This window comes from Babylonia areolata, chromosome 23 (genome assembly GCF_041734735.1).
Source record: "Babylonia areolata isolate BAREFJ2019XMU chromosome 23, ASM4173473v1, whole genome shotgun sequence".
Classification (NCBI taxonomy): domain Eukaryota; kingdom Metazoa; phylum Mollusca; class Gastropoda; order Neogastropoda; family Buccinidae; genus Babylonia; species Babylonia areolata.
Window position 1 is genome coordinate 16,839,891 of NC_134898.1, and position 72,089 is coordinate 16,911,979.

A 72,089-nucleotide genomic window follows, 5' to 3' on the forward strand; every position below is an offset into this window, starting at 1 on the left:
TTGATGTGTGTTGTGCTGTTGTTGAGTGGCATTGCTGTGATGTATGTTGTAAGTTGTTGAGTGGCATGGCTTTGACGTGTGTCGTAAGTTGTTGAGTGGCATGGCTTTGACGCGTGTCGTAAGTTGTTGAGTGGCATGGCTTTGACGCGTGTCGTAAGTAGTTGAGTGGCATCGCTGTGACGTGTGTTGTGCTGTTGTTGAGTGGCATCGCTTTGACGCGTGTTGTGCTGTTGTAGCATCGCCCGCTTCCACCCCTTACGTCTGACCAGCAGTGCTGGAAACTTGTCCTTTCTGCTTAGCAGGTCAGTACCTCAGGGGTTGAGGGAGTGGGGGGGTCAGGGGGGCTGGGGGGTCGGGGGGCGGGGGGAGTTTCATGGTGGTGGGTGGGTGGAAACTTGGGAAAGGGAGATTTGGAGATGGAATGTGGAGATTTTTATTGTTTTTTTTGTTTTGTTTTTTGTTGTTGTTTTTTTTTTTTTTTAGATTTAAGGTGGTGGTGCTTTCCTTTTGTTTTCTTTCTTTTTTTTTTCTTTTTTTTTTTTTTAATTTTTAATTTGTGGGTCTGGTGGGGTGTCTTTCCTGTTGTCTTGGTTTTCTGTTCCCTTCCAATCCCATTTTTATTTATGCTTGTGATTGTTATAGTGAATAAAGTCTGGAAATTGTGGCAATGGGTACACACATACTGAGTCACTCACACACTCATTCGTGCACACACACTAGATGTGTACACGCACGCACACACACACACACACACACACACATACACATGCATATGTTAAAAGACACCTTTACAAATATAGCATGATTTTCAAGTCTCTTTTTCGTTCTGGGTTTGCTTCATTTAAGAATCAAGTTTATAATTCAGTAGTTCACTTTTGATATTATTTTGATTTTCTTTCTTTTTTCCTCATTTTTCATTTCCCTGTATCAGTTTCTTTTTTCGTTTTTTTCTGTTTCTAATCCAGCTTGAATATATCATATGCCTGCATTGGGTTTTTTTTCTAACCAGACAAAGTTAACCCTTTCACCGCCAGTCGATTTAGAGTACAAAATTCCCTTGTGGTATAAACACAGAAAAGACCGTGGCTAAATATCGCTGGGGACTCCCCCCTGCGATGTATAGAAAATAGGGCCTATCCTACCAGGATGCCCAGCAGATGAGCAGAAATGTGCTGATTAGAAAAAAAAAAAAACAGAAATAAATAAACATACAAAAGACAAAAAAAAACCCAAAAAACAAAAAAAACAACAACTGGGGATCATTGAAAATAAAGAGGTTTTACTGTGCCACAGATTGTTGTTCGAAACACAGATTGGACTGGATATTTTCATTTGCTTTGGGAACACTTTTCTTCCCCATGTGCACAAATATCTATTCTTTTGTTTTTGGAGGCAGACATTCAGTGCTTTTGGAGGTATCTGTGAGCTACGTCTTTATACTGCTTGGTGAAATTTCTTTTTTTTTTTTAATGTTCATTGATGTTAACAATTTGGTGGCACAAGTGAACCGGTGTTTGAAGAAAGGAGCTGAAAGGTAGCGACTGGAGTCCGTTCAGCAGAAATTGTATCTGTCTGTCTGTCTGTCTGTCTCTTATCCGATTGTCCGTTTGATTGTCTGTCTGTATATCTGCCTGTCTGTCTGTCTGTTTGTCTGTCTCTGTCTAATCTATCTATCTGTCTGTCTGCCTGTCTATCTGTCTGTTTGTCTATCTGTCTGTCTCTGTCTCTCTATCTGTCTGCCTGTCTGTCTGTCTGTCTCTATCTAATCTGTCTGTCTGCCTATCTGTCTGTCTGTCTGTCTATCTGTCTGTCTGTCTGCCTGTCTGTCTGTCTGTCTGCCAGTCTATCTGTCTGTCTGTCTATCTGTCTGCCTGTCTGTCTGTCTGTCTCTATCTAATCTGTCTGTCTGCCTGTCTGTCTGTCTGTCTGTCTATCTATCTGTCTGTCTGTCTGTCTGCCAGTCTATCTGTCTGTCTGTCTATCTGTCTGTCTTATTGATACATACACACACATATGTGTTTGTGTGAGTGTGTGTTTATGTGGTGTATGTGTGTGTGCATTGCCTGCATGCATGCATGTGCAATAGAAATTCCTTTTGTTTGCAAACATTGATGCACAGTGTGTGAGTTCCAGGACACAGGTATCCTGTCTCCGATGTTGTGCTTTGTGCATGCATGCGCTTGTCTTTAGTTTTTTATTGTGTGTGTGTACATTTGTGTGTGTGTGTGTGTTTGCTTGCTCGCACATGCGTTTTCATGCATGTGTGTGTGTGTGTGTGCGCGCGTGTGTGTGTATGTGTTTAGGGTTTTGGGGTTTGTTGTTATCTGTGGATGACCTGTTACAATAGTTATGTATTGAAACTACAAACACAATTGACTATGAAAGATTACAGCTGGAAATAGCTTGATTAAATATCCATTTGCAGAACAAAGACAGATATTATATAAAGACAAATATTATATGAATTGTAACGATATGTAAAAAGTAAACAGTAATATGCAAGTATATAAATGGTATTATTGGCTGAAAGGGAGAAAGACAAGCAATGATATTCAATGATATGAATGGTACAATTAGCTAAAACGAAGAAAGATACATAATAGGGAGCATGCTTTCAAACAATGAGAGACAGATACTGCCTCGTGGTTCCGTGAATCTTCCAGTTTTAGCAGTTCCCAGTTGTTTGAGCAACAGCAGTGATGTTTCCTTTGCATCCGTAAATGTTCGTTTTGAGACTGTTTTGATTCGTTTTCGTTTTTGGTCTGTAGCCAAGAAGCGAACCCCAACATCACGGGGAAGGACTCTACAGTGTCCACGCTGTCCCAAGGGTCTGAAGATTCCTCCAGCTCGGAAGACTCGAGCGTTGAAGCTGGCGTCCATTTGTCAGAATCCTCGAGCCCGTACGATTCTGAGCAAGAGTCCAGTTACGTCTCGTTCAAGGTAACTTTGTAGTAACTTACTGTCTTAGTAATAGGTTTTGTTGGGTTTTTTTTCTTATTCTTTTTGGTATGTTGTGTGTGTGTGTGTGTGTGTGTGTGTGTGTGTGTGTGTCTTCTTCATCCATTCACCAAGAATGTTATTAGATAATTGTGTGTGTATGTGTTTGGTGTGTATGCCTGTGTATGTTTATTAATTTTCGTCTTTTTACAGTAAAATTAGACAATTGTGTGTGTGTGTGTGTGTGTGATATCTGTACAAATTTTTCTTTTTTTTCTTTTTTTTTGTGATTATAAATTCTTAGTGTAAAACCAGCATATTTTCACACACACACACGCACACAAACACATATAAATCAAAATGTATGCGTGTGTGTGCATTTGGCAGTGTTGTGACAGATGAGTTGTTGTGTGCCAGGACCTGTTCCCCTCCATGAAGAAAGTGTACGACTCTGAGATCAAAGAACCCAACGACCGTGACCGTAACATCTATGACAGGTATGTGCCTCGTCCACTGTCTGCTGTGTGTGTGTGTGTGTGTGTGTGAGGGGATGTCTGTGTGTGTAAGGGGTGGGGGGTGGGGGGGTCTGTGTGTGTGTGTTTGTGTCTGTCTGAGATCAAAGAACATAACTGGGACCGTTACGTCTATAACAGGTGTGTGCTTTGTCCACTGTCTTGTATTTGTGTGTGTGTGTGTGTGTGTGTGGATGTATTTGAAGGGATGTCTGTGTGTGTAGGTGTGTGGGGGGGGGGGTGTTTGTGTGTGTGTGTGCGAGGTGTTTTTTTTTGTTTGTGTACATGTGTGTGTTGATGTATTTGAGGGGATGTCTGTGTGTGAAGGTGTGGGAGGGGGGCCATCTGTGTGTGTGTGTGTGTCTCTCTCTGAGATCAAAGTACCCAGTGACCGGAACCATAACATAGATCTATGACAGGTGGGTGCCTCATCCACTGTCTGCTATGCGAGTGTGTGAGTGTGTGTGTGTGTGTTGATGTATGTAAGGGGATGTCTGTGTTTGTATGGGGTGTGGGGGAGGGTCTGTGTGCGTGTGTGTGTGTGTGAGTGAGTTTGCGTCGCTACACCGAGAGCGCCACCCTTTTTTTTTTCTTTTTTTTTTTCTGCATGCAGTTTTGTTTATCTAAGTTGATTTTTCAACAGAATTTTGCCAGGGACAGCCCTTTTGTTGCCATGGGTTCTTTTATGTGCGCTAAGTGCATGCTGCACACGAGACCTCAGTTTATCGTCTCATCCGAATGACTAGCGTCCAGACCACCACTCAAGGTCTAGTGGAGGGGGAGACTGTGCCATGATTTGAACCAGTGCGCTCAGATTCTCTTGCTACCCAGGCGGACGCGTTACCTCTAGACCATCACTCCACATCTCTGTGTGAAATTGAGGCTGTTCTTCCCAGGGAGAGCTTGTTGCTACAGTTCAGCAACACTTTTTTCCCCCCCCCCTTCATTCTTCTGCCTGTAATTGTATCTGTTTTTCTGTGAAAGTGGATTTTTCTACAGAATTTTGCCAGCCACAACCCTTTTTGTGCCTTTGGTTCTTTAACGTGCGCTGATTGCATACTACACACACAGGACCTCTGTTTAATCGTCTTGCCTTAATGACCAGCATCCCACAGCAGTATTCAAGGTCTAATCAGTAATGGAGAGGGGGGGATAAATACTTGTGTATGTGTGGGATTCAACCCGTGTGTGCTCAAATTCTCTGGCTTCCTGTTGTGCAGGTACGTGGAGATCGGCAGAGGCTGTCACCAGACGCCGGAGGTGCGGGGCGAGCGACCCTTGTGCATGTCCTTTGAGCGCTCCATGGCTCCCCACCGGGCCCGCAAGGTGCCCCAAGGCCTGGACATGTGAGTGGCCGTGTGTTGGTTTGTCCTCGGTGTTTTTTTATTTTTATTTTTATTTTTTTTAATTTTTTTTTTTATTATTATTATTTTATTTTTATTATTATTATTATTATTATTATTATTATTATTACTACCTTTTTCTATATTATAATTATTATTTATTTATTTGTTTATTTATTTATTTATTTATGTAAGCTTATCTATTATTTATTCACCCTTTTTTTTTCTTTTTTTTTCTCAAGGCCTGACTAAGCGCGTTGGGTTATGCTACTGGTCAGGCATCTGCTTGGCAGATGTGGTGTAGCGTATATGGTTTTGTCCGAACGCAGTGAGGCCTCCTTGAGCTACTGAAACTGAAACTGAAACTGAAACCTCGGTGAAGACTTGAGTGGATGCGTGACTGTTTTTTCGTCCTATTTGTTTTGTGAAGAAGACTTGACTGGTTGTGTGACAGTTGATTCATTTGGTTGAAGACTAGACTTGACTCTTTTGGAAGTGTTACCTTTTGTTTGTCGTACATCTGTTTGGTGCAGATTTGACTTTTGTCGTACATCTGTTTGGTGCAGATTTTCTTTTCTTTTCTTTTCTTTTCTTTTAATTTTTGTTTATTTATCCTTTTTTCCTTTTTTTAAAAAAAAATTATATATTAGTTTTATTATTATTATTATTATTTATTTATTTATATATATTTTATTTTATTTTTATTTTTTATTTTTTTTAATTATAAAATTTATGTTTTTTTCTCAAGGCCTGACTAAGTGCGTTGGGTTACGTTGCTGGTCAGGCATCTGCTTGGCAGATGTGGTGTAGCGTATATGGATTTGACCGAACACAGTGACGCCTCCTTGAGCTACTGATACTGATACTGATACTTGACTGGAAGTTTTACCTTTTGTTGTACATCTGTTTGGTGCAGATCTGACTAGAAGTGTTACATTTTGTCGTACATCTGTTTGGTGCAGATTTGACTGGAAGTGTTACCTTTTGTCGTACATCTGTTTGGTGCAGATTTGACTGGAAATGTTACCTTTTGTCGTACATCTGTTTGGTGAAGATTTGACTGCAGTGCAAGTGTTACTTTTTGTCGTACATCTGGTGCAGATTTGACTGGAAGTGTTACTTTTTGTGGTACATCTGTTTAGTGCAGATTTGACTGGAAGTGTTACCTTTTGTTGTACATCTGTTTGGTGCAGATTTGACTGGAAGTGTTACTTTTTGTCATACATCTGTTTAGTGCAGATTTGACTGGAAGTGTTACATTTTGTCGTACATCTGTTTAGTACAGATTTGACTGGAAGTGTTACTTTTTGTCGTACATCCATTTGGTGAAGACGTGACTGAATGTGTGAGTGACCGTTTGTCAATTTTTTTTTTGGTGAAGACTTGAATGACTGTGTGAGTGACTGTTTGTCATAGATTTGTTAAGTGCAGACTGCACTGGACATGTGAGTGATCTTTTTTTTTCTTTTTTTTATAATTTTTTTTTATGGTTTTTGTTTTTGTTGACTGCTGTCCTTTTTCTTTTTAATCTTGTCCAGAGATAGTAGCGGTATTTGTAGATAGAAATCAAATAAGTTTTGTGATAGATGCAGTTACTTTTCTGTGTTTGTTGTGAATGTGTACGCTACCAGTTTTGTGATGAATACGTTTGGTAGTGTGTGGTGTCTGTGTGTGTGTGTCTGTGTGTGTGTGTCTGTGTCTGTGTGGTTGTGTTCATACAGCAGACAAACTGGTAAGCAGTTAGAAGTCAACATGGTGAAATACATCCTCCTGCTAACATATTGATAATCACATCTGTCCACACTGACCAGACGCACCAAAGAAAAGAAAACTGTACTGTCTGACAGCGGTGGTGCCACACGCTCTGTTTCAGCTACCCCATCAGCGGCTTCAAGCTGGACAGTACCTACGGAGTTGAACCCCCGCCCGTGAGTCTCCAGTCCCAAGACATCTACAAGGCCTACGTGGACCGCGGCCGCTACGGCGCCGGCCCCCCCATGGAGCATGACCTGCGGACCTACATCAAGTACATGCAGATGAAGTACATGTAGACACCGGGCCAGTGCATGGGCAGTACATGTGTACTGAGCCAGTGCATGTGAGGTACATGTGTACTGAGCCAGTGCATGTGCAATACATGAGTGCATGGAAAGTACAGAGTAGACTGGGCGAGTGCTGTGCATTGATTGGTGGTAAGAGTGGACACCCGCCTGCCAGTTTCTTACTGGATCTTGTGCCATCAAGCAGTTTAGTGATTTTAGTGCAGTTGGGACCTGAAATAAAAATGAAAAAAGACTGGTGTTTTTTTTGTTTTTTGTTGTTGTTTTTTTGGTTTTGTTTTTTTTGTTTCTTTAGCCATTCTTTCCCTTTTTTGTGTGTGTGTGTTTGAAGGCTTGCTGTTCCACGTTTGTTTGTATTGAATGATGAGTGGGTTTCTGTGTGTTGGATGAACTGTCCAGCCGGTCCTGTTTTCAGGGATATGCATGCTGTGTTTCTGTGCGTTTCCATAACATGCCAAATATCTGCCGCGGATCATGGGATTTTTAAACTTGCGTACAGGATCTTTTGCAAGCCACTAGCTGTTCTGCAGTTAGTTATGTTGATGCGGGAAGGTTGGAAAAAAACGACCCTCCCTCCTTTCTTTCTTTTTTTTTTTTTTTTTTTTTTTTTTTTGCTACCTGTCAGGCACCATTAGTGGGATTCAAACCTGGAAGAAAGGGGAAAAAATGCTGGGTGTCTTTAGTACCAAAAAAAAACTTTATTTAGACTTGGGGTTTTGATATGTCTGGCTGCAAACAGGGCATTGGTTGTGAGCCAACTTTTTTTTTTTATCATTATTCAAGCAAAGAATGAAAGATATATTTATGCATGAATGGCAAATCAGTAATGTCTAAAGAAATATGTCATAACTACAGACTGTTTAAAACTGGTTTTCAGTGTGGGCAATATTTTGACTTTGTGGATAAAAAGTGTTTTAGGGACTGTTCGATAAAATTACGGCTTGGTTTGCTCCCAGTAAATGGATCATTTTTCAGGAGAACATTCAAATGCAATTCAAATTACACATGTGAAATTTGTAACGTGGTCGAAGATGAAAACCATTTTATAAACAATTATGTCCTTTATAATAACCTATGGCAAAAACATTTGAACTCTGAAGGTCAATTGTATGTTCACTTGCTGAAGAATGGTTCTGTTTACAGTATTTGTATACTCTGCGTTTATATATTTAATGCCCTGAAGATACGACAGGAATTCTTTCACAGCAATGAAGAAACTCAGAATTAATTTACTTTGCACAAGAAGCACTTTTGTTCTACAAGTTTAAGTTAGTACGTATATTACATTTTGTTGTAGCTGCGTGATCACCGTATTGAGTACTTTTGACCTCTTTCTAGAGGCCGGAGGCCTGGAGATTAAAGTTTTTGTTCTTGTTCTTGGAAACCTTGGGTCAACATATGTAAATGTTCAGTGTTGTGATCGTTTGGCTGTTGTGCCCCTTCCCCACTCTCCCCCTCCCCCCCCCCACCCCCCTTTCTTTGTCCCAGCTTTTTTTTTTGTTTTTGCAATACGTGTGTCTGAACAGAGACACAAAATTGTTACTGTAAGTGCTGAAGAAACTGTTGTGTGATGATCTTGTCCAGTTATACGGTGGTGTGTTAACATATACTGTCGATCAAGCCAGTCAAACTTTTTGACCAATATTGATTATGACATTGTACTGTTGCATAGTTGGTGCTGTGAACTGATCCGCAATGATGGAATGCTGAAATGCCTGTACTGGTTGAATAAAAGGAATCCCCAGTGGAGATACCGGGGGTCTTTCAGTATAAATAGCATCTCTGCCCTCTGGAAATTCTGGGCTAGAAATTTCCTCTTTTCTGTCACTGTCTTTGTTTCTGCCTGTTTTCTTTCTTCACTGACTGCTGTCTCCCTTTTCTGCCTTCCCAGTCCATTCCCCTTTCTGTTTTTTCAAGCAAGCCTTGACACTTTTTTTTTCTCATTTCCACAGTCTATGATGTGCTGTCAGTGATGTTTTTGGTCTGGTGATTTAGGTAGTGAGATTGTAAACTCTGGGATGGGCACTAGTTCAGTATGGGTGTTGGTTCCTAATGAGAATATTTGGAACAGACTCTTGCAGGAGATTAGTTGGGTTTTTTTGTTGTTGTTTTTCTTGTGTGTGTGTGTGTGTGTTGTTGTTGTTGTTGTTGTTGTTCATTTGGACCAGGGGAGAGTAATTACACCATGCCTTTGTTTGAAGTAGGCTAAACAAAGTTTAGTATGGGTGTTGGTTCCTGATAAGAATTATGTGAAAACAGACTCTTGTAGGAGATTAGTTGGGGTTTTGAGTGTGTGTGTGTGTGTGTGTGTGTGTTTATGGTGTTATTCGGACCAGGGAGAGTAATTACACCATAACTTAGTTTGAAGTGGGCTAAACAAATTTTAAGTATAGGCGTTGGTACCTAATGAGAATATTTGTAACATAATCTTGCAGGAGATTAGTTGGGTTTTTTTTGTTTGTTTGTTTGTTTTTGTGTAGTTTTGTTGTTGCTGTTGTTGTTGTTCATTTGGACCTGGGAGAGTAAATACACAAGGACTTGGATTGAGGTGGGCTAAACAAATTTCAATATGGGATTTGTTACCTAATGTAAATATTTGGAACAGACTCTTGCAGGAGATTATGTTTTGTTGTGTGCGTGTGTGTGTGTTTTTGTTTTTTCCTTTTGATCAGGGGAGTTTACACAATGACTTTTGCTGTCATCTCACAGAAGACTTGCTGAAGATCCATGAAATATCCAGGATGTTCAGTTTGCCAGTAATCATCAGGAATCCAGTCCCTTTGTGATTGTGAACAGAACCGAAGTTGTTTGAAATAGAGGCTTATACTGAATTCTGTTCATTGAATATTTTGTTTCGATACGACATTGTGATATGGCTGATTCATGTGTGTGGCACCTTGACAGTTGATTATTTAAAATATAAAAAAAAACATTGATGTGACTGTGTGGGTTTTTTCCCCCACTGTGATATCTTGACTTTGTGAGTGCATGTGTAATATTTTGTCGATTTCTTGTATGTGTGTGTGTGTTAGTGTGTGTGTGTGTGAGTGAGTGAGTGTGCGTGTGTGTGTGTGTTTGCATGCATAGCACATGCATCATGGAAAGTGAAGGGTGGCAAGGGAGCATGATTTGATGTGTGGCTATAACTATAGGAAAGACAGAATAAACGACACGAAATCGTTGGAAGAACTGACAGTGGACCAGAGTGAAATGTGAAAGAAAGGCAAGGGATTTTGGGATCGTGTGGATCTTGCTTGTGACAACTGAAAGCATGAATACTCACTGAAAATAAACGTGACAAGAGTTGGGAAAAAAAATGTATGTGATCTTGGGTCAGTGTTCATTTGTGCATTTGTTCTCTCTCTCTCTCTCTCTCTCTCTCTCTCAGATGTGTAAGTCGCCCAAAGTGCTAATATCTTCACCGTTGGAAAATAAAGATTCATTCATTCTCTCTCTCCCTCTCTCTCTCTCCCTCTCTCTCTCTCTCTCTTACTGACCTGCTGTTCTCTATCACATGTTTCATGTAATATGAGATTGTCTATTCATTAGTTGATACTGTTTTATTCTCGCTCTCTCTCTCTGAGTCTCCCTCTGTCTGCCTGTCTGTCTCTGTCTCTCTCTCTCTGTCTCTCTCGTTCACCTGTGACATTTTTATTCTCATACTATTTTATATGTTGAATTATGCTTCCTTTGGCAATGAGCACCCCCGCCCCTGTTATTGCTATGTGTTTTTTTTTTATTAGACTTACTGCTTTATATTTACATTAGTATTTTTAACATACACAATGTATGCTTATGTGTGTGCGTGAGCGAGAGAGAGAGAGAGAGAGAGAGAGAGATTGTGTTGTGTTCTGTTTTTGGTTTTTTTGTTGTTGTTTTTTATATGTCGATTATTAATACCATGCTTGTGCCTCTGTGTGTGTGTGTGTGTGTGTTAGTGTTATTTTTACCATGCTTATGCCTTTATGTAGTATAGTATTCGCATTCTATGACTTTAAGTAGCATTGTGTAGTGCATGTAATGACATATATAATGTAGTATTTTGTAGTGTAGACCCTGTTTCAAGGCGGGGACTGGATGAAAAAAAAAGCGCTCCTGTGCTTATCTATTATCCTCGATAATAAAGAATTTGTCTTGTCTTGTCTTGTCTTGTCTCTCTCGGAATATCTTTTTCGTCATCTTGCTTCTTAACGGCATCAGAATACATTCCATATCCAGTCAAAAAAGATAGTCCACGAGACGAAATAAACACGAATCATGGCACAAACATTGCAAAGGCTTACAATTATATCAGATCATTTTTCAGGGGAATTGCTGTAATTATTAGGGTTGCTATGGGTAACTGCGAACGATCCAGTCCAAGCGACCAACTCAACGTGTGTACTGTCGTGCGTAGTCAAACGCAGTTCTTTAGTTTTTGAAGGCATTCTCCGACGGGCGCAATAGCCGAGGGGTTAAATCGTTGGACTGTCAATCTGAGGGTCCCGGGTTCAAATCACTGTGACGGCGCCTGGTGGGTAAAGGGTGGAGATTTTTACGATCTCCCAGGTCAACATATGTGCAGACCTGCTAGTGCCTGAACCCCCTTCGTGTGTATATGCAAGCAGAAGATCAAATACGCACGTTAAAGACCCTGTAATCCATGTCAGCGTTCGGTGGGTTATGGAAACAAGAACATACCCAGCATGCACACCCCCGAAAACGGAGTATGGCTGCCTACATGGCGGGGTAAAAACGGTCATACACGTAAAAGCCCATTCGTGTGCATACGAGTGAACGCAGAAGAAGAAGAAGTGTACCTCTCCACTTCGAAGCGTTCTTAACGGTTGCATTTCACAATTTAACGTCTGCTTAGACCTTTTCCTAATACCTCATTGAATATCCATTTCAAAGAACCAATCATCAGGTATTTCTGGCTATTTCCGCACTATTTCTTCTCTTCGTGCACCACTGCCGACCAAGGTAGCAAACATTCTCTCAAACTCCTAGATTCAAGGGAAGCAAGTTGCAGGACTTGAACTTCGACACAGTTTGAAATAGTTTCATTTGATTGGATATGTTGAATGCGCATTACCAGTGCTGGGAGAATTTAAGAAAGCATACTGGTGACAGTTCAGAAGGTCAGTTTTGACAGGAATCTGCAAAATATCGTCGTTTGCAATTAGACCGTAGGATATTTTGACGCGAGTCTATTTGCGAACTTTCTTTCTTTCTTTCTTTTGCGTTCGACAGCTACGCAGTCAGGGTCGAAGTCCGAGGGATGCCACAAACTCGGACGTCCGGTGAAGATCGGCTACCGTCCCCCAGAGCTTGGTGTTGAGGTCAGCACCCCCAGGCCAGGACTGCTGCCGCATCTTCTCATACAGGGGGCAGTCTTGGAGAATATGGGATGGGGTCTGGTCAGCCTGGCCGCAATCACATAGGGATGTGGCTGCCACTCCAATCCTCTTCAGGTGTGCTCGGAGGCTGCAGTGTCCTGTGCGAAGGCGGTAGATGGTAGTCTGGTGTCTCCTCTCCAGTGTCCTGATGGGATCCTGGTGTGCCTGGTAGCCTCCGTTCAGGGTGACCCAGCCTCTTCGGAATCTGCTGCGGAGGAGAGTTTTTGCTTCCTCATACGTGGCAGGAATGGTTGGCTGTGTAGACGGGCGCAATAGCCGAGTGGTTAAAGCGTTGGACTGTCAATCTGAGGGTCCCGGGTTCGAATCACGGTGACGGCGCCTGGTGGGTAAAGGGTGGAGATTGGTCAACATATGTCCAGACCTGCTAGTGCCTGAACCCCCTTCGTGTGTATACGCAAGCAGAAGATCAAACACGCACGTTAAAGATCCTGTAATCCATGTCAGCGTTCGGTGGGTTATGGAAACAAGAACATACCCAGCATGCACACCCCCGAAAACGGAGTATGGCTGCCTACATGGCGGGGTAAAAACGGTCATGCACGTAAAAGCCCACTCGTGTACATGCGAGTGAACGTGGGAGTTGCAGCCCACGAACGCAGAAGAAGAAGAAGAAGTTGGCTGTGTGAGCTGGCTTCCTTCCTTAGCAAGGTGGTCTGCACGCTCGTTGCCTGGGAGGCCTACATGTGTGTTTGTGTGCGGTGTGGGGTGTGTTTTAAATGTCTGTTTGTGTGTTTGTCTGCATGTGTAACAAAACCAACAATACAACAGTCTGGTGCGATGTTCCAATAATTTGTTAATCGTATGTGTAATGAGCTAAAGACCTGCTTCTGTTTAAATTGTCTACATGTACCCAAAGCCATCGTTCGCAATTAGACTAGCCCGTTCGCATTTACCCTCAGGCACCCCTGCTATTCCAAACGTCGACAAAAAGTTGAAAAGAATGAGCAGACGAACTTTTCCTGGTGTAACTAGTCGGAGAATGCCTTCAAAAACTAAAGAACTGCGTTTGACGGTCGCACGACATGTAATCTTTACAGTACACACGTTGAGTTGGTCGCTTGGACTGGATCGTTCGCAGTTACCCATAGCAACCCTAATAATTACAGCAATTCCCCTGAAAAATGATCTGATATAATTGTAAGCCTTTGCAATGTTTGTGCCATGATTCGTGTTTATTTCGTCTCGTGGACTATCTTTTTTGACTGGATATGGAATGTATTCTGATGCTGTTAAGAAACAAGATGACGAAAAAGATATTCCGAGAGAGACAAGACAAGACAAGACAAATTCTTTATTATCGAGGATAGTAGATACACATATTTTTTATGTTAGGTACAGGTCACTGTTATTTTAAGATAGTTCATAAAATACGAGTAAAAAAAACAATTATGCATAGTTTGTGGTGTACAAAAAAAATTATCCAAACCCCCACCAAAGTACAAAAAACAAGAGAGGCAAGGCCTTCAAGACTCACTTGTGATAAATTACGTCCCCTAGCATTAATTACAGAGTAATTTCCCTTGTTTACTATCTGCACCAAAACGTTTGCAAAATAAATAAAAATTCCATGCTTAGCAAAAGAAGTTCCTGTTTGAACAAAAAATGATAATAATGACTCCTCTTGTTGTTGTGTCAGAGTAAGAAGTCAAAGTGCCAAGTTTAGAGAATACAAAAATATAAATATAACAGTAAATGCGGTTTGCATATAATTAGGCTTCTTTTTTTTTCTGCCCATCCCAGAGGTGCAATATTGTTTTAAACAAGATGACTGGAAAGAACTGAATTTTTCCTATTTTTATTCCAAATTTGGTGTCAACTGACAAAGTATTTGCAGAGAAAATGTCAATGTTAAAGTTTACCACGGACACACAGACACACACACAGACAACTGAACACCGGGTTAAAACACAGACTCACTTTGTTTACACAAGTGAGTCAAAAATGGGTTGGAGGAAAGAGGTATAACTAATGCTTTAAAAAAATATATTGTCATTGATTTGTGATTTTTCTGTTTGATTATAGCAATGGACATTAAAAATGATTTTCCAACCAAAAAACTTATGACATCCCTGGCCAGTGAGGACACATGGTCTGACAAGACTAAGGCCAGGGATGTCCTTATGACGCTGCTCACGGTCGAGAGCGTCTCTCAGCTCGGCTGGGAGCAATAACGAATATCACCACGGAGCAGCTTAACTCACTCAGTACGGCCAGCCCTCTCTTCTCCTCTACACAGACCCCTCGGATGTCCAGTGGGTATCTGAATGACCCAACCTTTAGCTTCTGTCGTCAGAATTGTGGTATTCTCTGTCAACATTCACCTCTTCAGTATTAGAGCCTTCCGCTTGCAATATTTTGATGATGGTAACTGGGGTGAAACGCTGTGAACGTCGTCTCTTTCGCCGTTCGTATGGAGAGAGTTAACAACGCCAAAAGTGTGGAGGAGTAGGAAAATCTTTACCGCATTGATGTAAGTCTGTTTATTAAATATTTATTTTTTTAAAATTGTTTTGGGTTTTTTTGTTTGCATAAAAGATCTATGAAGCTATATGTTTGCAGGGTTTTTTATGGCTTGATTTGCATGAATTTTTAAAAAAATAACGTTTTTGCTTTTTTTTTTAAATATCTAAGTTACAACACACAAAACCATGAAAATTTATGGAGCGGCTGGCATTTACTTGTCCAAAGACCTGAAACCACACCTGCAGCAGTAAATATCGGGAGGGTGTTTTTTTTTAGCTATTTTTTTTCTTCTGCTTTTGCATTTATGAACTTTATACATTGTTTACAGGCATGTAGAAAAGTGTCAGAGACAGACAGACACACACACACACAGCGGTCACAAACGTTGTTTTTTTTAAAAAAAACATCTTCTGTAGTTTATTGCTTTGCTTTTTGACAACAGTTTGTTTTGCTCCAGCTCAAAGTTTCTCGGAAGGAAAATAATTCACCACAATCATCTACATTTTTTGACTTTCATGCCTTCTGTAATGCTGAAATAATAGCAGGCGGAAGGGGGGGTTGAAACACTTTATATGCATCATTGGAGAAGTTGTCTAAATAATAAATTTGTTGTTGTTTGTTTTTAGAATCCATGGGGACACTCCTCAGATTTCGTGCTGAGGAGGGACCCCCTAAAATACACCAGGGATGAGCGGGTGCTGTAAAGGGTAAATGTTTTCTATTTCTACTTCAATTTCTTTCGTGCACTTCACCGATATATGGTTTTTAAAAGACCTTGTTTTTTAGGTTAGGAAGGGTCTCGAGGTTAAAAGAACAGGATCGGAACCTTGCTTTCTACATAAAGGTAAATTTGAAAATTATTCTCTGACTGTATAATAATGTATGCTATATTACATGTACAAATGATAAAATTTATGTTGTTTTTTTCTAGATGTACGTCCCACCAGGAACAAGTTTTACTAGACCAGCTTAAAAAAAAAACACAGCGTTTAAATAATTAACAAATAGTAAAGAGTGGTAACTCTCTCCATTCACATGGTACACAACTTCAAGTTAGTGCTGCTTATGCTACCGATCTAGCTAGTACACAGGTAAATAAAAGGCACATTGGAACAAACCCAGACACTTCCTCACTTTACCGACTTTGAGGATGTATTTCTATAGACCAAAGACAAAACTTTACAGACTTTGAGGATGTATTTCTACAGATCAAAGACAAAACAATAACAGACAAACTCCGTGCATGGCCCATTGATGCAGCATTTATCTTTTAGATTTTTTCTCCTTTTTTCACTGAACATGTTTTCTAGTCTTTGTTTATTGTTTGTTTTTGTCTGGGTTTTTTTTTTAGGTTTGCAACATAAAACCCTCAATAATTCCTGGACTGATTCACTTATATTCATGTTTTTTGGGTGGGTTTAAATATTTTTCTTGCCATGGTTGTTTGAAAGTGTTCCTTTTTTTCAAAACTGTGATAATAAATGTACTATCTGTACTAGAAATTACTTAGGAGATATTATACAGGCGTGTGTGTGTGTCTGTGTTTGTGCGTGTCTGTGTGCAGTACGTAACTTGCGATATATATTCGCATGAAAAGGTATTCACTGATGCAAATGGATAAACACATACAGACACAGACGCACGTAAATGCGAAATCTGTCACTCAAAGTCACATGGTCACATAATACTTACAACCCTCCCCCGCCCCCCTCCACCATTTTGTCTCTGATATCAGCAGTTTGGAAAGATGGCCCGAAGTACCAACACGCTCCATTAAAGCTGTCTTACAGCAGCGGCAATATAGTTACCGCAGACCAGCACAGGCTGCAGATATTGTTCAGCTACAACAGGGTGTTGGACTTTGCTCACCAACGCTGAGACTTCGTCAAACAATGACCTGTCAAACAATCAAACAAACCGCCCAACACCCAGTGATTAATATTGAGATTGTGGCTTAATTTTGGAGTGGCATTGTCACATGAGCGACAACAATAACAAGAATGACAACAACAACAATTCTACCACCACTACTGCTGCTGCTGCTACTACAACTACTACTATCTTCATAACGCCAAATCACAGCTCTATCTGTCATTCTGTTTGCTTTACTCTCTGCCACTATCTGTCATCTCTCTCTCTCACACACACACAAGTCAGACGCCCTCTCTGCAAAAACCCATTCCTTACGGCAATACACTGTCGTGATGTTGATTTACATACAGTCATGCTTTTTGTCAACAGCAAATTAACATGGTGTTCACACAATAAACACCCAACACTTTACCAACAGTGTGAATTCCAGATAGCAAATTAACATGGTGTTCACACAATAAACACCCAACACTTTACCAACAGTGTGAATTCCGGCCAGTGGCCGTCACCACCCACCACTGTCGGCGGCTGGAGGCAAACAGCCAATTTCCATAATCTGCCCAGATAACACACGCTCAGACACACACGCGCACGCGCACGTGCACACCCCCCCAAATACATCCAGTCAAAACAGGAAACAATTTTTTCCCTACGGCAGTGTACGGCCGTGGTGATTATATAATATTATACACACTCACGCTAACTGAAAATGGCAAAATTAACAAAACTTTCACACAATAAACACCGACACTTTACCAACATTGTGAATTCTGGCCAACGGCCGTCACTACCCAACTGCCGACACCGAGTGAGGGGGGCAAACAGCCTATTTCCATAACCTGCCCACATAACACACAATCACACATACACAAAACACAAAAAAAACCCCAACTTTAAAGAGCTGTGATTTGGTGTTATGAAGATAGTAGTAGTAGTAGCAGCAGCAGCAGTAGTGGTGGTAGAAGAATTGTTGTTGGTGTCATTCTTGTTATTGTTATTATTGTTGTTCACGTAACAATGCCACTCCGAAATTCCGCCACAATCTCAATATTAATCGCTGGGTGTTGGGAGGTTTGTTTGATTGTTTGACAGGTTATTGTTTGACGAAGTCTCAGCGTTGGTGAGCAAAGTCCAACACCCTGTTGTAGCTGAACAATATCTGCAGCCTGTGCTGGTCTGTGGTAACTATATTACCGCTGCTGTAAGACAGCTTTATTGGAGCGTGCTGGTACTTCGGGCCATCTTTCCAATCTGCTGATAGCAGCCTTGGACTTTGCCGTCTCTGCAAGTGTCCCGGTGCTGTGTGTGTTCTCTCTGTTGATCTCCCCATGGACTGTCTACACTAAACAGCTGGCTTGGGAGCTGAGGTGTGTGTCGTGTGTTAGATAGGACGACAGTGCTGCAAAGCATATGTGTCAGCTGTTATGTCCTTGATGCCTGAAGCGGGTGGGGAGCGTGTGGACCGTAGGTCCAAGCCATGCTTGGGATGGTGGGTGCCACACCTCAGAGAGGGCTTATCTTATTTATCTATTTTTTGTTGTGAAGATATGAAAAGGCCCCCTGTGTTGTCAGAAGCCAGGTATAGTGGGAAGGGACATAACCCCAAGCCAATGCCGCTTTAGCTTTGTGCTTCCAATCAGCTTGCGTGTGTGAAAGGTTACAGTCCTTGTTTGGTAATCATAAGACTGACGTGACAGTGCGTCCTTTTCATGTGTTGTAGATTTTTTTTGATTTTTTTTGTTACTTATTTTACTGGACTAAAGAGGAAAGGCTCCAATCTATAGTCTCTCTGGATGTGGTGAATTCTCGTTCGGCCGTTTGCATTTGGCCTTTTCAACGCCTCCTAGTTAGAAAGTCCTGTCTTCATGTATTGAGAGAGAGAGAGAGAGAGGAGAGAGAGAGAGAGAAGAGAGTTATTTCTGAAAATAACAAATAAAAACTGGAATCTTTTAACTTCCAGCCCCCATACCGTTCATGACATAGCAAATAGTTAACAGAAGCAAATACCTGATGATAATAGAACATTTTATTTTGTAAAAGGGCCCACACCCAGTGTGCACTACTTCAAGACGTGCAAGCAAATACTCACACAAACAAGCACTCACATATGAATTCATGCACGCGTGCTCACACTCACACTCACACAGATCAACACAGCAAAAAGTAAAAGACGATCAGCAGCACAGCTAAAAAGTACAAAAACAAGAACACAGCTGTTGCCCACTGGTTATACGGTGATATGGGCTGGGCATCAACAGCTGGTTTCTTCGCAGCCACTTCGTCAAAAAGTGGCTTTAACTTTCGGCGTGGTCCTCCTCCTCTGATCATCCTTGGTGGCTTTTGCTCTGCCACTGGAATGACTCGCTGTTGAACAGAACAATCAGCGCATAGAAAAACCAGTTGTAAATTAGCAATGTTTTCATCTGATAAAAACGTTTCTCCATGGAAACGAAAAAACATTGATAACAAAATAATACTAATTCCAATACTGCTACTGGTGACTACTACAGCTCTAACAGTAATAATTATAACATTAACAACAACAAAATTATACAAATTTTATCGAAGACCAATGCTCTACTACTACTACTACTACTGCCTCAGTGGCTTCCTATCTCTTCCTTCATCACCGACACATGCAGTTCAAGAGTCCGTCCTGTGATGATAATCCTCCTTGCTGTACACCCAGCCTCGTTTCTCTCTCGTTAGACGTCACTGTCTTTCACATCTCACTGTTTCTCTGATGTCAGTCTGTTTACCATTCTGCCTACCTCTCTCTCAACATTACCCGTTAGAGCTGCACGCTTGCGTTACTGCAGTTCAGTCTTGGACGAATCAAAATAACCCTAACGAAAATGTACGGATTAAATCTACAGGTGTGTGTCTGTGTGTGTGTGTGTGTGTGTGTGTGTGTGTGTGTGTGTGTGAAGAGCTTTGTAAGCGTATTTCATTATACCATATCGTAAATGTACCATATTAAATTGTGGCCTATAGGTGTGTGTGTGTGTGTGTGTGTGTGTGTGTGTGTGTGTGTGTGTGTGTATGAAGCACTTTGTAAGCGTATTTCCTTATACCATATCGTAAATGTACGGATTAAATTGTGGCCTATAGGTGTGTGTGTGTGTGTGTGTGTGTGTGTGTGTGTGTGCGCGTGTGTGCGTGTGTGTGTGAAGCACTTTGTAAGCATATTTCATTATACCCTATCGTAAATGTACCATATTAAATTGTGGCCTATAGGTGTGTGTGTGTGTGTGTGTGTATGAAGCACTTTGTAAGCATATTTCATTATACCCTAACGTAAATGTACGGATTAAATCGTGGCCTATAGGTGTGTGTGTGTGTGTGTGTGTGTGTGTGTGTGTGTGTGTGTGTGTGTGTGTGTGTGAAGAGCTTTGTAAGCATATTTCATTATACCTTAACGTAAATGTACGGATTAAATCGTGGCCTATAGGTGTGTGTGTGTGTGTGTGTGTGTGTGTGTGTGTGTGTGTGTGTGTGTGTGTGTGTGTGTGTGAAGGGCTTTGTAAGCGTATTTCATTATACACTTACAAGCCTGCTTGTGGTGGAACATGGCTCGCTATATACTGACTCAGTAAGATGATAGTATATGCTTGTTTGACAATGTAGATATATAGCGCAAAGAGGTTTACATTTTTCTCAAACTGTGACACGTGTAACATGTTGCATAAATATCTTTTTTCCTCAACATGCCACAAATACCTATAAATACAGGATGATAAATTAAAAAAAAAAAAAAAGTCTATTAGATTTACGGAAACATCGGAGATTTCGGAAATGCTGTTAACAGCACTGAATCAACACGATGAAACAAAGACATAAAAAATAAGATGTACACACCCCCATAATAATTAGCAATTATAAATATTTTTTAAAAATGAAGAAATTTCGAAGAAATTTCCACTGCAGCGTCACATTTGGTCGGTTAATTTGAGTTGAGAACGATTGTCAAACAACACTCACCGTGGTCTCTGAAGGCATGAGTAGTGGGTGCAAAAACTGTGCTTCCATTGGTGGTGGTGGTGGTGGTGGTGTCTGTTCCGTTTCTGGTGGTGGGATCTGCTGGACTGCTGTCGCTGGGGGAAACTGTGAAACTGTGGGGAGAAAGAAAAAGACACGGACGTGAACGACATGTACACAGAATGACATCTAATCCTGTTTGACAATTCGTTTTGACAGGTTTGTGTTTATATATATATATATATATATATATATATATAATATGCACACACACACACACACACACACACACAAACATATATATATATATATATATATGGCCCAACACTCAGCTTACATCACATATTGATATGAGTTTACAGTTGGGCTAATAGCAAAGTGGGAGCTGCATTATCAGTGTTTTCTCCAGTGCATTGGGAAATCATTTACAGCTTAGTCTTTTGTGAAGGACTATGCCTCTCAGACTGGGAGGCAAAACTGCGCGTGCTCTTAGCGCTGCAGCCTTGGGAGCTAGTTGGCCTTTGGGAACCATCCCAATGCCGACTGTCCTAAAAACCCACATGGCCGAGAGAGTGGGGATGTAACTGGGGCAAGACACTCTCCACTATAATCAAATTCTAGCCCAGATAGTCAGGACAGCAGTTGCCTTCTCTGCTGCCCTGATGGTCATAGTCGGACACGACTATCATACATATCTATATATATGGTGACCCCCATATATGTGAAGGTCAGTAGAAAACACATCCAAACACAATGTGTTCACATAAACAGATGGCTACTTTAATCATTGATGGTATGGAGGAACACGTATCACAGCACTTCAGTACAAAGCATGTAAGTGAGCTCAGGCACTGGGGCCCCGATGTAGTATTTGAAATGTCCCGAGTTCAAATCACGACACCCAACATGGGTCCATATTTCACATGCTGTTGTTCTGTTGGTGTCCGTGTAGAGATGAATCCCAAGTCCCAGTCTGGAGGGAGGGGGGAGGGGAGGGTGCAGGGGGATTGGGGGTGGGGGGGTTACCCCTTCGGATATATCATCTAAGGTGGCTGTCGCAATCAAACTGCACATTAATGTTACAATAAAATACGCCTACTTTGTCGATCCAGATGGAAACCATCATAAATGCATGCATGCACCAAACCTGACACATCTCGTATTTGTCGGTGTCTCAAATGTAAACTCATGCACCAGGTACTGCAGTCATTGATTAACAAACCGATGTTTGCGATGTAAGGGAGAAACACGAAGAAATTAGTTTTGCAATTTAGAAAATAATATGGCAGACGTTCACATTCCTATCATGTAGCTAAAGACTACAGTAAGTGAAAAGCTCAAATAACATCTCTACAGTTAGAATAGAATAGAATAGAATATGTCTATTACCAAGTGTACCGGGGTCACAAGGAACATTGGGGGGGATAGTACACAACAAGGAACAGTTAACTGCAGATGTGAAACCTTTGACGTTCAGCCTGGGAATCCAAGGTCTGAATGCTGGTAATGAGCTGATATTTTTTTTTACACGTTAGCAAACACGCAGATTTTCCAAGTGACTTAAAATTATTTGCGTGTGTTGAGACAGCTATATCTGGTACATACATTCAAGATCTGTACAGCCTTGTCAGCGTCAACAGTGCTGGTTAAAAAGTTAAGAATAAATTCAGCATGCACAATCCCGAAAACGGAGTAGCTGGCAGAGGGAAGAAAATGTTCATACTCGTAAAATCTGGTCCGTAAAGGTGCGAGTAAATATGGGAATCAGTCCACGAAGAGAGGATAATATAATAGGCAGCTAGCGAACCTCACTCGCTTGCTCTGATAACTGGACGCCGAAACTTAGAAACTGCTACCAGTGTCACCACTCACCTTCTTCCATTGTTCTCTCTGTCAAAGGAAACAAAAACAAAAACAGACTGGGCTGTAGGCAGCGAAGGAAGACCTTCAGAAGTCGTGGACACACGTTCAGTTAGTCGAAGCGGTAGCCGGCGGTAGTACACCTGACAGAGAGGGGTTCGGATATATATAGTCTCAGCTGATACGAGATGACGTCAGTCCAAGCAGGAAAGGCTGGGGGTCACAATGACCCACTCACTGATAGGCTGCTGGTGATGGACTGGGACTGTGCCACCTGTCAATCACTCCCTGAAGTCACGCGCTTCATCAGTGGACACGTGTTTGAATGGCAACGAGGGGATGGGGAATTGGGGGTCTGTAAGGTGAGGGAGAGGGTGTTCGGCATGGGAGTGGGTGTACTCTCTCTCTCTCTCTCTCTCTCTCTCTCTCTCCTTCTTTTTTTGATTATCCAAGGTGAGATTGTGTTGTTGTAGGCGTTCGAAAATTATTGGGTTTTGTGTGTGGTTTGTTTGTTTTGTGTGGGTTTTTTTTCCGGATGGGATGGTCATTCTTCAACTGAATGTTGCTTCTTGCATGAAACTTGAAAATGAAGTAAGCACTGGTTAGAAAAACTAGGATAAAGAAGTTTAAAAACGTGTTATAAAAGATTCTATCTTCCTTTCAAAACAAGACTATATTTATGTAATACTACATGTTTAGACGACAACTGCATGATCGATACTGATAAACACACACACACACACTCACACACACACACACACACACACACACACACACACACACACACACACACACACACTGAGAGACACACAAGTATTCAGTGATATCACAGGTTCACTTTTTACATCTGCACATTGAACATGACAAGAGATAACATACAGATGGAGGAGAGAGACGGAAAGACAGAGAGAGGTGGACAGAGAGACAAATATATGCTGTACAGATGGACGCACAGGCAGTTGAAGCGGACAGCCATGTAGACAATTACAAAGGTATCACACACACACACACACACACACACACACACACACACACAGGGTGGGGATAACCAGTTTTATGTCTTTGCTTAACAGGCTCTCTCTACACTGAAAGGTGGGATGGGTGGAAGGGGGGGGGGGGGGCGAAGGGGGGAAGGAGAGTGATGGAGAATGCTTTGCAGCACTGTCGTCCTATCTCAGTTTCAGTTTCACTTTCTCAAGGAGGCGTCACTGCGTTCGGACAAATCCATACACGCTACACCACATCTGTTGAGCAGATGCCTGACCAGCAGCATAACCCAACGCGCTTAGTCAGGCCTTGAGTGCATGCTTACATATTTGTGTACCTATGAAAGTGGATTTCATTTTATGTAATTTCGCCAGAGGACAACACTCTCGTTGCCATGGGTTCTTTTTCAGTGCGCCAAGTGCGTGCTGCACACGGGACCTCGGTTTATCGTCTTATCCGAAAGACTAGATGCTCAGTTTGATTTTCCAGTCAAACTTAGGAGAAAGGGCGAGAGCGGGATTCGAACCCACACCCTCACGGACTCTCTGTATTGGCAGCTGAGCGTCTTAACCATTCTGCCACCTTCCTCCTATCTAACACACGACACATGCTTTGCAGCACTGTCGTCCTATCTAACACACGACACATGCTTTGCAGCACTGTCGTCCTAACACACGACACACGCCTCAGCTCCCAAGCCAGCTGTTTAGTGTAGACAGTCCATGGGGAGATCAACAGAGAGAACACACACAGCACCGGGACACTTGCAGAGACGGCAAAGTCCAAGGCTGCTATCAGCAGATTGGAAAGATGGCCCAAAGTGCCAACACGCTCCAATAAAGCTGTCTTACAGCAGCGGTAATATAGTTACCGCAGACCAGTGCAGGCTGCAGATATTGTTCAGCTACAACAGGGTGTTGGACTTTGCTCACCAACGCTGAGACTTCGTCAAACAATGACCTGTCAAACAATCAAACAAACCGCCCAACACCCAGCGATTAATATTGAGATTGTGGCGGAATTTCGGAGTGGCATTGTCACGTGAACAACAACAATAACAATAACAAGAATGACAACAACAACAATCCTTCTACCACTACTACTGCTGCTGCTACTACTACTATCTTCATAACACCAGTTCACAGCTCTTTGAAGAAAATAAATATCAACTGGTTAATCCCTTGCATGTTTGTATCATGTGGGAGTCAGAAATCTCTACAAATCTAATCCCTGCAAAGACAAGCAGAAGCAGATTTATCTGGAAGAGGGTTTGCTGGTATTGGAAATAAAAATGATTCGAAAGTTTTCTCACGTAACGGAGGTGTTTGCTGAGTATAAAGTTTTCTCACATAGGGGAGGTGTTTGTTTAAGAAAAAGTTTTCTCACATAAGGGAGGTGTTGATGAACAAGGTTTCTCACACGAGGGAGGTGTTTGTTGAGTACAACGTTTTCTCACATACAGGAGGTGTTTGTTGAGTACAACGTTTTCTCACATACAGGAGGTGTTTGTTGAGTACAAAGTTTTCTCACAGAGGGGAGGAGATTGTTTATAAAAAAAAAAAGTTTTCTAACATAAGGGAGGTGTTGATGAACACGTTTTCTCACATGAGGGAGATTTTCGTTGAGTACAACGTTTTTTCCATATAAGGTTTGCTGAGTACAAATTTTCTCACATAGGGGAGGTGGTGGTTTTTTGGGGTTTTTTTTTTAGTATAAAGTTTTCTCACATGGGGGAGGTGTTTGATGACAAAGTTTGCCCACACAGGGGTGGTGTTTGTTGATGATAAAGTTTGCCCACACAGGGGAGGTGTTTGTTGATGACAAAGTTTGCCCACACAGGGGATGTGTTTGTTGATGATAAAGTTTGCCCACACAGGGGAGGTGTTTGTTGATGATAAAGTTTGCCCACACAGGGGAGGTGTTTGTTGATGATAAAGTTTGCCCACACAGGGGAGGTGTTTGTTGATGACAAAGATTTCTCACATGGGATGTGGACTGTGCAGAGAGCTTGCAATGAGCGGGGGATATCCTCTGTTGTTTAGGATGGGGGTGCGGGTGTGGGGGTGATGGAGTGGAGGGGGTGATTGTCACGGTGCAAATATCACCTCCACCACCAATACTGCTGCCATCCTCCCATGTGTCTGTCTGTCTGTCTGCATCTCTGTCTCTGCCTCTGTCTCTTTCTGTCTCTCATTTTCTCTCTCATTCTCTCTGTGTGTCTATCTGTCTGTCTGCCTGCCTGTCTGCATCCCTATGTCTCTTTCTGTCTCTCATTTTCTCTCTCATTCGCTCTGTCTGTTTGTCTACCTGCCTGTCTGCATCCCTATGTCTCTTTCTGTCTCTCATTTTCTCTCTCATTCTCTCTGTCTGTCTGTCTACCTGCCTGTCTGCATCCCTATGTCTCTTTCTGTCTCTCATTTTATCTCTCATTCTCTGTCTCTGCCTCTCTCTTTCTCTCTTACTTACTCACTTGCTCGCTCACTTGCTCGCTCGTTATATCATAAAATCATTACATCTGTATGAATCTCCCTCCACCTCACCAATACATGCCTGTACCAAAGCACTATTTTAGTCCATTAGTATAACTATTTGATTAATTTGATTATAAGATTGTATAGACAATATCAGACTGACCATGGGCAAGAGCGGATAATCATGCATGTTTGACTTTTCCTTATTTGGGGCATTATTTCTTCTTCTTCTTCTTCTTCCACCCCTCCTCCTCCTCCAACTACTACTACTACTATCATTATTACTAGATGGAAACAGTAGCTGGTGATAAACACAGCTTCAGTGTCATTAACTGAAGATGTCCAGTTGAGGGGTCATGAGTTTGAATCCTGTAAGCTTGGAGACATTTTGGAACTGTGTCTGTGCCTGGTAAAAGCTGCTGAGGTTGAGGTGGGGAGGGGGGGGTCCCATTTTTTTTTTGTAAGCAGTTTGATGTTGTCGCTGCTGCTGCAGTTGGTGACTTGTTTTGTTTCTTTCATTTTTGGTTAGAAATATACATAAATGTATTTCAACATATGATTTGTCTAAAACCTTGTAACATGAAAAGAAGTCAACTTGAAAAAAGAAAAGAACGAAATACAGCCACCAGGGCACAAAACAGGTCCACAGGCTTCCTCAGTGAGGTTCCCCGGGTAGAGACAGCACGCTGACACCATGCGTGCTTGGTGGGATATTGGCGCAGGGTGACAAACAGGGGGCTCTAAGAAAGCCCCATGTATGAACCTGGCTTTGACTCAGTACGGCCAGTCCTCTCTTCTCCACTACAAAGACCCCTTGGATGTCCAGTGGGTGTCTAAATGACCCAACCTTTAGCTTCCGTCGTCAGAATTGTGGTATTCTTTGTCAACATTCACCTCTTCAGTATAAGAGCCTTCCGCTTGCAATATTTTGATGATGGCAATTGGGCTGAAACGTTGTTAACGTCGTCTCTTTCGCCGTTCGTATGGAGAGAGTTAAACTCTCCCACAGTGATTTCTCCACAGCTTATCACCCACAAAGTCTTGGAACAATGGAGAACGTTGACGAGCAACTGTCGAGTATGGCTTTATCTGCTCCTGGACGCTGATTTTCTCGTAGTTTTCTCACCTTAACTATTTGTATTTGTATTTCTTTTTATCACAACAGATTTCTCTGTGTGAAATTTGGGCTGCTCTCCCCGGGGAGAGCGCGTCGCTACACTACAGCGCCACCCATTTTTTTGTATTTTTTCTGCGTGCAGTTTGATTTGTTTTTCCTATCCAAGTGGATTTTTCTACAGAATTTTGCCAGGAACAACCCTTTTGTTGCCGTGGGTTCTTTTACGTGTGCTAAGTGCATGCTGCACATGGGACCTCGTTTTATCGTCTCATCCGATTGACTAGCATCCAGACCACCACTCAAGGTCTAGTGGAGGGGGAGAAAATATCAGCGGCCAAGCCGTGATTCGAACCAACGCACTCAGATTCTCTCGCTTCCTAGGCGGACGCGCTACCTCTAGGCCATCACTCCACAAAAAAAGGGAAGGAAGGAGGGGAAAAAAAGAGCAGAAAAGAAGGAAAAGAGGGGGGGAAGAGAGTAAAGACAAGTGGATGCTGAGCACCAGTCAGCCTGTGAGCCGTCACACAGGGTCCTCACTGACTGACGAAGGCAGTGTGCTGGAAGGCTGTCTGTCTAGAGCAAGACAGTCAGCCGTAGTGGTACAGTCCGAAGTGACCATGTTACCTACCTCCCACCCCGCTGTGACTGTGGCAGAGGTCCGGAGACAGGCCTTTCACGGTACTACACACCAGCTGAAAGGCATCCAGGCCTGCCTGATTGTTCTGTTCTGCCCACAGCGTGAACGAGATCAGGGAGTTCTTCACGTCGTCAGGCACAGACGTCTTAGCTGCAGGCTTTCACACCTCCACTTGCCCACAGCGTGATTCAGGTCATGGGGCTCCTCACAGTCGTCAATCACAGACGTCTCAGCTACAAGGTTTTTCACCTTAATTACGTCCTGCCCAGTGTGAAAAGTTCAATACATGGTTTTCAGTGCAGGTTCTAGACACAACTGTCGTGGGGCTTTACAACCAAGGATCATGTTGTGAATGGTGTCAAAGCACACAGACCTGGGTGTAGAGGTTGTATGGTTCAAATCCTGCAGTGTTTTCGGCAGGCCGGACAGCATGGTCCTTACAATCAAGAAGTGATTGTGAAGAGCGTTGAAAGCAGGCAGACTGGGGAGGGATGTAGGTGTTGAGGGTTCGAACAGCTCAGTGGCGAAAACCCAGTGACAGCATTTTGTGTGGTTTGTGTCTATCTATGTATATATCTATGCATCTACGTCTCTCTCTCTCTCTCTCTCTCTCTCTCTCTCTATATATATATATATATATATATATATATATATATAGAGAGAGAGAGAGAGAGAGAGAGAGAGAGAGAGAGAGAGAGACATCGAGATCATAATCTGCCACTGTATTTATACAAAGCATTGAAGTTAACAGTTAAGTTGACATTGGTGGTGTGACGTAGCTAGTGGAACATATGTGGATGGACATTGGTGGTGTGACATAGCTAGTGGAACATAGGTGGATGGACATTGGTGGTGTGACATAGCTAGTGGAACATAGGTGGATGGACATTGGTGGTGTGACATAGCTAGTGGAACATATGTGGTTGGACATTGGTGGTGTGACATAGCTAGTGGAACATATGTGGATGGACATTGGTGGTGTGACATAGCTAGTGGAACATAGTTGGATGTATGTGGTAGGGATATTATAGAGATAGATAATTATGTTTATGAGTACGAGTTTATGAGTAAGGGAGCTAATTAATACACCAGGTTAAATATCATCCAAGGGTTAGTTGCTTCCCTTGTTTATTCTCATTCGGTTTCTCCCACAATTCTTATTTGGATTTAGGCATATTCTGATACGGTTAGGTTTGAATGAAAAACAGTTCACTAGATGCAGGCCACAGGACAGTTTAGTGCGCGTTGTCTGGGGAGCAGAAGGGGTCTTGGCCGGTGTGACTTGCTTCCATGCTGGAGGGTAGTGAAGTTACTTACTACCCGTACCCGGATGGTCAGACTGGCGGTCAGTGTGGTGTACACATGTGCCTCTGCTACACTCGTGGGGTATGTGTCATCTCTGTTATGACTTGAGATATTTTGTTTGTTTATTTTGTTGGATAACTGTAACCTAACTTAGTTATCAGTAACTGAGTGATTTATGGTATGCTTATATTACAGTTGTTATTGGAAACATAACTGCTGGGTTTTGAAGGAAAAATTGTGAATTAACTATGCTCAGCAAGTATGGTTGGACTTATACAATTATAAATTAGGTTTCTGGTATGGCGGAAATCTTAGTTGGTATGTGGTAAACTGGTTGACAAGCCTTGCCTATTTTTGAGTGATTATATAATACTGAACTGTGTTCGTGCAGTATGGTTAGGGTATGGATGGTGATGATTATTATTATTGCTACTACTACTGTCAATAATGGGTTTTTTTTTTTAGGTTTGCCTAAGAGTTTAAGTTGAAATGAAAAATGTAATTCTTCACTAAGATAATAGTGGAGTGTGTGTATTACTATTAAGTGAGGATAGACTAAATTATTATTGTGACAATTATTATTCTACATTCACTCATTATTTTAGGTTAGTAAAGTTATAGGTAATTTGATTGGTAACTGCAACTATTAATCTTAGCCAAGAGATATGTTGGCTGACGTGTGATTGGAGAGAAAGAGTAAAGAGTGATAGTATGGATTTTAATATAAGAATTTATAAAGAGCAGTTATAGTGCAGCAGCTGTAACACACGGGGTTGGGTTTTGTGTGTGTGTGTTGCAGGGATATGTCTTCGTTTGTTTTGTTCCCTTTTCTTGTGGATGGTTCATGGGAATAAAGGTGTCCGTCTTGAACCGAACCCCGACTCTGGTGTGGTGTGGTGAACGAGACGCATACACGCACCCTGTTACAATTGGCGCCCAATAAGGGACACGAAGGACAACACCTGCCGCCCTGCGGAACCTTCCACCCTGTGACGCCACCACCCCAGCCCAGGTCACCATCCAGGCAGCGTACTGCCCCAGAGCCAGCCCTACACGGTAGTCTGCCGTGTGTTCAGCTGGGTCTGCCTTGGTCTGGGCGGGCCGCGCCTGCTCACAACTACCAGTCAGCCCGCCACCCCTACGCTTCGCAGTGGACGTCACAGCTCCAGCAGCCATCATCCACTGTGATCAACTCTTCCATCAAGGGAAGTGACTTTATTTTAAAATGCAAACATGGACTGATTTATTGATTGCTGAATCCAGAGGGTAAATGCCCAGAGACTTTCTGCGTCACATTAACTGTGCCCACATATAAATGGAACTGAACAGGGCTAGGACATCTGGAAACGATCAGTAGTGAACTGACATTTTAATACCATAATCATACAGTGGAAAGGCAGGAGAAGAAATCTACATTATTTCTTTTATGATTGATTGGAAAGCCAGTACTTTCAATATTGATGCTGCCTGATGTGTTATGACACTCTTCACGTTGACGGGAGCTGTCTAGGTGAACAGGATGTTTTCATGGTATTGGTTGTGTGATGAACTTGATACTCCAAGACATCTATATGATCTACTAAATGCTGACTGATGGTGATATGTTGCCAGTAATTTTTTTTACATACTGGAAACTATTGTAACTTTTTTTTTCTGACTTTGCAACAAGGTTGAAGCAAAGTGCAGTGATACTCACTTAACACGTTGACATTCTTTTTTGTGGTATAGTGAAAAGCAGTTGAAAACTATTATACTATAGTGTGACAACTTGTATCCATAGACTCCTAATTTATTGGGGTGTTAATTTTTTTACTTGCATACTTACAGTTAAAGTGCTCATGCCCACTGTGGATGCTGCTGTTGTTGACGCACTCCTCATACTGTCAGTGTCATACAAATTACTATTGATTTCACATTAGTTATAATTGGCTATCCATTACCTTGGGGCCAGGTTCATTAACACTCTCAAATCCAAGAACATGGATATCACGGAAGAAGAAAAGCGACTGATCGCCTCATTTAGGAGCTTGGGAGCAGCACCCAAGGCGGATACAAAAGAAGACCTGAAGGCCTGGATGTTGGCATACACTGCCTCACTCCAGGAAGATTCTACCCCAGAGGCCTCTTCGGCTAGTGAAGACTCTGCGCAGCAGAAGAAGGAACCACAAGTTGTTTGGCCTCAGAGGATGCCCCGCATCTGTTTTCAGTGGCGTGTCAGCAAAGGAAACAGATACAACTTATGACTTGTGGCGTTATGAGGTGGAATGTCTCAAGGCCGAGGACCACAAAGAGCATGTGGTGCTAGAGGCAGTCCGACGATCGCTTTGGGGGGAGGCTGCCAGAGTGGCAATGCGACTTGGAACCACTGCAAGCCTTTCAGAGCTCCTTTCCAAGTTTGAAAGTATCTGTGGTGTAGTCCAGGCCAAGGAGACCCTGATGGCATCTTTTTACTCAGCTCACCAGGATAAAACTGAAACAGTATCTGCATGGGGATGTAGAATAGAGGACCTGTGGACACGGGCAATGAAGACCAGCAAGTTTACAGAGGAGGAATCACGCGAAGCTCTACGAAAGTTCTGGGATGGACTGCGGCAAGATCTGAAAGACAGGTCTGGGCACAAGTATGACACAATCAAAGATTTTGATGACCTCAGACGCGTCCTCAGGGAGCTCGAACTGGACGCAAACCCCAAGAAGGCAGAGGCTAAGGTAGTCCAGTCAGTGGACGGAAAGGAACTCCAAGCTCTGAGAGCTGAGTTAAGGCAGCTGAAAGCGCAGCTGAGTTCAACCAAACATACCCAACCAGACCAACGTCAGCAGCCAAATCAGAGTATAAGGAACCAAAGCATATATGGACAGTCACGATCAACTGGTCAAGGGACTCCGCCACAACATGAAGTGAAGTGCTATCGCTGTGGCCAACTGGGACACATCAAAAAGGGGTGTAGAGTGCAGATGCTACCATCACATCCTTTAAATGGACAGGGGTTTGCCAGCAGGGGCAGCCAGCAGACCCTTCCAACCGCCAACGCCCAACCGAGTCAACGATGATTGGGGATAGCAATAAAGTGAGTGTGGAAATTGAAGGAAAGGCAACTGCAGCTCTACTGGATACTGGCTCAACAGTGTCCACGGTCAGTGAGCATTTCTACAAAACTCGCCTCTCTCATCTCCGCCTTCAGCCATTACAACACGTGCTCCATATAGAATGCGCAGATGGAGAGCTCCTTCCATACAGAGGCTACATTATCGCTCAGATTTCAGCAAGAGGTGCCGGAGTAGCGGAGGGTTGCACACAGGAATGTATTTTGCTTGTAGTACCTGACAGCCGATACAATAACACAGTACCTCTCCTGATAGGCACAAATGTCTTGGCACACTTTCTTCACCTGAGTCGTGAGCGTCATGGTTGTCGATTTCTACAGCTCGGGAAGCTGCACACACCATGGTACCTCTCATTCAGATGCATGGTCCTGCGTGACAAAGAACTCCAGAGGAACAACAATCGACTGGGGTTGGTATGCAGTGCTCAGAGAGAAGACATAGTAGTGAAGCCCAACAGCACGGTGATAGTGACTGGCATTGTCGACAAGCCGATGGACTATGAGCCGACATGTGCCATACTGCAGCCCATGAATGACAGTGACCTAGGAGAACTGGTAGACATCACGCCTACATTGGTGAACTACCAAGGAAAGAAAAATGGCTTCATTGATGTTCATGTGTCAAACACAACCACTCAGACTGTTGTCATCCCTCCACGCACTATTCTTGGTGAACTTCAGCCAGTAAAGCGGGCAGACAGTGAACTGTGCAGATGAGACGGACTCAGAGTCATTTATGGCTCATATTGAGATAGCCGATACTTTGTCTGAGGAACAAGCGCTCAAGCTAAGGAGACTGTTGGAGACACATCACCAGAACTTTGCCAAAGACACAACAGACATTGGGAGAACGTCACGTGTGGAACATGAGATAAAGCTCACCAATGACATCCCATTTAAGGAACGACACAGAAGAATCCCACCAGGCATGTACGACCAGGTAAAGGAACACCTCCAGCAGATGCTGGACAGTGGAATCAAACGTCATTCACACTCCCCATGGTCGTCAAACGTTGTCTGGGTGAAGAAGAAAGATGGGTCACTCCGATAATGTGTGGATTTCCGACAGCTCAATGCCAGGACAGTAAAAGACTCTTATGCCTTACCCCGAGTCGAGGAGCCCTTAGACGCACTTGCGGGTGTGAAGTACTTCACAGTCCTTGATTTGAAAAGCGGATACCACCAGGTAGAGATCGTGGAGGAGCACAAAGAGCGGACAGCATTCAGTGTGGCTCCACTCGGATTTTTTTAGTACAACAGGATGGCCATGGGACTGGCCAATGCACCAGCAACCTACCAGAGGCTGATGGAGGAGTGTCTGGGAGACCTTCACCTGCATATCTGTCTCGTCTTTTTGGATGATATCATCATCTTCTCTGACACTTTCGAGGAGCACTTGGAGCGTGTCGAGCAAGTCCTGCAGCGTCTTGCAGAGAATGGCCTTAAACTGAACGCCAAGAAATGTTCCTTTTGTAAGGATAAAGTGAAGTACATTGGACACATTGTTTCAGCTGAGGGTATTGAGACAGACCCAGAGAAGTGTGAGAAAGTCCGCAACTGGCCAACACCTAAAAGCCCTGAGGATGTTCGACGATTTCTGGGTTTTGCGGGTTATTATCATCGCTTTGTCCCTGGTTTCTCCAAGATTTCCAAGCCACTGACCGACCTCATGCCAAGCCCTCTGAAAGGCAACAAGAGGAAGAAGAGGAAGGCTGACAGGAGGGCACCAGTAAGGTGGAAATGGGGGCAAGAGGAGGAGACTGCATTCCAGAAGCTAAAAGATGCGTTGACATCTCCACCAGTTCTGGGATTCCCAGACTACGAGCAGCCTTTTGAAGTTCACACTGATGCGAGTATAAGTGGACTAGGGGCGGTACTGTACCAGACTCAGGGAGGCCAGAAGAGGGTGCTGAGCTATGCAAGCAGGGGATTGAGCAAGTCTGAGAGGAACTACCCAGCTCACAAACTGGAATTTCTAGGCTTAAAATGGGCCATCACCGACAAATTCAGTGACTACCTGTACGGTCATCAGTTTACTGTTTTTACTGACAACAATCCACTCACCTATGTACTGTCAACAGCAAAGCTTGATGCAACAGGGCATCGCTGGCTCGCAGCACTGGCAAGCTACAACTTTGACGTCAAGTACCAACCAGGCCTTAACAATGCTGATGCCGATGCATTGTCACGCCTGCCAGCAGCAGGAGAGCCACAGGAAGACCGCCATATCTCGTCCGATCTGGTGAAGGCTGTATGCAACTCTACACAGCCAGAATCATATCTCGAGTGTCTGTCACTCAGTGCACAAGTGGTGGATGACAACTTCAGTGCTGGGGGTCAGAGCCTTGGGAGACTGAGTGATCAGGACATCAGGGATGCACAGAAAAAAGACCCTGTGTTGGGCCTGTGGATTGGGTCTCTGGAGAAAACCAAGGAACCACCCTCTCACACGCCAGCACAAGGACCTCATCGTACACTGCACCGCATAGCCAACAAGTTGAAGATGGTGAACGGAGTGCTGTACCGGGAGGTGGAAGTCAGCGAGCAGTTAAGGAAGCAACTTGTGCTACCAGCCCAGTACATTCCAACCGTCCTGCAAGAGCTCCATGATAAGGTTGGACACCCTGGAAGAGACCGCACATTGAGTCTTCTACGTGACAGGTTCTTCTGGCATGGAATGTCAAACGACGTAGAAGAGTGGATCAAGAAGTGCCCAAGGTGCATACGCCGCAAAACGCCAGTCAACGCCAGAGCGCCATTGGTTAACGTTGTGACAACCCACCCACTAGAGTTGGTATGTGTTGATTACCTGACTCTAGAGACTTCAAAGGGAGGCTTCCAGAATGTGTTGGTACTAACAGACCACTTCACACGCTATGCAGTTGTCGTTCCAACGAAGAACCAAACAGCAAAGACAACAGCACAAGCCATCTACGACAACTTCGTGATTCATTATGGTATCCCACAGCGACTGCATTCAGACCAAGGGGCGAACTTCGAAAGTAGGACTATTCAAGAGCTCTGCCAAGTGACAGGATGTCAGAAGTCACGCACAACACCATACCACCCTATGGGCAATGGAATGTGTGAACGCTTCAATCGAACACTTCTTGACATGCTGGGGACATTGGAGCCACACCAGAAATCTGACTGGAAGAAGTACATCGCCACATTGGTTCACGCGTACAACTGCACCAGACATGAATCTACAGGCTTCTCACCATATGCACTCATGTTTGGGCGTGACCCTAACCTACCAGTGGACCTCACTTTTGGTTTGGGACACCATGAGGAGTCAGGAAGATTTTCAAGCAAGTATGCTGATGCCCTGCGGACACGGCTACAGACGTCATTTAACTTGGCTTCAGAAGCAGCACAGAGAGCAAGAGAGAAGCAAAAGAGGAGTTATGACATGAAGTCAAGAGGTGCAGCTGTGGAAGTAGGCGACCGTGTTCTGGTCAGGGTGGTCGCATTTGACGGCAAGCATAAACTTGCTGACAAATGGGAGGAAGAGGTGTACAAAGTCCTCCAGAAACCGAACAGGGACATACCAGTCTTTGTTGTGCAGCGAGAAGATGGTGTAGGGAGAAAAAGGACTCTGCACCGCAACCTTTTGCTGCCACTTGGAGTTGAACTCCGAAAATCAGAGGATGGCCAAGAAAAAGATACTCAACAGCTCAGACACAAGCAGAGAAAATCCCGACGCCTTAGACACAGACAGCAACATACATCTGAAACGGAAAGCAGTGACTCAAGTGTCGAACCACTAGTTGTCCCAGAGACAACTAGAGAGAGTAGAAGGGGAAGTTCTGAGGAACAGGAAGATCCGGGTGGGGACACCCATCACTCTGATCAGGACGTCACAGAGAACGTGCTTGATGGGGACTTGGATCAAGCTCAGGAACTGGGTACCCAGGATACACTGCCAGAGGAGGCAGTAGCAGATCTGCAGGAACCTGTGGATCAGCCAGAAGAGGTGGTGTCGGAGGCTGAGGAATCAGCTGAAGAAGAAAAGGAGGATAAGCCACTTCAGCCACCCAAACCGATGCCCAGACGGTCAATCGGAGGACGACAAAGAAAGCTACCTGCTTGGATGACTTCTGGGGACTTTGTGATGGATCAGCGACTGTCAGCATCAACTGGGGATCCACAGCCGCAGAGACCAGGAAGAAAAGCAGAGCCATCAGCAGTAGCAGTGCAAGGAGATTGGTTCCAGAAGATGGAATATCTCAAACAGATGAATCAGACACTGGAGAAATGGCAGAAGATACCAGAATGGATGGTCAAAGCATGTTTGGGGGTTTTCATGCCAGATGTACTCACATGAACATTTAAGTAGTGCTATGCGATTTGTTTCATGTTTTGAAAACCGGTAGGTTGTTAAGTCTAATGTTGAAAGTGCGAAGGCTGTTTTGAGGGAAAGCAATTCCCTATTTTTTGACAAGTGTATAGTTTTGAACCTTTGGAGGTCAGAATTGTGGATTGTTGTTTTTTTAAAATGTTGTAATGTGCAAATCCTATAATTTTTTTCTCGTGTTTTAAGACAATTAGTTCAAATGACGAGGACGTCATTTCTCAACAGGGAGGTATATGTGGTAGGGATATATAATTATGTTTATGAGTACGAGTTTATGAGTAAGGGAGCTAATTAATACACCAGGTTAAATATCATCCAAGGGTTAGTTGCTTCCCTTGTTTATTCTCATTCGGTTTCTCCCACTATTCTTATTTGGATTTAGGCATATTCTGATACGGTTAGGTTTCAATGAAAAACAGTTCACTGCAGGCCACAGGACAGTTTAGTGCGCATTGTCTGGGGAGCAGAAGGGGTCTTGGCCGGTGTGACTTGCTTCCATGCTGGAGGGTAGTGAAGTTACTTACTACCCATACCCGGATGGTCAGACTGGCGGTCAGTGTGGTGTACACATGTGCCTCTGCTACACTCGTGGGGTATGTGTCATCTCTGTTATGACTTGAGATATTTTGTTTATTTTGTTGGATAACTGTAACCTAACTTAGTTATCAGTAACTAAGTGATTTATGGTATGCTTATATTACAGTTGTTATTGGAAACATAACTGCTGGGTTTTGAAGGAAAAATTGTGAATTAACTATGCTCAGCAAGTATGGTTGGACTATTATAAATTAGGTTTCTGGTATGGCGGAAATCTTACTTGGTATGTGGTAAACTGGTTGACAAGCCTTGCCTATTTTTGAGTGATTATATAATACTGAACTGTGTTCGTGCAGTATGGTTAGGGTATGGATGGTGATGATTATTATTATTGCTACTACTACTGTCAATAATGGGGTTTTTTTTTGAGGTTTGCCTAAGAGTTTAAGTTGAAATGAAAAATGTAATTCTTCACTAAGATAATAGTGGAGTGTGTGTATTACTATTAAGTGAGGATAGACTAAATTATTATTGTGACAATTATTATTCTACATTCACTCATTATTTTAGGTCAGTAAAGTTATAGGTAATTTGATTGGTAACTGCAACTATTAATCTTAGCCAAGAGATATGTTGGCTGACGTGTGATTGGAGAGAAAGAGTAAAGAGTGATAGTATGGATTTTAATATAAGAATTTATAAAGAGCAGTTATAGTGCAGCAGCTGTAACACACGGGGTTGGGTTTTGTGTGTGTGTGTTGCAGGGATTTGTCTTGTTCCCTTTTCTTGTGGATGGTTCATGGGAACAAAAGGTGTCCGTCTTGAACCCGACTCTGGTGTGGTGAACGAGACGCATACACGCACCCTGTTACATGGACATTGGTGGTGTGACATAGCTAGTGGAACATAGGTGGTTGGACATTGGTGGTGTGATGTAGCTAGTGGAACACAGGTGGTTGGACATTGGTGGTGTGATGTAGCTAGTGGAACACCGGTGGTTGGACATTGGTGGTGTGACGTAGCTAGTGGAACACAGGTGGTTGGACATTGGTGGTGTGACATAGTGGAACATAAATGATTGGACATTGGTGGTGTGACGTAGCTAGTGAAACACAGATGGTTGGACATAGCAAATGGGGACAGCTACTGGGACATAGGTGGAACAAGGTTGGGGGACATAGTTGCTGGGACATGGCAGGTGGGAGATAGCTAATGGGACATAGCCAGTGAAACAGTTGGTGGGATATAGCTATTGGGGCATAGCTGGTGGGACATGGGTGGTGGGATATGGCTGGTGGGACATAGCTAATGGGATATGGCTGGTGGGACATAGCTAATGGGACATGGTTGGTGGGATATAGCTAGTGGGACACAGCTGGTGGGAAATGGGTGGTGGGATACAGCTGGTGGGATATAGCTAATGGGACATGGTTGGTGGGATATAGCTAGTGGGACAGGTGACACTAACCTGTGGCCTCGCTCTGTGTATGATGGAAAGAGGGAAAAGGGAGAGGACAAGGAGAGAGGGGGGGAGAAATTGTGTGTGAGAGAGATGGAGAGAGTCGAGAGCAAGAGAGTATCAGAGAGACAAAAAAGGAGAAAGGGAGGGAGAGATTGAGAGAAAGAGCAAGAGAGAGAGAGAGAAACTGCGAGAAAGATTGGGAAAGAGAGAGGAAGAGATTGAGAGAGAAAGAGACAGAGAGAGAGGAGTGAGAGAAAAAGTGTGAATATATAAAAAAACAAAAACTTGCTTATTGTGAAAAAAGTGACATGCATAATTCTTTTTAAACAGACACACACACGTACATGGTGGTGTGTGTCCATCGAGATCGATGATGACCATCGTTGTCATCCAGCTGGGGGATGGGGGGAGGGTGGTGGTGGGGTGGGGGGAGGATGCTCATGAATCTATCTGTGAATGCGCAGATGGCTGAATAGTCCAATCTGCGCACGAAATGTTCGCTGACAGTTGGGGCAGACAAAGACAGGCATACCATTGTCAGGGAGCTTGTTTGCCCGTGACTTTCTGGCCTGCCTCTTCTGAACAGCTGCAGCAGTCCTGTTGGCCTCGCACAACTTGGTGCCTTTGTGCACAGCAGCACGCCATTTGTCACGGTCCACTGCAGATTCCTCCCAGGAGTCAGGGTTGATATCAAACGCTTTCAGAGAGACTTTCAGAGTATCTCTGAAGCGCTTCTTCTGACCTCCGTGTGATCTCTTCCCTTGTTGCAGCTCGCCATAGAAAAGCCTTTTGGGCAGCCGATGGTCTGGCATGCGCGCCACGTGTCCAGCCCAGCGAAGCTGGCACTGCATCAGGATGGTGAAGATGCTGGGAAGGGTGGCTTTTGCGAGCATGTCTGGGGTCTTGTCTTGCCACTTGATGTTCAGTAGCTTCCTGAGGCATGTTGTGTGGAAGTGGTTCAGCTTCTTGGCATGTCGTTGGTACACTGTCCAAGTTTCGCAGGCATACAGTAGTGTGGGGAGAACTACTGCTCTGTAGACCTTTAGCTTGGTCTTAAGACTAATGCCTCTTCTGTTCCAGACATTTGCACTGAGTCTACCAAAAGTTGCGCTTGCTCTTGCAATCCTGACGTTCACTTCATCGTCGATGGTCGCATTTCGTGACAGTGTGCTGCCAAGGTATGTGAACCGCTCCACCGCACTGAGTCTCTGACCGTTGACTGTGATGTTGGGCTCAACGTAGGGTTTCCCTGGGGCTGGCTGATGGAGAACTTCAGTTTTCCTCGTGCTGATGGTAAGGCCGAAGTTCCTGCTGGCAGTGGCAAACTTGTCAATGCTGAGTTGCATGTCAGCTTCAGATCCAGCGTTGAGGGCACAATCATCAGCAAACAAAAAGTCTCTGATGATGTCTGTCATGACCTTCGTTTTTGCTTGAAGCCTTCTGAGGTTAAACAACTTGCCATCTGTTCGGTACTTTAGGCCGATTCCAACATCGCCATCTCTGAAGGCATCAGTAAGCATTGCAGAGAACATGAGGCTGAACAGCGTTGGAGCCAGGACGCAGCCTTGCTTGACACCATTTGTGACAGCAAAAGGAGCAGATGTTTCGCCTTTGTCCTGGACTCGAGCCTGCATGCCTTCATGGAATTGGCTGACCAAGGAAATAAATTTCCGAGGGCATCCGTACTTGGCCATGATCTTCCACAGTCCCTCTCTACTCACAGTGTCGAAGGCCTTAGTGAGGTCGACATAGGTGGAGAACAGATCAGCATTTTGCTCCTGACATTTCTCTTGCAGCTGCCTTGCAGCAAACACCATGTCGGTGGTTCCGCGCTCTTTCCGGAATCCACATTGGCTCTCAGGGAAATGACCTTGGTCAAGGTGTGCTGTGAGGCGGTTTAGTAGGATCCTGGCAAGTATCTTGCCTGCGATGGAGAGCAAGGAAATGCCCCGATGGTTATCACAGGCTTGCCGGTTCCCCTTTCGCTTGTACAAGTGAATGATAGATGCATCTTTGAAATCCTGGGGGATCGTCTCTTCTTTCCACATGAGTGAGTACAGCTGATGGAGCTTCTCAGTCAGCACAGTGCCTCCATCCTTGTAGACCTCTGCTGGTATGGAGTCTGAGCCAGGTGCTTTGCCACTGGATAGCAGACGAATTGCTTTCTGGGTCTCAAGAGGTGTTGGCGGATCGTCCAGTGCTTCGTTGATGGGGACTTGTGGGAGACGGTCTATGGCTTCATCATTTATGGAGGAAGGGCGATTTAAGACAGTGTTGAAGTGCTCAGCCCAGCGTTCGAGAATTTTCTCCTTCTCGGTGATCAAGGTATTCCCATCTGCACTGAGGAGGGGGGATGATCCTGAGGATGTGGGGCCATAGACTTCTTTTAAGGCATCATAGAACCTCTTCATATCGTGCCTGTCAGCATATCCCTGGATCTCATCAGCTTTGTCACTCAGCCACTTATCCTGCATCTGGCGTAACTTTTGCTGAACAGTCCTGCGGATGGCATCATACACATCCTTTTTTGATGTGGACTTTGGGTTGCTCAGGTAGGCTTGATGCAGACGGCGTTTCTCATCCAGAAGCTGCTTGATTTCATCACAGTTTTCATCAAACCAGTCTTTGTGCTTTCTGGACATGGGTCCCAGGGTCTCTGAAGCTGTACTATAGATCAGCTCACGCAGGGTCCTCCAGTCAGACTCCACATTCTGGTTGTCCAGAGAGGCGGATTCCAGACGATCTTCCAGCAGCTCCACAAAGGACTGTTTGATGGTGATGTTTTTCAGCTTAGCGATGTTGAGCCGTTTTGGAGCCTTCTGGCCTTGGGGGCGTCTCTTGGGCTGGATTCGAATATTCAGCTTCGAGACTACAAGGCGATGGTCTGTCCAACACTCGACGCCGCACATGGTCTTTGTTACACGTACATCTTGCCTATCCCTTTTCCTGACGATGACATAATCGATGAGATGCCAATGCTTTGAGTGAGGGTGCATCCATGACGTCCTGTTACGGGTAGGGAGGCAGAAAACTGTGTTGGTTGTCAGCAGTTCGTGCTCTGCACAGGTCTGAAGCAAAAGCAATCCATTTGGGTTGCAGTGGCCCACACCGTGCTTTCCAATCACTCCATCCCAGGAGATGTAGTCACAGCCAACTCTAGCATTGAAGTCCCCAAGAATGATGAGCTTGTCTGCTTTAGGGATAGCAGCAATGACAGAGTGAAGGTCCTCGTAGAACTTCGCCTTCACTTCATCCGGGTTGGTCATGGTTGGGGCGTAGGCACTGACAATGGTGAGGTGCTTCTGGCCAGATGCCAGTGGGAGTTTCATGGTCATAAGCCTATTGTTGACTCCCTTTGGGATTCCAGCTAGCTTGCTGACAAGTGCTGTTTTTACTGCAAAACCAACGCCAGCCTCACGTCGCTCTTCGCTTCCTCGTCCACTCCAGAAGAAGGTGTAACCAGATCCCCGTTCACAGAGCTCGCCTTCACCTGCAAGCCGAGTCTCACTCAAGGCTGCGATGTCAATGTTGTATCTGGCGAGTTCGGATGCAACTAGTGCCGTTCTCCTTTGGGGTCTGTCCGCGTTATCTCTGTCCAGGAGAGTCCTTATGTTCCAAGCACCAATGGTGAGAGGAACGATCCTTGTTTTTTTCTTTTCTTTCTTGTTGTTTCGACCGCTGATGTAGGGTCCCCGCCAGCCGCGGTATGCTGGCCAGGGTGATATGGAGCAGGCAATTTTTAGGGCACCTTTTCTAGCCCCTTCCTCATGCCAGGGAGGTGAGCAGTGCATTCCTAAAGAGGGCTGCTCAGACGCTCAGACGGCTGCCGAGCTCCATCGCTGCTCCTGTCGACGAAGAACGACCCTCTGGCCTGAGCCGCCTGCGTGCAGGTCTGCGACTGCGACTGCCAGTGTACCCACACCTGTCGTTTCGTCGCTCGCCTGTCGCCACAGGACTTGGGGGTGATGAAATGATGAAGGATGAAAGGTCATTTTGGATGACGGATGACTTGTGCGATGAGTTTGTTTAAAGTGAAGAGGAGTTGCGCAACGTCAACCTCACTCTCTCGTCCGGGTCCACCAATTTCCAGTGGCAAGACTAAGTCGAGACGACTGGAGGATGAGCACGGATGCAGTGGATGACCAAGATATCCTTTCGGTGTCTCATCTTGCTCTCTGCACTCCACAGTGCGTTGCTGTAACCGCCTTCCTCTCCGTTGAACCGATAGGTTTCTTCCGCAGATTCTGCCGGATCCAGACTTCGCATGCATGGGTAGACACACCCCGGGGGCCAACTGCGTGTGGCATGCACACAGCACAGTGGAGCTAGATGGCCGTCGGTGGCTCTCCTGAGCCAACGCCCTTTTATGGATCTCCATAAGGGTGTCTAGCCACCCCCTCACCAGTCCCGGAAGGGAGCGGTGGGAGTGCCGGTTTAGTCGCCGGCAACCCGACCCTGAACAGGTTGTACTGGATTACAGGTTACCAGTAGCAGATCAAATGACCTGACCTGACACACACATACATACTAATGCACTCATACACGTTCTTCCAAAACCACTGTTCAACAGCCAAAATATAATTTTAAAAAAATCAAAACAACAGCTGCATAGAGTCAACAAATAATGTACATTCCATTTTCAAAGTGAATGCTGAAAAGCGATCAGTCATACCTTTCACCTCTTCATGTGATGTAATTTCAAACGAAAAAATCAACAACAAAAAAAACCCCAAACCTATCAGTTCATTTCATGGTGACAGTCATACCTTTCTCCGCTTTAAATACTGTAATCTTAATTTAAAAACAGCAATAAAAAACGATCAGTTCATTTCATGATGACAGTCATAATCTCCTCCTCTTTTTATGATGTAATTTGGAAAAAAACAAAAAAAAACAAACCCCGATCAGTTTATTTCATGATGACAATAAATCACACCATTCTCTTATGGATGCTGTAATAAAAAATAAAAAATATACACCTGTATTGGGGGGTGTGGGGGTGGGTGTGCTTGTGCACGGCATTCACATGTTTGATGTACAGGAAAGACAGTGAAAAACTGTATGGATGGAAATATCAATGTGATCACAATAATAAGCTGCCACAGATATTCTGATAGATCATGTACACACACACACACACGCTCTCACACAAAGGCTCACACACTTCACATGCAGGGGCCCACACACACACTATCACACACACACACACACAACTGATGTCTTGTGAACATCAAACCATTTCGAGTCATACATGCACACAGTCTTTCACTCACTCTCATGCATGTGTGCACACACGCACACATCCACGCACACATCCACACACACCTACTAGGTGACTTGTGAACATCAAACAATTTGGAGTCATACATACAGAGGTTCACTCACTCGCTCTAATGAATGTGTGTACATGTACACACACACACACACAGAGGTACATTGAGCACATGCATAAATTTGTTTCAGAAACAACGCAGGCCCTGCGAGCACACAGACACACCAAGCACATGCATAAATTTGTCTCAAAAACACCATAGGCCCTACACATACACACACACACTCACTCTCTCTCTCATTTATATGCAGACCAAGTAAGTTTCGGTTAGTATTACTTCTGTCTTCTACAAATGATAACGTTTTTTTCAAATCTTGCCATATTTATCTATAAGTCATTAAAACGACGGAGATTCATGATTGGTTAAAGAGAATAGAGCTTTGAGCATACACGTTGTAAGATTATATTCATATGCAAATCTGTTCTTACAAAATATGTAATCACCCCTTCAAATGGGGCCATGGCCTTATTGAATAAACTTTCGTTTCATTTCTCATTTTTTGCGTATATGTTTGTGTGTCTCTTAGAACAACGGCAGGTATGTAAGTTGGCCAAAGTGCTAATGTCTTCACCATTGGAAAATAAAGATGCTTTCATTCATTCTCTCTCTCTCACAGACATCCTTTGTACACAGGGAAAGAATCCACCTACATATGTATACACACCCAGGACCACACACACACACACAAGTTTATGCACAGGAAAAAAAACCCACCATCCACCAATAAATACACTCCAAGAACCACACACCCTTCATACACGAAAAAAACAAAAACACCATCCACCAAAAAATACACATCAAGATACACACACACACCACATACACGCACAAACACACCACAACAAACACACCACAACAACACACACACACAAACACACCACAACACACACACACAGCATTACACTGCAGTCATGAGAGGACACTAAAGCTGGTTCACCAGATACATTTCATTCACAGAGCTGCCAGATACTGTGTACATTTTGTGTATGTAACAGAATGAACACCACATACTGCTGAACAAAGAGAAAGACAGAGAGATAATGTGTGTGTGTTTGTGTGCCCATGTGTGTTTATGTTTGTGTGCGTGTGTGTGTGTGCACGAGTGTGTGTCTCGTGTGCGTGTGAGAGTGTGTGTGTGTGCACGCATGTGTGAGATAGATACAAATCATTCAGTGATGCAGTCTATGCCATTCATGATATGATCTAACATTCAAATGGTTACATTTCTGAAGTTAGCTATTTAAAGATAACATTATACATTCTAAAATATTTCTGAAAACATTTTTAAAATCCTTACCTTCCTTTTCCGTTTGAAGAACTGACAGCAAAAATCAGTGTTACACTGATATAAAACCGGATAAAACCCAATCAAATAAAATGAAAGTGAAATCACCTGACGAGACCCATTCTCCAATCAGACAAATACAAAAGTTCTCTGTCCCTCATTTCTAAGGGCAAGATCTTTGGACAGAAGAAGAACTGAAAACATTTCATCCTGTCATCATGTACACACCTCATCCTGTTACCATGTCCAAAGTGAAATGCTCAACATCAACTTGACAATTTCCTGAGATCATTCAAACCACTCCCTTCACCAACAAGCAAACAGACTAAACAATCAATCGCCACGTAAAACGGGTCATTTCACTGATGCCATTTGCTTGCATGAAAGAAACAACTCTGAATGGATGTCACAGTTTCTGACTCTCTCATGAAATACTCCAGCCCTCCAGTGGCCATATATTCTCATGGTCTTTGCATTTCAATGCACTGCACAAGGCTCTGTGCAATAATACAGTCTGTGAGAACAATGTATTCTTGTCTCTCTGTGATAAGGACAAAGGCAAAACACTGTGTTCTTGTCTCTCTGTGATAAGGACAAAGCAAAACACTTTACACTGGACTCTTACTGATGTCAAACCAGTGTTGGTGAAAAAAGGTCTATCTTTGTGATAAGGACAAAGGCAAAACACCGTGTTCTTGTCTCTGTGATAAGGACAAAGCAAAACACTTTACACTGGACTTTTACTGATGTCAAACCAGTGTTGGTGAAGAAAGGCCCATCTCTGTGATAAGGACAAAGGCAAAACACTGTGTTCTTGTCTCTCTGTGATAAGGACAAAGCAAAACACTTTACACTGGACTTTTACTGATGTCAAACCAGTGTTGGTGAAAAAAGGTCTATCTTTGTGATAAGGATAAAGGCAAAATGTGTGTTCATGTCTCTGTGATAAGGACAAAGGCAAAACACTGTTCTTGTCTCTGTGACAAGGACAAAGGTAAAACACTGTGTTCTTGTCTCTCTGTGATAAGGACAAAGGCAAAACACTGTTCTTGTCTCTGTGATAAGGACAGAGGTAAAACACTGTGTTCTTGTCTCTCTGTGATAAGGACAAAGGCAAAACACTGTTCTTGTCTCTGTGACAAGGACAAAGGTAAAACACTGTTCTTGTCTCTCTGTGATAAGGACAAAGGCAAAACACTGTTCATGTCTCTATGAAAAGGACAAAGGCAAAACACTTTGTTCTTGTCTCTCTGTGATAAGGACAAAGGTAAAACAGTGTTCTTGTCTCTGTGATAAGGGCAAAGGTAAAACACTGTGTTCCTGTGTGTGATAAGGGCAAAGGCAAAACACCGTGTTCTTGTCTGTGTGATAAGGACAAAGGCAAAACACTGTGTTCACGTCTCTGTGATAAGGACAAAGGCAAAACACTGTGTTCTTGTCTGTGTGATAGGGACAAAGGTAAAACACTGTTCTTGTCTGTGTGATAAGGGCAAAGGCAAAACACTGTGTTCTTGTCTGTGTGATAAGGACAAAGGCAAAACACTGTGTTCACGTCTCTGTGGTAAGGACAAAGGCAAAACACTGTTCTTATATCCATCAAATGAAATCATTTATATAAATACTATCTCACAAAATTCTGTGTTCATAAATGTTATCGATTAAATATCTTATTTGTGAAGAACATGAGATGTCAACTGGTTTCATGTCTGCATTCCTCAGTCCATATTGCTTTCCTTCATTCAATAAAAATAGGATGTTTGATTGAAATGTGTCTTTGCATTCCATGGCCACAGAAATGCATATTGGGAAAGGGATATCTGAAATGCATAATTATTAGCTTGACTTGATACACTTTCAAGTGTTGGCCACATCAAAGTACTTACACCCTATAAGGCAAACAAAAAGGATTTTACGAAACGTCACAAAGACACTGAGTTGAATGGAAGAATCTGATTTGTGGATAGGTCCTTTGACATCTTTCACAATCACATAATCAGTCTTGATTCATGATAAGACCATAAAAAACATGAAACACACACACACACACACACTCTCTCTCTCTCTCTCTCTCTCCTCTCTCTCACACATTAATGCATTCTGGCAAAGATTATTAAAAACAAAAAAACACTCATCTACAAGATGCATAAAATCACTGATAAAAAAAAAAAGAAGCTGCAACTGGAAGTTCCGCCATCAATGGTCAAATCAAACTATTTCATCTGGTAAGCACAACAAAGACCACATCAACAAGTTCAGTTCAGACAAACTGAACATTTATAAGGCAAGTCTACCTTCCAGTGATTCGCCCTTCTGTTTCACACCATTCAATAACCGTTTCCTGGCCACCATCGATCAATGAGTTATGTCCAGTTATTCCACATCACTTTACTTAAAACATGTGGATTTGTATCATCATTTAAACATTCTATTCAAGCTCAGTTTCAATCCCAAACAATATGCCACAATGCACAGCTTGCTGTCTTGCAAAAAATAAAATAGATAAATAAACAATTAAATCTTAATAATAGCCATGAATTTATCATTTTAATTACATAAAACACCATTTTTGTCCGTGCCACTTCACACACACACACACACAGATGTATAATAAATTATAGCCTTCAGGCAACAGCCCTGTAAATCATGGTCAAAAACAGTTTTGAGCCTTTGGTTTTACACCATTTGGGGATATTATCCAAACTCAATAAATGGCACAATTCTCATTTCCAAGTTAGTTTTTTTGTTGTTGTTGGTTTGGGGGTTTTTTTTTTTGGGGGGGGGGAGGGGTTGGGGTTTTTTCTTACAACAATAAAAAAAAAAAAGTTTGCTTTGGAATAACTTCTGTGCCAAAACGGTACTACCAGCAGTCCACATCAGGATAAGTTATGAAATTCAAAATCAATGGATTTGACAGTAAATACTGATGCTAAAAGTATATCATAAAGAGCTGATATTTCTCCAGCTGAATAAATCTGGACTTTTTACTAAAACAAAAACAAACAAACAAAAAACAACAATCACCGGTAATGTAAAAGTGGATTTACTTGCTAAGATCCTACTGTTGAAAATAAACCCAGTTTTCATGGCAGTTTTCAGTCTAATTTTCCAAGTCTATGAAACTCACTCTCTCCTTCTCTCTCTCTCTCTCACACACCTGTGTATGTAAATCTCACACCTGTGTATGTAAATCTCTCACACCTGTGTATGTAAATCTATCTCACCTGTGTATGTAAATCTCTCACACCTGTGTATGTAAATCTATCTCACCTGTGTATGTAAATCTCTCACACCTGTGTATGTAAATCTCTCTCACCGACTCCTTCCCCTCCCACCACCCCTCTCTTTCATGCACCATTTCACCTAATAATAAACCAGAATATTTTTCTGGGGTGACTTTTAACCCATAACCGTTTTCACTAAGCCAAGGGAAAAAGAATTCCAACATATAAACCCTCCCACACAACAAATTGGGGGGTGGGGGTGGGGGGGAAGAAGAAAGAAAAAAAGCTCAGTCCAAACCAACCAACCAACCAACACACCAGACAAGCAAGCAGGCAGCCAGCCGTGCAGCGGAACAGTCCGGATCATCGTACGGAAAGAGGCGGAAGAACAAAGCTCAAAACAGAAAGAGCAAGTCAACTAATGTCAATGCGATCCACAACATCCAAACTCCCAAACATTCTACACGCCGCCAAAGATATTCACTTAGCAGTGCTGTTACTGTGATTTGTTTAGACATTACCTGGACATGAGCTATTCCATAACTGACAATCCAGTAACCATTCTCAGAATAGACATTTCCTTTGGTAGCATTATTCCTTTGATCATTCTAACATTCTCCAAACCTTAGCTGTTCTATAATTGACAATCCATTACCCTTTATGGCATAGACATTTCCCTTGGTAGCACTATTCCTTTGATCATTTAACATTCCCCAAACCTTAGCTATTCCATAATTGACAATACATTACCCTTTATGGCATAGACATTTCCCTTGGTAGCACTATTCCTTTATCATTTTCACATTCCCCAAACCTTAGCTATTCCATAATTGACAATCCAGTACCCTTTACGGCATTGACATTAACCTTGGTAGAACTATTCCTTTGATCCTTTTGACATCCCTCCAACCTAAAGCTATTCTATAATTGACAATCCATTACCCTTTATGGCATAGACATTTCCCTTGGTAGCACTATTCCTTTGATCATTTTAACATTCCCCCAAACTTAGCTATTCCATAATTGACAATCCATTACCCTTTATAGCATAGACATTTCCCTTGGTAGCACTATTCCTCTGTTCATTTTGACATTCCCTCAATATTAGTTAGATTCCATGACTGACAATCCATTAACTCATATGGCACTGACATTCCCTTGGTAGCACTATTCCTTTGATCATTTTGACATCCCCCAACCTTAGCTGTTCTATAATTGACAAACCATTACCTCATATGGCACTGACATTTCCCTTGGTAGCACTATTCCTTTGATCATTTTGACATTCCCCAAACCTTAACTGTTCTATAATTGACAATACATTACCCTTTATGGCATAGACATTTCCCTTGGTAGCACTATTCCTTTGATCATTTCAACATTCCCCCAACCTTAACTGCTCTATAATTGACAATCCATTACCCATTATGGCACAGACATTTCTCTTGGTAGCACTACTCCTTTGATCATTTTGACATTCCCTAAACATTAGCTACTCCATAATTATAATACTCTAAAAGGTTCCCCTCTTGACACAAGATATTCCCTTGGCATCACTATTCCTTTGATCATCAAATCAACCCTTGACATAACCATTTCCCTTAACCGTTTCAATATTCCCTTGACATTTGCTGTTCCATGACTGAAACTTGACACTTGATATTTGCTTGGCCACATGGAAGCAGTTCCTAGTTTTCCTGGTGTTCTCTGATACTACCAAGCATTGAGATTTTCTCTTTATACCTGATGGCACTTGACATTCCATGAATAACACAGAAATTCCATTAAAAATACTTGACAATCCTTTGATCCAGTAAACATCCCTGAGGGTGCCATGCATTCCCTTGATGACACTAGGTATGCTTTGTATGATACTAAATATTCTCTTTTTTATATTAGATATTCCCTTCATGACAAAAGCTATTTCGGTTATGACACTATTGTTTCCCTTTGATGACACCAGCTATATTCTTTCTAGTAACACTAAATATTCCCTTTATAAAACTACCTATTTGCATTATTCCTTTTCAAACACTTGCTATTCCCTATAGGCTAAATGACACTCAGTATTTCCTTTATGACAACTGGTAATCCCTTTTCGACACTAGTTATTCCCTTCATGGGCATGTTATTCCTCTCACTGGTTATTCCCTTTATGACACTTGGTGACAGGCCTAGACATTGCTCCTCCCCCCCCCCCCCCCCCCCCCCCGCCCAGTCCTCCCAACCCATTCCCCTATATTCCTCGATATATCCTCAATAATACTCTGTGCTTCTCAATGACGTAGACATCCCCTCAATGACCCAAAGCATTACCGGTTTGGGTTCTGGAATTCCAGTAGTGGCCTCTGAAGGTGTGTCAAGGACTGAAGACTTCCCTTGATGTCAGGTGGATGCTCACAGATGCTGCAAATGATCCCCAACTTCATAATGATAAAAAGAAAACAACAGAACACGTCACCATAACATCATGCCACATCACCAACACTCAAACCATGAGCACAAATTCTTGTCCACAGTCCAAGGTGTGTACAAAAATCAGCCGCCTGTTGTGGTGCTGGGCGCTGTATCTTCGGCAAAAATTGAGATGTAATAGGAGAGGTACCAGGTCCTTGGCAAGTTTCTTCTCTCTGTAATTAGCTCTTGTCCCAGAGGTTTCCTACCTAAGTCCACACAGCACAAGGAAGAATGTTCATCCACAGCATTCACATGGAAAAAAAACAGAAGCTGCTCTTTCATTCTTTTGTCTGTGAAAAACGTGTATTTGGGGAAGGTGTTGTATCTGAGTGTTTTGTGAAGTGAGTCACTGGTGTGTGTGTGTGTGTGTGTGTGTGTGTGTGTGTGTTTGTGTGCGTGTGAATGTGTGTTTGTGTTATATATCATGTCTATACCACATTATTGTGCATCCTTGTGCACATGCGCACACACACACATGCACCTTGCTGCACACCCACTTAACCACCCACCCACATTCACTGAAATCCGCCAACCGGCTGTGCACACCAAGGCAGCAGTGTTGATCCAGAGAAGAGCAGTACCACGGTCTTTGAAGGACTGGTCATGAATGCTGCCACCCTCTGGCACAGTGCAGACAGGGGGCAGACCCACACTGAACAATGACACAGGAGAACAAACACCCACAGTGAACAGTGACAGGACAGACACCCACACTGAACAGTGACACAGGGAGACAGACACCCACACTGAACAGTGACACAGGGAGACAGACACACACACTGAACAGTGACACAGGGAGACAGACACCCACACTGAACAATGACACAGGGAGACAGACACCCACACTGAACAATGACACAGGTAGACAGACACCCACACTGAACAGTGACACAGGACAGACACCCACACTGAACAGTGACACAGGGAGACAGACACCCACACTGAACAATGACACAGGTGGACAGACACCCACACTGAACAGTGACACTGGTAGACAGACACACACACTGAACAATGACACAGGGAGACAGACACCCACACTGAACAGTGACACAGGTAGACAGACACCCACACTGAACAGTGACACAGGGAGACAGACACCCACACTGAACAATGACACAGGTAGACAGACACCCACACTGAACAATGACACAGGGAGACAGACACCCACACTGAACAATGACACAGGGAGACAGACACCCACACTGAACAATGACACAGGTAGAAAGACACCCACACTGAACAATGACACAGGGAGACAGACACCCACACTGAACAATGACACAGGGAGACAGACACACACACTGAACAGTGACACAGGGAGACAGACACACACACTGAACAATGACACAGGTAGACAGACACCCACACTGAACAATGACACAGGGAGACAGACACACACACTGAACAGTGACACAGGGAGACGGACACACACACTGAACAGTGACACAGGTGGACAGACACCCACACTGAACAATGACACAGGTAGACAGACACCCACACTAAACAGTGACACAGGGAGACAGACACACACACTGAACAATGACACAGGGAGACAGACACCCACACTGAACAATGACACAGGGAGACAGACACACACACTGAACAGTGACACAGGGAGACAGACACACACACTGAACAATGACACAGGTAGACAGACACCCACACTGAACAATGACACAGGGAGACAGACACACACACTGAACAGTGACACAGGGAGACGGACACACACACTGAACAGTGACACAGGTGGACAGACACCCACACTGAACAATGACACAGGTAGACAGACACCCACACTAAACAGTGACACAGGGAGACAGACACACACACTGAACAATGACACAGGGAGACAGACACCCACACTGAACAATGACACAGGGAGACAGACACCCACACTGAACAATGACACAGGGAGACAGACACCCACACTGAACAATGACACAGGGAGACAGACACCCACACTGAACAGTGACACTGCTGGGGATTTGGTCTCCAGGCTATTCCCATCTCCAAGGTTTCTGGCCTCCTGATCTCCAGAGGACTCTGATCTCCAAAAGACCCTGATCTGGGGATCCGGTCTCCTGGAGATTCTGATCTCCAGAGGATTTTGATCTCCACAGGATCTCCAGAGGATTGTGATCTCCTGGGAATTCTGATCCCCAGAGGGATTTGGTCTCCTTGTGTCTCCCATAAGCTGATGGGGCCACTGTAAAACGGTACCTGAAATGACATGCCACGCACCTGTCCCACTAAAAGGCCACACTCAACAGAAGAGGCAACGTCACAAGCTATGAAGACAGTATACCAGTGCAGGGCAGTGGAAGTATGATATCTGCACATGTCAGGAATCACTGCACTTGACTGACGATACTGTGAGATAGTGTCCCATGCAACGCTGGTCACATGATGGCAATGACCAATCATACAGCTTGGGTGCAGTCACATGATACCAATGACCAATCATACAGGTTGGGTGCAGTCACATGATACCAATGACCAATCATACAGGTTGGTGGCAGTCACATGATACCAATGACCAATCATAGGTTGGTGGCAGTCACATGATACCAATGACCAATCATACAGGCTGGGGTCTGTCACATGATACCAATGACCAATCATACAGGTTGGTGGCTGTCACATGACGGCAATGTCCAATCATTCAGGTTGGAGGCTGTCACATGATGGCAATGACCAATCATACAGCTTGGGTGCAGTCACATGATACCAATGACCAATCATACAGGTTGGGTGCAGTCACATGATACCAATGACCAATCATACAGGTTGGTGGCAGTCACATGATACCAATGACCAATCATACAGGCTGGGGTCTGTCACATGATACCAATGACCAATCATACAGGTTGGTGGCTGTCACATGACGGCAATGTCCAATCATTCAGGTTGGAGGCTGTCACATGATGGCAATGACCAATCATACAGGTTGAGTGCAGTCACATGATACCAATGACCAATCATACAGGTTGGTGGCTGTCACATGATGGCAATGACCAATCATTCAGGTTGGAGGCTGTCACATGATAGCAATGACCAATCATACAAGTTGGAGACTGTCACATGATACCAACTGAATTCCTGTTGGGAAGAAATATTCTGTCAGGAGGCTGGTGTCCTGTATGAAAGCAAACATTTGGCAGTGGTAACAATGACATCCTACCACAAGCACTTGGCAGTGGTAACACTGACACCCATTGACAAGCACTTGGCAGTGGTAACACTGACATCCTATGAGTGATAACGTTGACTGGCAGTGGTAAAAATGACACCCTATCACATCAGGAAGGGTGAACCTGACATGGAGCCAACCCGTTGCTGACGCAGCAGTCACATGATGTGAACAGCCAATCCTGTGGGGGTGAGGGCAGAGGTCACATGATGTGAACAGCCAATCATGTGAGGGTGAGGACAGGGGTCACATGATGTGAACAGCCAATCCTGTGGGGGTGAGGGCAGGGGTCACATGATGTGAACAGCCAATCCTGTGGGGGTGAAGGCAGGGGTCACATGATGTGAACAGCCAATCCTGTAGGGGTGACAGCAGGGTCACATGATGCGGGGAACGAAGGAGGTGGTGTGGGAGGAGGAGGTGGTGGTGGAGAAGGGTAAGGTCTGTGGCTGGCTGCCTGCCTGCCGGTTGTGGACGTGCTGCAACACAACGCACAGCGTCACCATCACCATAGCAACACAGCACAATGCGTCACCATCACCATAGCAACACAGCACAATGCGTCACCATCACCATAGCAACACAGCACAATGCGTCACCATCACCATAGCAACACAACACACTGCGTCACCATCGCCACAGCACAATGCGTCACCATCACCATAGCAACACAACACACAGCGTCACCATCACCATAGCAATACAACACACAGCGTCACCATCACCATAGCAACACAACACACTGCATCACCATCACCATAGCAACACAGCACAATGCATCACCATCATCATAGCAACACAACACACTGCGTCACCATCACAACAACACAGTGTCACCATCATCATAGCAACACAACACACAACATCTCCATCACCACAGCAACAAAACACAGTGTCACCTTCACCAAAGCAACAACACATACAGTGTCACCACAGAAGGCAACGTCACCATCACCATAGCAACAACACACAAGGCGTCACCATCACCATAGCAACACAATACACATGGTGTCACCACAAGAGGCAATGTCACCATCACCATAGCAACACAACACACACAGTGAATACAAATACATGAATACACAAACTTCATTGTCTATACTCTGGTACACAGACTTTCTTTCTGGCAGCAGCACAAGTTCAACATGAAACATCATCACCATAGGAGGCACCATCACCATCACCATAGCAACACAACACACACAGCATCACCACAGGAGGCACCATCACCATAGCAACTCAAGACACAGGGTCACCTTAGCAGGCAAAGTCACCATCACCATAGTAAGGACAGTCATCATGGCGATGAAATGATGATGGAAGAAATGATGATGACAACAGCCACAAACATAAACATAATAGAATCATTGTAACCATGGTTAAAAAAACAAACAAAACCCCCCCAAAAAAAACCCAAAAAAACAGCCCATGGTAAAGTGGTTAGTGCCACACAGTGATGACTGGGACGATGAAGGTTCAAGTCCCTGCACATGTGGCTCCTGCACAGAACTGAGTGTTCCATGGGCTCAATGGAAGACTGGGATGGGATCACACAGTCATGTATCACCCACTTCACTGATCCATCCTTTGGAGTGTTAAGCAAATCTCCTGACCCACACTGCAGGTATCTGTATCTCTTGGGCCTGGTCAATGCCAGGATATAGTATGAAAGGAAGCATAGAGTAAAGCCTTGTCATGTGGTCCTAAACTAAAACAGACCATAGAAACATCAACATCCTCCTCTATCATGAGAACAGAAAAAATGGTCCCAGATTCTGTGGCTTTCATGGGGACCTATCATGAGAACAGAAAAAATGGTCCCAGATTCTGTGGCTTTCATGGGGACCTCAGTTTTGACCTCCCTTCACTTCCATGTTTAGGGTGAGTTCCTGTCAATGCCTTAGTGTCTACTGATTCCTGGGAGACTGTCATGGAGGGATTGTCACTGGGGAGGACTTCACTGGAGGGATTGTCACTGGGGGGGATTGTCACTGGGGGGATTGTCACTGGGGGGACTGTCATTGGGGGGACTGTCACTAGAGAGGACTTCATTGGAGGGATTGTCATTGGGGGGGATTGTCACTGGGGGGATTGTCACTGGGGCGACTGTCATTGTGAGGACTGTCATTGGGGGGACTGTCATTGGGGGGACTGTCACAGGGGGGACTGTCACTGGGGGGATTGTCATTGGGGGGGATTGTCACTGGGGGGACTGTCATTGTGAGAACTGTCATTGGGGGGACTGTCACTGGGAGGAACTGTCACTGGGGGGAACTGTCACTAGGGAACTGTCATGGGGGGACTATCACTGGGGGGATTGTCATTGGGGGGGATTGTCACTGGGGGGAACTGTCATTGGGGAACTGTCACTGGGGGGACTGTCACTGGGGGGATTGCCATTGGGGGGAACTGGTCATTGGGGGTGGGGGACTGGTCATTGGGGAGTGGGGGTGACTGGTCATTGGGGTGACTGGTCATTGGGGGGTGGGGGTGGCTGGTCATTGGGGTGACTGGTCATTGGGGAGTGGGGGTGACTGGTCATTGGGGTGACTGGTCATTGGGGGGTGGGGGTGACTGGTCATTGGGGTGACTGGTCATTGGGGGGTGGGAGTGACTGGTCATTGGGGTGACTGGTCATTGGGGGGTGGGGGTGACTGGTCATTGGGGGGATTGTCATTGGGGGGACTGGTCATTGGGGGGAACTGGTCATTGGGGGGACTAGTCATTGGGGGGGACTGTTATTGGGGGGGGAGACTGTCGGGGGGGGGGGGGGCTGTCATTGGGGGGGGACTGTCACTGGGGGGGAGGGGGGACTGTCACTGGGGGAGCGGGGGGGACTGTCACTGGGGGACTGTCATTGGGGGGGGGGACTGGTCATTGGGGGGACTGTCATGGGTGACTGTCATTGGGGGACTGTCAGTGGGGGGACTGTCGTTGGGGGACTGTCGTTGGGGGCTGTCATTTGGGGGACTGTCGTTGGGGACTGTCATTTGGGGGACTGTCATTTGGGGGACTGTCGTTGGGGGGACTGTCATTTGGGGGACTGTTGTTGGGGACTGTCATGTGGGGGACTGTTGTTGGGGACTGTCATTTGGGGGACTGTTGTTGGGGGGACTGTCATTTGGGGGACTGTCGTTGGGGACTGTCATTTGGGGGACTGTTGTTGGGGGGACTGTCACTGGGGGACTGTCGTTGGGGACTGTCATTTGGGGGACTGTCATTTGGGGGACTGTCATTTGGGGGACTGTTGTTGGGGACTGTCATTTGGGGGACTGTTGTTGGGGGACTGTTGTTGGGGGGACTGTCGTTGGGGACTGTCATTTGGGGGACTGACGTTGGGGGACTGTCGTTGGGGACTGTCATTTGGGGGACTGTCGTTGGGGACTGTCATTTGGGGGACTGTCGTTGGGGGACTGTTGTTGGGGACTGTCATTTGGGGGACTGTCGTTGGGGGACTGTTGTTGGGGGGACTGTCACTGGGGGGGACTGTCATTGGGGGTATCTGTAATGGGGGGGGGTAGGGGGGAGCAGGGGAACTGTCATTGGGTGGATGACAATGCTGGACGGCTGTCATTGGGGGAAAGGGGGACTGTCATTTGGCGGGGGGAGATGGGTGGAGGGGGGATTTATTGGGGGTGGCGGGGGCACTGTCATGGGGGAGGGGAGAGGGGGACTGTTATTGCGGGGCTGTCACTGGGGGGAAAGGGGGATGGTCACTGGGGGGGCATGTCAAAGAGACGCACCACTGGATGTAAGGCCTGTTATAGACTGAGGAGATACCTGCCATGCCTCTCAAATCCCAGTTGGTAATACACCTCAAGTGACCATGGGATTATCATTAACAGATTTACCATTGTGAAAAAAAAACCCAAGAAAAACCAATGATTCATGTCACCTGGTAGTCAGAGGAGGAGGCCATGGAAGATGATGATGTGGTGGTGGTGGTGGTGGTGGTGGTGGCAGGGATCATGACTCTCAATCGCTTGGCAGGTGGAGGGTTGTGTCCTGACGACTGGTCCCCTCCCCCACACTGCCCCCCTCCTCCACCCGCACCACCCTGCTACTGACACATCACATCACGTCACATCACCAGTCACCTCCCTGCTACTGACACATCACATCACGTCACATCATCACCAGTCACCGCCCTGCTACTGACACATCACATCACATCATCACCAGTCACCACCCTGCTACTGACACATCACGTCACCAGTCACCACCCAGCTACTGACACATCACATCACCACCCAGCTACTGACACATCACATCGCATCATCACCAGTCACCACCCAGCTACTGACACATCACATCGCATCATCACCAGTCACCACCCTGCTACTGACACATCACATCATCACCAGTCACCGCCCTGCTACTGACACATCACATCGCATCATCACCAGTCACCGCCCTACTACTGACACATCACATCATCACCAGTCACCGCCCTGCTACTGACACATCACATCACCAGTCACCTCCCTGCTACTGACACATCACATCATTACCAGTCACCTCCCTGCTACTGACACATCACATCACATCGCCAGTCACCTCCCTGCTACTGACACATCACATCACCAGTCACCGCCCTGCTACTGACACATCACATCGCATCATCACCAGTCACCACCCTGCTACTGACAAATCACATCACCACCAATCACCTCCCTGCTACTGACACATCACATCACATCACATCACCACCAGTCACCTCCCTGCTACTGACACATCACATCACATCACCAGTCACCTCCCTGCTACTGACACATCACATCACATCACCAGTCACCACCCTGCTACTGACACATCACATCACCACCCTGCTACTGACACATCACATCACATCACATCACCAGTCACCACCCTGCTACTGACAACACATCACCAGTCACCTCCCTGCTACTGACATCACATCACATCACCAGTCACCACCCTGCTACTGACACATCACATCACCAGTCACCGCCCTGCTACTGACACATCACATCACATCACCAGTCACCGCCCTGCTACTGACACATCACATCACATCACCAGTCACCGCCCTGTTACTGACACACCACATCACATCACCTCCCTGCTACTGACACATCACATCACCAGTCACCTCCCTGCTACTGACACATCACATCACATCACATCACATCACCAGTCACCTCCCTGCTACTGACACATCACATCCACCGCGGCAACCCATAGGAGAAGTAAGACAGGGAACATTCATCAACTATACCCTCCACACTGACACCTGTTTTACCTGAGTCAACCCCGTTAGGAAGCAAGACAGGAAGCAACAATCGTCAGCTGTACCCTCCACACCGACACACCTGTTTTACCTGAGTCAACCCCACTAGGAAGCAAGACAGAATACAACAATCGTCAGCTGTACTCTCCACACTGACACCACACCTGTTTTTACCTGAGCTTTGCTGGCAGTGTCCGCCTTGTCTTCATTTTCATCATCAGAAATAAATTCCCGTTTTGGGTACGGAATGGGGAGACCATCAAAGACGCTGAAACATAATCGTATACACACATTCACACAGAAACAGACACAAACACACACACACACACACACAGAAGCACGCATACACACACACACACACACACACACACACACACACACACACGCACGCACACACACACATGCACACACACACAATCACTGTATTGACAACTGCACCAGCTTTCTCTGATGATGATTAACCATTAAAATGCAAGAAAAGGTGTCAACCATGATGCTATGTATTTCTATTTTCATATGAACAATTTTCACAGACTCCAAGAACACCTACAGCTGAATTTGTACATGGAATATGATCAATCACAAAGCTAATGTTCTGAAAAGTTGTTACATGCATGCATGCACGCACATAGACAGAAATCATGCTGACAGATGATCTTTTTTTTTTTATTATACAAAATTCAAATAAGCAACCATTTTCAAACAAACCCTAAACTGTGGTAAATTTCATTTGTTCCAATCTGTCCTGTTTGAAATAAGCTTTATTTGTCATGTTGCTGCCTGATATGCCAGAGACACAATGGGCAGCAGGTTTATTGATCATACACTGCAGGAGGAATGCAAGCAGCAGCTTATAATGATAATATTTGTATTTGTATTTCTTTTTATCACAACAGAATTTGCTGTGTGAAATTCAGGCTGCTCTCCCCAGGGAGAACGCGTCGCTACACTACAGTGCCACCCATTTTGGGGGTATTTTTTCCTGCCTGCAGTTTTATTTGTTCTTCCTATCGAAGAGGATTTTTTCAACAGAATTTTGCCAGGAACAACCCATTTGTTGCTGTGGGTTCTTTTACGTGCGCTAAGTGCATGCTGCCCATGGGACCTCGATTTATCATCTTATCCGAATGACTAGCGTCCAGACCACCACTCAAGGTCTAGTGGAGGGGGGGAGAAAATATCGGCAGCTGAGCCGCGATTCAAACCAGCGCGCTCAGATTCTCTCGCTTCCTAGGCGGATGCGTTACCACTAGGCCATCACTCCAGTGGACGAGAGATTCCTAAAGCATGGATGGAAAACAAAAACAACAAGAGAGGCAAGGCCTTCAAGACTCACTTGTGATAAATTAAGTCCCCTAGCATTAATTACAGAGTAATCTCCCTTTTTTTACTATCTGCACCAAAATGTTTGCAAAATAAATAAAAATTCCATGCTTAGCAAAAGAAGTTCCTGTTTGAACAAAAAATGATAATAACGACTCCTCTTGTTGTTGTGTCAGAATAAGAGGTCAAAGTGCCAAGTTTAGAGAATACAAAAAATATAAATATAACAGTAAATGCAGTTTGCATATAATTAGGCTTCTTTTTTTATTTTTTTGTGCCCATCCCAGAGGTGCAATATTGTTTTAAACAAGATGACTGGAAAGAACTGAATTTTTCCTATTTTTATGCCAAATTTGGTGTCAACTGACAAAGTATTTGCAGAGAAAATGTCAATGTTAAAGTTTACCATGGACACACACACACACACACACACACAGACAACTGAACACCGGGTTAAAACATAGACTCACTTTGTTTACACAAGTGAGTCAAAAACATGAAGCAATGAGATCTAATATCAAAATATACACCCAATGATGATGATGATGATGATGATGACATTCATGAAACAATAATGACAATGACGATGACAAACAGTGACAGTGAAGGTGACTGGGGGCAGCACTCACTCAGTGCTGGGCAAAGGTTCCTCCAGGAAGTAGGCATCCTTCATGGCGTGTTCCGAGGTGATGCGCTTGGTGGGGTCCATGATCAGCAATCTCTGGAGCTACACCAACAATTCTCACCTCATGCCACAGCTACACCAACAATTCTCACCTCATACTGCAGCTACACCAACAATTCTCACCTCATACTGCAGCTACACCAACAATTCTCACCTCATGCCACAGCTACACCAACAATTCTCACCTCATGCCGCAGCTACACCAACCTCATCACTCACCTCATACTGCAGCTACACCAACCTCATCACTCTCACCTCATACTGCAGCTACACCAATCACACTCACCTCATGCCGCAGCTACACCAACCTCATCACTCTCACCTCATGCCGCAACTGCACCAACAATTTTCACCTCATACTGCAGCTGCACCAACAATTCTCACCTCATACTGCAGCTGCACCAACAATTCTCACCTCACGCCACAGCTGCACCAACAATTCTCACCTCATGCTGCAGCTGCACCAACAATTCTCACCTCATGCTGCAGCTGCACCAACAATTCTCACCTCATGCTGCAGCTGCACCAACAATTCTCACCTCATACTGCAGCTACACCAACAATTCTCACCTCATGCCACAGCTACACCAACCTCATCACTCTCACCTCATGCTGCAGCTACACCAACCTCATCAATCTCACCTCATGCCGCAGCTACACCAACCTCATCACTCACACCTCATGCTACATCTACACCAACCTCATCACTCTCACCTCATGCCACAGCTACACCAACCTCATCACTCACACCTCATGCTGCATCTACACCAACCTCATCACACTCACCTCATACTGCAGCTACACCAACCTCATCACTCTCACCTCATGCTGCAGCTACACCAACCTCATCACTCTCACCTCATACTGCAGCTACACCAACCTCATCACTCTCACCTCATGCTGCAGCTACACCAACCTCATCACTCTCACCTCATGCTGCAGCTACACCAACCTCATCACTCACACGTCATACTGTAGCTACACCAACCTCATCATTCATACCTCATGCTGCAGCTACACCAACTCTCACCTCACACACTACTGTTAACCACACACACACACACACACAGATGCACAGATACACACACACATATACACAGATACACACACACACACACACACACAAACAAACACACACACACAGACCACAAACTTAAAACTGCCAAACAAGTCATGACAAAGGACTGTGGCACTGACATGGTAGTTTTACTTACTAGATGGAATGCCTTGCCATCTGCCTTGACCTTGTGTTTTTCCATGTATTTCATCAGGGTACAGTTCATGTAGCTGCACAAACACACACACACACACACACGCACACATGCACACGCACAAAACTTAGACAAAACAATAAACTTACAAGATAACACTTATAAAGTAAGCCACACATGTACATATAATCCTGCACAACAACCAGCACAATCAATAACAAATGCTTCACTTCAAAGCAATCACATAATGACTCGCACGCCTAACACTCAATTCTCTCTCTCTCTCCCTATTACCAACATGAACTGTACACCTATCACCCACATGAACAAATAAACCTATCACCAACATGAACAGTACACCTATCACCCACATGAACCAGCACACATATCACCCACATGAACAGTACACCCATCACCCACATGAACAGTACACCTATCACCCACACCCATCCCCCACATGAACAGTACACCTATCTCACATGAACAGTACACCCATCACCCACATGAACAGTACATCTATCACACACATGAACAGTACACCTATCACCCACATGAACAGTAAACCAATCGCCCAAATGAACAGTACACCTATCACCCACCCATCACCCACATGAACGGTACACCCATCACCCACATGAACAGTACATCTATCACCCACATGAACAGTACACCCATCGCCCACATGAACAGTACACCTATCACCCACACCCATCCCCCACATGAACAGTACACCTATCTCACATGGACAGTACACCTATCTCACAAGAACAGTACACCCATCACCGACATGAACAGTACATCTATCACCCACATGAACAGTACACCCATCACCCACATGAACAGTACACCTATCACCCACATGAACAGTACACCTATCACCCACATGAACCATACACCCATCACCCACATGAACAGTACACCCATCACCCACATGAACAGCACACCTATCGCCCACATGAACAGTACACCCATCACCCACATGAACAGCACACCTATCGCCCACACCTATCACTGACTCTCTGAAACAATCTGTTCCACCCACACCCAACTACATCAATACTGTGCCACAAACTGTTCCACCCACCCACACCCCACCACATCATTTAAGAACAAGAAGGGAAATAATGTCTGATGCTGTACGGTGAACAGGAATTCCAAATCATTCTGCTGGTGCAGTCAGTGTTCTGCTTAACTCTTGTGTTTCCCAATGCATCATTCTTCCCTTTTACCTGCACCACTTGAAATCTTTCTGCATCATTCTTCCCTCTTACCTGGACCGCTTGAAGTCCTGCACCTCTTACCTGGACCGCTTGAAGACTTTCTGCATCATTCTTCCCTCTTACCTGCACCGCTTGAAGTCTTTCTGCATCATTCTTCCCTCTTACCTGCACCGCTTGAAGTCTTTCTGTGTCATTCTTCCCTCTTCCCTGCACGGCTTGAAGTCTTTCTGCATCATTCTTCCCTCTTACCTGCACCGCTTGAAGTCTTTCTGTGTCATTCTTCCCTCTTCCCTGCACGGCTTGAAGTCTTTCTGCATCGTTCTTCCCTCTTACCTGGACCGCTTGAAGTCTTTCTGCATCGTTCTTCCCTCTTACCTGCACGGCTTAGTCTTTCTGCATCATTCTTCCCTCTTACCTGGACCGCTTAAGTCTTTCTGCATCGTTCTTCGCTCTTACCTGCACCGCTTGAAGTCTTTCTGCATCATTCTTCCCTCTTACCTGCACCGCTTGAAGTCTTTCTGCATCGTTCTTCCCTCTTACCTGGACCGCTTGAAGTCTTTCTGCATCGTTCTTCGCTCTTACCTGGACCGCTTGAAGTTTTCTGCATCATTCTTCGCTCTTACCTGCACCGCTTGAAGTCTTTCTGTTTCATTCTTCCCTCTTACCTGGACCGCTTGAAGTCTTTCTGCATCGTTCTTCCCTCTTACCTGCACAGCTTAGTCTTTCTGCATCATTCTTCCCTCTTACCTGGACCGCTTAAGTCTTTCTGCATCGTTCTTCGCTCTTACCTGCACCGCTTGAAGTCTTTCTGCATCATTCTTCCCTCTTACCTGCACCGCTTGAAGTCTTTCTGCATCGTTCTTCCCTCTTACCTGGACCGCTTGAAGTCTTTCTGCATCGTTCTTCGCTCTTACCTGGACCGCTTGAAGTTTTCTGCATCATTCTTCGCTCTTACCTGCACCGCTTGAAGTCTTTCTGTTTCATTCTTCCCTCTTACCTGGACCGCTGAAGTCTTTCTGCATCATTCTTTCTTCATAGCTGGACTGCTGGAAGTCTTTCTGCATCATTCTTCACTCTTACCTGCACTGCTTGAAGTCTTTCTGCTTCGTTCTTCCCTCTTACCTGGACCGCTTGAAGTCTTTCTGCATCGTTCTTCCCTCTTACCTGCACTGCTTGAAGTCTTTCTGCATTGTTCTTCCCTCTTACCTGCACAGCTTGAAGTCTTTCTGCTTCGTTCTTCCCTCTTACCTGGACCGCTTGAAGTCTTTCTGCATCGTTCTTCCCTCTTACCTGCACTGCTTGAAGTCTTTCTGCATTGTTCTTCCCTCTTACCTGCACTGCTTGAAGTCTTTCTGCATCATTCTTCCCTCTTACCTGCACCGCTTGAAGTATTTCTGCTTCGTTCTTCCCTCTTACCTGGACCGCTTGAAGTCTTTCTGCTTCGTTCTTCCCTCTTACCTGCACCGCTTGAAGTCTTTCTGCATCGTTCTTCCCTCTTACCTGGACCGCTTGAAGTCTTTCATCAGCTGAGGGTGCTCTGGCATTTTGCGAATGTCCTCCCAGTCTCTGTCTGTCACAAACAACATAACACACTGACAGTCTCTGTCTGTCACAAACACCATAACATACTGACAGTGTCTGTCACAAACACCACAACACACTGACAGTGTCTGTCACAAACAACACAACACACTGACTGTCTGTCACAAACAACATAACACACTGACAGTGTCTGTCACAAATACCATAACACTGACAGTGTCTGTCACAAACACCATAACACTGACAGTGTCTGTCACAAACAACACAACACACTGACAGTCTGTCACAAACAACATAACACACTGACAGTCTCTGTCTGTCACAAACAACACAACACACTGACAGTGTCTGTCACAAACAACACAACACACTGACAGTCTCTGTCTGTCACAAACACCATAACACACTGACAGTGTCTGTCACAAACACCATAACACACTGACAGTGTCTGTCACAAACACCACAACACACTGACAGTCTGTCTGTCACAAACAACACAACACACTGACTGTCTGTCACAAACAACACAACACACTGACAGTCTCTGTCACAAACACAACAACACACTGACAGTCTCTGTCACAAACACCATAACACACTGACAGTGTCTGTCACAAACACAACAACACACTGACAGTCTCTGTCACAAACAACACAGTTTCAGTTTCAGTTTCAGTAGCTCAAGGAGGCGTCACTGCGTTCGGACAAAACCATATACGCTACACCACATCTGCCAAGCAGATGCCTGACCAGCAGCGTAACCCAACGCGCTTAGTCAGGCCTTGGGAAAAAAAAAAAAAAAAAAAAAAAAAAAAAAAAAACACACACACACAACCACACACACACAAAAAAAAAAAAAAAAAAAAAAAAAAAAAAAAAAAAACGGGGGAATAAATAATAGATAAGCTTGCATAAATAAATAAATAAATAAATAAATAAATAATAATTATAATATAGAAAAAGGTAGTAGTAATAATATTAGTAATACTAATAAAATGATAATAATAAAACATAAATAAATAAATAAATAAGACAACAATGGTGATAAATAAGCAAATAAATGTAAAAAATGAAGACACACATTCACACATACACCCACACATGCATAACAGAAATGCACCAGACATGCAGTTTCACATATATGAAAGCACAGTCAAATACAAACAACACAACACACTGACAGTCTATCACAAACACCACAACACACTGACAGTCTCTGTCACAAACAACATAACGCTGACATTCTCTGTCACAAACACCACAACACACTGACAGTGTCTGTCACAAACACCACAACACACTGACAGTGTCTGTCACAAACAACATAACACACTGACAGTCTCTGTCACAAACACCACAACACACTGACAGTCTCTGTCACAAACATCATAACACACTGACATTCTCTGTCACAAACACCACAACACACTGACAGTCTGTCACAAACACCACAACACACTGACAGTCTGTCACAAACACCACAACACACTGACAGTCTGTCACAAACACCACAACACACTGACAGTGTCTGTCACAAACACAACAACACACTGACAGTCTCTGTCACAAACACCACAACACACTGACAGTCTCTGTCTGTCACAAACAACATAACAAACTGACAGTCTGCCACAAACACAACACACTTACAGCTCTGTCTGTCACAAACACCATAACACACTGACAGTCTCTGTCTGTCACAAACAACATAACACACTGACATTCTCTGTCACAAACACCACAACACACTGACAGTCTGTCACAAACACCACAACACACTGACAGTCTGTCACAAACACCACAACACACTGACAGTCTCTGTCTGTCACAAACAACATAACAAACTGACAGTCTGCCACAAACACAACACACTTACAGCTCTGTCTGTCACAAACACCATAACACACTGACAGTCTCTGTCTGTCACAAACAACATAACACACTGACAGTCTGCCGCAAACACAACACACTTACAGCTCTGTCTGTCACAAACACCATAACAGGGGGTAGTGGGGAGGGGGTGGTCAGACAAGCGCAGATGACCCTGCCAGTCACCACACACCACAAGGAGAGGGGTTTGGGGGGTGGGGGTGGGGGGTCAGAGAAGAAATGTGAAGAGGGGATGTGTGAACAGGGTGGACTGCACTGCAGGAGACTACAGTGACAATCTGCACCAGGAAGTGGCAGTGGCCTCCCTTCATCTGCTGTGTGGATCAGTCCATTCCACAGGCATGGCCCTGATACATGCAGACTTTGGATCAGTCTATTCCACAGGCATGGCCCCGATTCATGCAGACTTTGGATCAGTCCATTCCACAAGCATGGCCCTGATTCATGCAGACTTCGGATCAGTCCATTCCACAGGCATGGCCCCGATTTATGCAGACTTCGGATCAGTTCATTCCACAAGCATGGCCCCAATTTATGCAGACTTTGGATCAGTCCATTCCACAGGCATGGCCCCGATTCATGCAGACTTTCATCTGCTGTATGGATCAGTCCATTCCACAGGCATGGCCCCGATTCATGCAGACTTTCATCTGCTGTATGGATCAGTCCATTCCACAGGCATGGCCCTGACACATGCAGACTTTCATCTGCTGTATGGATCAGTCCATTCCACAGGCATGGCCCCAATTCATGCAGACTTTGGATCAGTCCATTCCACAGGCATGGCCTTGATACATGCAGACTGAGATCTCCACTGAGGCAATTCTAGATATGCTGGCTCACCACAATACAGTGGTCAAAGTGAACCTCTTCAATGCCAGATCCTGTTCTCATGGCCCAAGGCCTGGGCAGGGTCACCCTGTGTCCCTGGATAAGCATGTACCAAATGCAGTTTTTCCCCAGGATGGATCATCTGGTTGGCCCACGGCATACACAACTGCCATGCTCTCTTTGTTGTTTGAAAACCAGATGCGACGCAAATGTTTGAAACGGAACACCTGAGTTCATGACCCGTGTTTCAGTGACTTCCATACTCAGTGACTGGGAACATAAACTGCCTGTATCCTCAAGTGTGTGTTAGCCATAATAATATGTGTGCACAAGTCATTCTGACTTGAATATGAGAAAAACCTGATGTCTGTTGTTATTTTCAGACGGCTCTGTATGGTTTACTGATTATTCAGAACTGATATTCATGAACAAAAAACACTCATCTTTTTTTCTTTGTTTTTGTTTGGAAAAATGAAATGACTGACAAGTGTAACTTTTAGTCTACTAGTCACATTACTTGGATTTATTTTAACTTTACCTGTCAAAATAAACCCAGTGAGTTTGAACAGAGTGTTTTTCTTCATATCTGTATGTGTTCTCAAGTTGCTACCCATTTGGTTAACTTCGAAAACAGTAACAAATGGGCCATAATTGGCTAATTTGAAGTGAGGTGAAAATGGGCCACACCTGGATAGTTTAACTTGGAGTACCATGAAAGTGGGTCACACTCAGCTAACTTGGAGAACTGTGAAAATGGGTCACACTCAGCTAACTTGGAGAACTGTGAAAATGGGTCACACTCAGCTAACTTGGAGAACAGTGAAAATAGGTCAAAGTCAGCTAACTTGGAGAACAGTGAAAATGGGTCACACTCAGCTAAGTTGGAGAACAGTGAAAATGGGTCACACTCAGCTAAGTTGGAGAACAGTGAAAATGGGTCGCAGTCAGCTAACTTGGAGAACAGTGAAAATGGGTCACACTCAGCAAGCTTGTGCACACTCACTCACATGTACAAACACATACAGCATAGTTTCAAGGAGGTGTGAAGGCATGTGCACTAATCCATGTACACAAAAACCTCCCAGTGCCTGACCTACAATTTATCCCAACATGCTGGCTGGTCAGCCTTGAGAACCTACCCTAGGTTTGCACAAACTTTTCTTAACAAAAGAAAAAAAGAAGAAACAATCATAAAAACTGAACAAATAAATCAATATATTAAAGTACAATAAAGCAAAAGACACACAGAAGAAATTGATGAAATAAAAAAATTATTAAAAAAATTTAAAGGGCCACATTCAGTGTCTGTGCACACACATACAGACTCACACAAGCATGAAACTGCACTTACACAGAGACAGACTCTCTCTCTCTCTCTCTCTCTCTCACACACAATTTTTTTAAAAATGCACCCATACATGAACACTGCCCACGACATGAAGACAGCCCATAGCATGAAGACAGCCCATGACATGAAGACAGCACTGACCGTGAGGAAAGCCCATGACATGAAGACAACCCACAACACGAGGAAAGCCCATGATATGAGGAAAGCCCATGACATGAAGACAACCCACAACATGAGGAAAGCCCGTGACATGAAGACAGCCCATGATATGAAGACCGCCCACGACATGAAGACAGCCCATGACATGAAGACAGAAGACAGTACTGACCATGAGGAAAGCCCATGATATGAAGACCGCCCACGACATGAAGACAGCACTGACCGTGAAGAAAGCCCATTACATGAAGACAGCCCATGACATGAAGACAGCACTGACCGTGAGGAAAGCCCGTGACATGAAGACAGCACTGACCGTGAGGAAAGCCCATGACATGAAGACAGCACTGACCGTGAGGAAAGCCCATGACATGAAGACAGCACTGACCGTGAGGAAAGCCCGTGACATGAAGACAGCACTGACCGTGAGGAAAGCCCGTGACATGAAGACAGCACTGACCGTGAGGAAAGCCTATGACATGAAGACAGCACTGACCGTGAGGAAAGCCCATGACATGAAGACAGCACTGACCGTGAGGAAAGCCTGTGACATGAAGACAGCACTGACCGTGAGGAAAGCCCATGACATGAAGACAGCACTGACCGTGAGGAAAGCCCGTGACATGAAGACAGCACTGACCGTGAGGAAAGCCCATGACGTTAAAGATGCGGTCCAGCTGGTCGTGGTGATATGGGTTGCTGGTCTTGATGTCCTCCTGCCGGCAATGGAAGATGGGCTCTGATGTCAGGAGTTCAGCGAAGATGCACCCAATGGCCCAGATGTCTGCAAACATCATTGACAGCACTGAGACATACATACCTACCTCACAATCATACATATATGCCCACCCAAAACATACACATACCTACCTCACAATCATACATATATGCCCACCCAAAAATCACACATGCCTACGTCACAATCATACACATATACCCACTCAAAAATCACACATGCCTACTTCACAATCATACATATATAACCACCCAAAAATCACACATGCCTACGTCACAATCATACATATATGCCCACCCAAAACACACACATGCCTACCTCACAATTATACATATATACCCACCCAAAAATCACACATGCCTACCTCACAATTATACATATATGCCCACCCAAAAATTACACATGCCTACCTCACAATCATACATATATGCCCACCCCTAAATCATACATGCCTACCTCAATTATACATATATGCCTACCCCTAAATCATACATACCTACCTGACAATCATACATATATGCCCACCCAAAACACACACATGCCTACCTCACAATCACACATATATGCCCACCCAAAACTCATATTTGCCTCACAATCATACATATATGCCCACCCCTAAATCATACATACCTATGTCAATCATACATATATGCCCACCCCAAAATCATACCTACCTACCTCACAATCATACATATATGCCCACCCAAAACACACACATGCCTACCTCACAATTGTACATATATGCCCACCCAAAAATCACACATGCCTCACAATCATACATGTATGCCCGCCCAAAAATCATACATGCCTACCTCACAATTATACATATATGCCCATCCAAAACACACACATGCCTACCTCACAATCATACATATATGCCCACCCAAAACACACACATGCCTACCTCACAATCATACATATATGCCCACCCAAAAATCATAATGCCTACGTCACAATCATACATATATGCCCACCCCAAAATCATAACACATGCCTACCTCACAATTATACATATATGCCCACCCAAAACACACACATGCCTACCTCACAATTATACATATATGCCCACCAAAAATTATACATGCCTCACAATCACACATATATGCCCACCCAAAATACACATGCCGACCTAACAATTATACATATATGCCCACCCAAAACATACACATACCTACCTCACAATCATACATATATGCCCACCCAAAAATCATAAATGCCTACCTCACAATCATACATATATGCCCACCCAAAAATCATACATGCCTACCTCACAATCACACATATGCCCACCCAAAAATCACACATGCCTACCTCACAATCATACATATATGCCCACCCCTAAATCATACATGCCTACCTCACAATCATACATATATGCCAACCCCTAAATCATAGATGCCTATCCCAGAATCATACCACACATATATGCCACCCCTTAATCATACATGCCTACCCCAAAATCACACATATCGGGTGCCCCCTAAAAAGTGAACCGCTTTTTGACAAGTATTTTCTCAGTGATAGAGAAACCAAATTCACTGAAAATTTTCACACAGTAACCTTAGGGTATCATCAACAAGCTTGCAAAATATCTAAAAGTTTGGACGCAAATTATGCAAGTATTGTCAAATTCAAAACAGCATGTCAAAAAATCTAGTATCAGAGCTGTGCAATGTGACCTCCATATGTTCATGCCAGCTGCCAGGTGTTGGCATCTGTCAATCAGTGTCAGTCTAAAAATCGCCTGTCTGGGTGTCAAGTCTATTGATTTTTTTTTGATTTTTTTTATTGTCTGTATCCAAAATCAGTTCTGTCCAAAGTTTCAGTTTGGAAGGATCAACCATGCCTTTGAGTGAAAGTGATAAGGTTACCATTTAAAACTGTTTCAAGGAGAAAGGCTGGGGTGGAAGAAGGATTGTAAAGGAATTTCCAGGCAAGGGGTGGAGTCATATCACTGTAAATAGATTTATCACTAAAATACGCACTACAGGGTCGGTAGTGTGTGT

General features: G+C 44.3%; 4 protein-coding genes across 6 annotated transcripts in view; 2 read left to right on the forward strand and 2 right to left on the reverse strand.

The window, feature by feature from the left end:
• LOC143297810 (polyphosphoinositide phosphatase-like) overlaps positions 1-10,868 on the forward strand; it is a 47,386-nt gene extending 36,518 nt beyond the window's left edge. The window contains exons 20-24 of one of the 3 annotated variants that reach the window (XM_076610317.1): positions 237-302; positions 2,769-2,940; positions 3,355-3,434; positions 4,670-4,795; positions 6,666-10,868. In XM_076610317.1, the coding sequence (XP_076466432.1) occupies positions 237-302; positions 2,769-2,940; positions 3,355-3,434; positions 4,670-4,795; positions 6,666-6,843 (622 nt within the window). In that variant the 3' untranslated portion in view covers positions 6,844-10,868. The remainder of the gene's footprint in view (positions 1-236; positions 303-2,768; positions 2,941-3,354; positions 3,435-4,669; positions 4,796-6,665) is intronic. The other 2 variants (XM_076610318.1, XM_076610319.1) reach the window with 2 other exon arrangements.
• A 7,803-nt stretch (positions 10,869-18,671) lies between these two features.
• On the reverse strand, positions 18,672-22,559 carry LOC143297858 (uncharacterized). The gene is made up of 3 exons (XM_076610382.1): positions 22,437-22,559; positions 20,568-20,698; positions 18,672-18,950 (listed from the first exon to the last, which is right to left on the reverse strand). The coding sequence occupies exons 1-3, from the start codon at positions 22,444-22,446 to the stop codon at positions 18,735-18,737; spliced, it is 357 nt and encodes a 118-aa protein (XP_076466497.1). The 5' UTR covers positions 22,447-22,559; the 3' UTR covers positions 18,672-18,734.
• Positions 22,560-30,779: 8,220 nt separating this feature from the next.
• Positions 30,780-31,996, forward strand: LOC143298299 (uncharacterized). The gene is made up of 2 exons (XM_076611118.1): positions 30,780-30,823; positions 31,011-31,996. The coding sequence occupies exons 1-2, from the start codon at positions 30,780-30,782 to the stop codon at positions 31,990-31,992; spliced, it is 1,026 nt and encodes a 341-aa protein (XP_076467233.1). The 3' UTR covers positions 31,993-31,996.
• Positions 31,997-54,234: 22,238 nt separating this feature from the next.
• Positions 54,235-72,089, reverse strand: part of LOC143298143 (cyclin-dependent kinase 8-like) — a 27,971-nt gene continuing 10,116 nt past the window's right edge. The window contains exons 7-13 of the mRNA XM_076610874.1: positions 69,988-70,131; positions 65,081-65,150; positions 62,364-62,436; positions 61,094-61,191; positions 59,316-59,409; positions 57,786-57,950; positions 54,235-54,369 (exon numbers count right to left, since the gene is read on the reverse strand). Coding sequence (XP_076466989.1) covers positions 54,268-54,369; positions 57,786-57,950; positions 59,316-59,409; positions 61,094-61,191; positions 62,364-62,436; positions 65,081-65,150; positions 69,988-70,131 — 746 coding nt within the window. The 3' untranslated portion in view covers positions 54,235-54,267. The remainder of the gene's footprint in view (positions 54,370-57,785; positions 57,951-59,315; positions 59,410-61,093; positions 61,192-62,363; positions 62,437-65,080; positions 65,151-69,987; positions 70,132-72,089) is intronic.

Bases quoted from the DNA above. Each gene is read 5' to 3' on its own strand.
- LOC143297858 (XM_076610382.1), bottom strand. The intron at 18,951-20,567 runs GTGAGTGTTGTT...TCTGTTCAACAG, and splicing joins TCATGCCTTCAGAGACCACG to CGAGTCATTCCAGTGGCAGA.
- LOC143298299 (XM_076611118.1), top strand. From the start codon at position 30,780: ATGCCCACTGTGGATGCTGCTGTTGTTGACGCACTCCTCATACT. The intron at 30,824-31,010 runs GTCAGTGTCATA...GAAGACCTGAAG, and splicing joins GTTGACGCACTCCTCATACT to GCCTGGATGTTGGCATACAC.